Here is a 69,739-nt window from a genome sequence, read left to right as displayed (position 1 = left end):
TCAGTTCAGCGTCTGCCTTCGGCTCAGGTCATGATCCCAGGATCCTGGTATCGAGCCCCGCATCAGGCTCTCTGCTCAGCAGGGAGCCTGCTTCCCCGCCACCACCCCCCCGCGCCTGTCTCTGCCTACTGGTAATCTCTGTCTGTCAAATAAATAAATAAAATCTTTTTTTAAAAAATTGTTCAGTCTGTGCGTGCAAATGCTGCGAATCAGCCCCATTTGATAGAACTGTTGCAGGAAGTAGAAAACACTGAGTGGGACGGTCTTGTGTTGTTTACCAATGTTCATTGGTTGACTTTATAAAAGATTTTTACAAAGATTTACATTATTGTTAACTCCAGTTCAAGATTTTCTTCTTTAAAATAATTTTTTAATTTGAATGTAGTAGACACACGTTACTCTAGTTTCCAGTGTGCAACACAGTGACTGCACACGTTTAGACAAGACTCTGTGCTCACCTCAGAGTGACTACCGTCTGTCTCAACGCTGCTATAACATCACTGTGTTTCTTGTGCTGTGCCTTTTAGTCCCATGACCATTTCAAGTTTTCTTGAAACGAAAGAATGTTTGCTGAATTTTCAGTTATCAAAGACAAAACCTGGCAGCGTGCTTTCTGTGTTCTCACGCATCTCACACCGCCTAAGAGCGAGCAAACCTTGAAGCTGCAAACAGCAGAAAAGCTTATTTGTAACCTGGCTCTGTCGGTGTGAGAATTAACATACATACCAGAATTGTTCATGGTACAAATCAGTAATTCACGACACATTTTCCTAACATGAATTAAGATGTGGAGTATTTGAACCATAATCAACAGTGTTACGTAATTCCGCGGGGTGGAGGGAAACCAGAAAGGGGCGTCTGGGTGGCTCAGTTGGTTAAGCCTCTTCACTCTTTTTTTTAAGATTTTATTTATTTATTTGACAGACAGAGATCACAAGTAGGCAGAGGCAGGCAGAGAGAGGGAGAGGAGGAAGCAGGCTCCCTGCTGAGCAGAGAGCCCGATTCGGGGCTCAATCCCAGGACCCTGGGATCATGACCTGAGCCGAAGGCAGAGGCTTTAAGCCACTGAGCCACCCAGGCGCCCCAAGCCTCTTGACTCTTGATCTTGCTCAAGTCTTGATCTCAGGGTCATGAGTTCAAGCCCTGTGTTGGGCTCCAAAAAAAAAAAAAAATTTTTTTTTAAACACCTTGTTATTAATAATAAATTTAGAATTGCTTTTCTTTTGTTTTACCCCCAGCTTTATTGAGATGTACTGGACATGTAATATTGTGTAAGTTTAAGGTGTACATGATGATTGTGCACAATAAGATTAGTTAACACTTCCATCCCTTTACTTACTTCCTTTTTAGAGGGGGGTATTTGTTGAGAAAAATTGAAGATCTACTCTCACAGCGACTTGCAAATATACAGTACTTTTTTCTTAAGATTTTATTTATTTGAGAGAGAGCACGAGTCGGGGGAGGTGGAGGGAGAAGGACAAACAGATTCTGTGCTGAGTGAGGAGGCCGATACAGGGCTCAGTCCCACAATCCTGAGATGGTGGCCTGAGCTGAAATCCAGGGTCAGGCGCTCGACCGACGGACACACCCAGGCGCCTTAGCAATACGGTATTATTACCTGTGATCCCACACTGCGCATCAGATCCTTAGAATTTCATCATTTTATAACTGGAAGTTCATACCCTTGCATCAATGTGGAATTGCTTTTCCGTGTATGCAATGAACTGTCACATTACTGAATTTACTGAGCTTTGACAGACATTGTTTTGAAACTGATACCCTTTTTCTCTTCAGGGTGCCAAACATGAGAGTTTGTTTTAGCACATGACATTTGCATAAGAAAAAATATTATTGAGAACCGTAAGGCCTTGTGCAATAGTCAATCAAATCATCATTATTATTATCATCTAAGGATTCGTTTATTTATTGTAGAGAGACAGTGTGTGCGTGCAGGGGTGAGGGGCAGACGGAGGGGCAGAGTCTCGTGCTAAGCACGGGCCCAACAAGGGGGCTCAGTCTCACAACCCTGTGATCGGGAGCTGAGCCCAAACCAGGAGTCGGAGGCTTAACCGACTGCATCCCCCTCAGTCACACTAATCATTAACGGTACGTTCAAGATAGGTGCACATATAACCTAAATTTAAAAACCAGTTCATGGGCGCCTGGGTGGCTCAGTGGGTTGAGCCTCTGCCTTCAGCTCAGGTCATGATCCCAGAGTCCTGGGATCGAGCCCCGCATCGGGCTCTCTGCTCAGCGGGGAGCCTGCTTCCTCCTCTCTCTCTGCCTGCCTCTCTGCCTACTTGTGATCTCTGTCTGTCAAATACATAAATAAAATCTAAAAAAAAAAAAAAAAACCCAGTTCAAAGAGAGTACATACAAATTTGAACGGGAGCTTTCAGGTGTGGTTTATATTTGTAGTTTTGTGTTATTAAAAGTGTTGCAAATGTGCTGTCAGAAAGTTGCTCTTTTTATGTTGTTAGAGGTAATGTCAGGTCATAAACTGTAAAAACTATTTTCATGGGATTAGAAAGCAAACATGATGATATTCAAACTTACTTGAACCAGACTGAACTACAAAGCCTGATGGCCGCTGGATATGCTTTTCCTTCAAAGTCAAATCAATTTTTGGAAAAGACGAGTTTTTTCAGTGTGAATACAAATATTAAAAGAAAATAAGCTTCGTATTTGGTTTAGTTGTTTGAAGATTTTAAGTATGTTTGGAACAACTTGGGTTTGTGAATCTACTTTTTCAACTATGAGTTTTTTTAAATCTAATCCAGATCAAGTATGTTGATGTAAATTTTGCATCTGGGAAACACTTTATCTCTCCTTCTGTTCTGAATGACGGCCTTGCTGGATCGGATATTCTTGTCTGCAGATTTTTCCCATTCAGCACAGTGAATATCTCTGCCACTTTCTTCTGGCCTGCCGAGTTTCTGCAGAAAAGTCCCCTGCTAGGCTAATGGGGTTCCCCTGGTATGTAACTGTCTTCTCTTGCTGCTTTAAAAATGTTTTCTTTATCACTACTTTTTTTGGCCATTTTAATTACATATGTCTTCATGTGAATCTGCTTTTGTTGATTTTCTTGGGGGTTCTCTGTGCCTCCTGGATCTAGATTTCTGTTTCCTTCCCCAGATTAGGGACGTTTTCAGCTATTATTTCTTCATGTAATTTTCTGCCCCCTTTTCTCTTCTTCTGGGACTCAGGTTATACAAATGTTATTACATTTGATGGAGTCACTAAGTCTATGCTCATTTTGCTCAGTTCTTTTTTCTCTCTTTTGTTCAGCTTGATAACTTTCCATTACTCTCTTCTCAGTCATGAATTCATTCCTCTGCTTCTTCCAGCCTGATGTTCATTTCACCAAGCATGTTTCTCATTTCATTTACTAAGCCCTTTATCTCTGCTTTGTTATTCCTTATCTCTGTGTTAAGGGTCTCACTTATGTCTTTAACTCTTTTCTCAAGTCCGGTGAGTATCCTTATCATTACTTAAATTCTCTATCAAGCATGTTACTTAGATCTGTTTCTCTTGGATCTCTGGCTGTGACCTTGTCTTTCAGTTTATAAGTTTCTCTGTTTCCTCATTTTGTCTGCCTCTCTGTGTCTATTTCTGTGTGTTAGGAAAGTGAGCTGTCTTCTGCACTTGAGGGTAATGACCTTACGAAGAAGAGGCCCTGTTCTGCCCTGCTGTGTCATGTCCCCTGTTCCCTAGGGTCTGGTCCTTCCGGGAGTGTCCCTAGTATGTGCTGCATGTACGCTTCTGTTTTGTCCTGGCCACTTCATCCATCAGGCCAGTCATTTTCAGAGGCTGTTTGCATGTTGTGGACAGCGTCTGGTCCTTGACCTGAATGTGGCAAGTTTTAACTAAGTGTGCTCTGGTCTGCTGTGAAGCAAGGCCTGTTGGCACCACCACTGAAGCAGAAGCCCAGCAAAACTCCTAGGCTGGGAGACATGGTATAAGTAAGGGTTTGGGCCAGTCTTCTGAGGGATGGGCCTGCTGCTGGGACTGAGGCAAGGGTGATGGAGTGGAGTGGTTCCACTGGAGTGGGGGGTCGGGGTGTTGGTTTATACAGTGGTCTCTGTATGAATGCTGTTTCTCCAGGACTCTTGGAGATGAGCACCTAACCTCCCAGCTGTGTGCCCCAGGCACTCTTCAGATCGCTGTTTCTACACCGTATGTCAGCAGGCTCTTTGCTCTGTCTTCTCTCCAGAAGCAGCTCAGTGCCCTCCGGGCTCTCCCCGAGCCCAACCCGCTGTCCTTAGAGTTCTAAGCTTGAAGCCCCACTGGATGCAGGAACTCACAGAAATCAGCCCCTCCATTTCCCCCAGCAAGTGGCTTTGCGGATTCGTTTTCCCTTGTGTTCCCCTGGGTGCTAGTCTGTCTTACTCTTCTCCATGACCATGGCTCCCTCCCTACTGTGGTGGCCACAGTCTCTTTCTTCCCCAAACTGTGTCTCTGCCCTTCCTACCTTCTTCGATGTGGCCTCATCTCTCTTGTTAGTGGTGGACTTTTTTCTTTCAGGCTTCAGGTCGATTTCGGGGGTATTTAGGATGATTTGTTCATTATCTAGTTGTGTTCATGGCATGAGGTGAGTCTAGGGTCCTCCTACTCCACCATCTTCCCAACTCCTAAACTGAGCACCTGGGTGGAGATGTGCCATTAAGGGTAACATACATCTGGGTCTTGAAAATGTAGTAAAAAGCAAAATATTTTTGTATTGATTACATGTTGAAATGATCATAACTAGATATACTGGGTTAAATAAAATATATAATGACAATTTTGCTCTTTTTACTTTTTAAAAAAATAGGGCTGCTAGACAATTTTTTTTTTAAAGATTTTATTTATTTATTTGTCAGAAAGAGAGAGAGAGAGAGCGAGCACAGGCAGACAGAGTGGCAGGCAGAGGCAGAGGGAGAAGCAGGCTCCCCACAGAACAAGGAGCCCGATGTGGGGCTCGATCCCAGGACGCTGGGATAGTGACCTGAGCCGAAGGCAGCCGCTTAACCCACTGAGCCACCCAGGCGCCCCACTGCTAGACAATTTTAAGTCATGTATGTGGATCACAGATTTCCACTGGGCCGCGCGAGTCTGAGGCTCTTGCCTCGGACGATCTAGGAGTGTCAGGTGTGCACAGGTGTGTGTGACCAGAGGCAAGCGGACAGCCTTCACCTTCGCATTCTGTGGGATTATCAGCTCAGAAGTCAGGTCCCGTACCGTGCTGGTGCGTGTTTAACAGTTGGCTCTTTGGGGGTAAAAGCTCTGTTTTGTAGCTTTCTCCAGTCTCCGTGGTGGAAGTACTTCCCCTGAGGCCCAGTCCAGGCTACCAACTGGACATCCCTGGGAGCAGGGCAGGAGTGCTTAGGACGGACCCTCGCCAGCAGGCAGCGGCCGTCTCCGGCACTCCGCCAGTCACGACCGTCTGTCATCCCTCCCTCTTTCTGGTGTCCTTGCGCCGTTTGACAACGGTAAGTCTGGCCGAAATATTTGCCGATTGGATGCAGGCTCTGCCCTCTGCCCTTCTCAGGTGGCCTCAGTTTTCTCTGGGTCCTGCAGCCGTTCTGGAATGTGTGTTCCTCCAGCTGAGGGCGGACGTGGGACTGCAGCCAGCGTTGTCCCCGGGGCCCTCGCGGCGAACCTGCCCCGATCCAGGGCACTCACTCCCCGCCCCCGCTGAGGGAGGGCTGCCTGCTGGTGGCACCGGCGGGGGCGCTCGGCGGGGCCTGTGAGGAGCCAAAGGGCGGCATCTCTGACGGCGCCGTCCGTGACCCACCTGCACACGGTCTCCCTCTGAGGGTCGGTTTGCCAGAGCATGCAACCTACCACAGCCATATTAAGAAAAGTAAACGATACCGTTGCTCTCTTCTCTCGAGGTCCTGTTGTTGTTTAGTTCATCAGCCGTTTCTTCCATTGGTGACAGTGAGGGTCAGTGTTACCCTCTTCCTCTGCCTTATGAGATGACGTTTACCAGCAAGGTGAGCCGACAAGGTACCTCTGAGAATATCCCTAAGAAATCAGAGTTCTTATCGGCCATTGTAAGGGGCTTTTCAAATCTGTCTGGGAACCCCTCTGTTCTAGAATATTCACTGGTGATTTTGGTTTGTGGCTTAATGAAGCAGTTGCTGCCTTGAGTTACTGACTCTTAGTCTTTCACAGTTTCTGGGAAGGTCTCAGTCACTACTCCTTTTTACTGAATTCTCCTGTCTCTTTATCATCTTGTGTGTCTGGAGTTGGACAAACCCTCCGTAACTAACGTTTCCACTTTGCTGTCGGTTCATCTCTGTGCTGCAGGCTGGCACTCTCTACAGGTTGCAGATCAAGCTCATTAGCCAGCTCCCTCTCTCTTCGTTAGCAGTTTAATTATCTCATTAAGGTTTTAGTTTCAGAGATGATTTTCCAGTTTCTAGTCTATTCTGTCCTTTTACAAATCTGCCTGTTTATTTTTTATCTCTTGCTCCTTACCCATATTTTCAATTCCCTCTTTTATTTCTTTTTTTAAGTTAATTTTATTTTAAATTCAGTTAATTAACGTATAGTGTAAAATTGGCTTCAAGGGTAGAGGTCAGTGATCATCAGCTGCATACAGCCCCCAGTGCTCATAACCACGTGCCCTCTGTCATGCCCGTCCCCCAGCCTTCCCATCCCCCCACCTCCTCCCCTCCAACTACCCTCAGTTTGTTTCCTCGAGTGAAGAGTCTTGTGGTTTGTCTCCCTCTCTGATTTCATTTGGTTTTAGTCAATTCTTTTATTTCTATAAGCATACTAGATGTACTTCTTTTATATTTGATGATTCTGGATGTCTTGTGACCCTTACCTGGGAGCTCACGTCCACGTGTGTTTTTGAAACCCCTTTTGAGGATGCGTTCCTCTGGAAAGAATTTAAATTTGCTTCTGTTGGCAACATCCTATTAGTTTTTTTTTTTAACGATTGTATTTATTTATTTGACAGACAGATCACAAGTAGACAGAGAGGCAGGCAGAGGGAGAGGGGGAAGCAGGCTCCTTGCTGAGCGGAGATCCCGATGCGGGGCTCGATCAGAGGCTTTAACCCACTGAGCCACCCAGGCGCCCCAACATCCTATGAGTTTTGACAGCTGTATGATGCTCAGTGGTCCAGGCGCGATTTACCTAATTACTGCCGTGCGGCCAGGCACGGGGGAGGGCCTGAAGTGTGTGCTTCCTGTCCTCAGTACGAACCGCCTGGGAGCTGCTTTGTCGCAGCTGTGCTCGCAGCTGCTGTGAGACGCTGACGCTACGTCCCCTGTTCCCTGTGACTAATGGTAAAAGTAAGACACTGAGCCCGAGAAGCATCACTCCTAAAACCACTGTAGTAGTCAGGTGTTTGAAAGTTACTGTGAAGAACTGCCGTAACTTTGTATCCACTGGCGCTGATGATAAGCGCTGACGTCCCTGAGCTCCTTTTGTGTGCCAGACACTCTCCTAAGTGCCGCGCGGGCCGGCTCCGTGGACCCCGGCAGCTCCCGGGCCGTGGCCCATTTTGCAGCGGAGTGCGGACAGGCGCCGGGGGGGCAGCCTGCGGCCGGCGTCGCTCTGCCGGGCTCTCTCGAAGCAGAAGCTGGCGTGGGCTCAGGACCGCCTGATCTGTTGGTCTGTCCTGCCCTTCAAGAGAGCCTGTGGCCAAGCAGGGCAGCGGGGTCCAGCAGGGACACTGAGCTGAACAAGGAAGGCGTCTGGCCTCACGGGATCCAGGTGGAAGCAAGGGGGGCAGGGCCGGCGGCTGTAGGGGTGGTCGCAGACGCCCGTCCTCCAAGGTCGCGCTCCAGAGTGGGTCGCAGGTGTAAGCCAGCCCCGGGAGTCGGGTGCACAGGGAGGGACGGGGACTGGGGTGGGCGCCGGCAGTGTCTGTCGCAGCCACACAGCTGGGGGGGGCAGAGTTCCAGGCCGGACTAGCCGGCTGCAGGTTGCCCGGCCTCACCTCTGCGCCAGCTTACTCCGTTTACCTCAAAACCCTGACTGGCCGAACCAAGGACGCCTGCGGTTTCCAGACAGTTTAAGTTGGTTTGTTTGGGGGAAGATTTTGTGCCCATTCAGTGCAGAGGTTGTAAGACGGTTTCAACAACTACCCTCTTGTTTCGTGGTTGCCCCCAGTTTGGGGAGGCCTATCCGTGCCCACCTTGCATTTGCTCAAGGCCGGGACCGAGGTACATAAGCCCACAATTCAGTGTCTCTCGAGCCTGAGGACGAACATGTCTCTCAGGCCTTGCCCAGTGCTGCTCCGAGAAGGGCCGGGATCGACAGCCCCCCTCCGCGGCAGAGCAGCGTGGCCCCGAGAATCCCGGCATGTCCCTCGGTTACCCTCCTGCCTCTTGTCAGTGGGGGAAATGGTGGAATGAGGCACATGGGCGTCTGGAGTCGATCGCCTCAGCTTTTAGAGCTTCTGGGTCTCAGACACTCAAAGCTACAGTCAGGGGGTCAGGGAAGCTCTGGGAGCAGGACAGCGTCCTCACCAGAGCCTCCCCGCGGGCGGGCACCTGTCTGGATATGCTCTCTCTCTCTCTCTCTCTCGCAACTTCACTCCATCTTCGTCTGCTTCCACCTGGTCTTTTGCTTGGAACCGGCTTCCCTCATCTGAGAGTTCCGTCCTAGCCAGCGCGGTCAGCGCAGAGCTGCCTCCTGTCCAGCTGTTCGGCTCCTGTAAGGGCTGGTCTGGTCCGAGGCGGACGCCTCTGTTCTCTAGCCTCTGGTCAGGAGTGAGCCTGCTCTCTCTCCCAGGGCCCCCAAACCCAAGTCGAGATTACCAATAAAAAGCAAAGCAAAACAAAACAAAACAAGGGGCGCCTCAGTGGCTCAGTGGGTTAAGTGTCTGCCTTCGGCTCAGGCCATGATCCTGGGATCCCAGGTTCGAGCCCCGCATCGGGCTCCTGCTCAGGGCAGAGCCTGCTTCTCTCTCTCTCTCTGCTGCTCCCCCAGCTTGTGCTCTCTCTCTGTCTCTCTCTCTTTCTACTGAAAACAAGGAAATTAAAGAAGGCAAATGGAGAGAGGCTGTATTCACTCGCAGATTAGAAGGCTCGGAACAATGAAATGTCAATACTTCTAAAACCGATCGACAGATTAAACGTAATGCTAATCAGACTCCCAGCAACTTTTAAAAATACATTCACAATTCTCAAAATTATATGAAAATTTAAAGGACACAGCCAAGACAATTTTGAAGAAAAACAGAGTTCAAATAATGCTGTTTGATATCAACGCTTGCTTTAAAAATACAGTGATCAGTACAGTATTATCATGAGGATAGAGAAAGAGATTAACAGAACAGAATATGGAGTTCAAAAAGGAACCTCCACATATAAGTTCAGCTGATTTTTGACAAAGACAGTAAAGCATTCAATGAGGAAAGGAACTTTACAATAAATTGTGTTGGAACAATGTTTAGGGAAAAAAAAAATGAACCTTGCCCCTCCACTCACGCCACATGCAAAATTTGATCTGAAAAGAATCATAGTCCTAAGTGCAAAAGTTAATATCACAGCTTCTAAGAGAACCCATAAGAAAATCTTTATGACCTTGAGGTAGGTGAGATTTCTTAAATGGGGTATAAAATGCATTCTACATGAATGAAAACATTGTTAACTTAGGCTCCATGAGAATTAATATATTCTACTCATTAAAAGAAACTGTAAAGGCAAAAGACAAGCCACCAACTTGGCGAAAAAAGTCACAACGTATATAACAGGTCTGATATCCAGAATATGTAAAGAACTCCCTTAAATTAATAATAAAAAGTTGGGGGCACCAGGGTGGCTCAGTGAGTTAAGCATCTGACTCTTGACTTCTGCTTAGGTCACAGACCCAGGGGTGTGAGACTGAGCCCTGCACTGGGCTCCCTGCTGAGTGTGGGGTCTGCTTGGGAGTCTCTCTCTCTCTCCCTCTGCCCCTCCTCCCACTTGCATGAGCGTGCACACACACTCTCTCTACCTCTCTCTAAAATAAATAAATATATCTTAAAAAATAATAAGTCAGTCTGTTTGGTTTAAAACTAAAGATTTGAACAGTCGTTTCAGAGAGGTTGATGTCTAAGTCAAGAAAGAATATAGGAAAATATATTCGACGTCATTAATTACCAGGAAATAAAAATTAGAAATATAATGAGATACCAGAGCATACTCAAGAGATCAAACTTAGTCCTCGGAGGGGTGTTGAGCAGCTAGAATTGTGATATATCGCCGGTGGGAGTGTAAAATGCTGCAGACACCTTGTCACAGTCTTGGCAACGCCTCATGAAATGAAATACAAACCTACCTACCAGGTACTTATAAAACAGACATGAATCCAGAGACCGACAAAAACGCTTGAGCCAGAACATCCCTAGCTTCGCTCTGCTTATGGGACCACACAGGAAGTAACCCCATGTCCATCAGCAGGAGAACAATAGACTGTGGGGTCCCAGGATGGAGCCCCACATCACCAGGCTATATTCATCCGGTGGGATACTGTGTGTTGGCAAAGACAGCAAGCCGCGGGCACGCGCTCTCACGTGGATGAAAGGAGGGAGGTGAGGGAGAGAAGCCATACAAGTCCACGTATGTGAAGTCAGAGCAGACAGGCTGAAGCCGCCATGAGACCCATCCCAGGAGTGTTTGAGGCCAGGGTGGCGTGTCTGTATAAGTGTCCCCTGGAAAGAGGCATGAAGGAATTTTCTGGGCTGATGGAAGGCATTCTTGATCTCCATCTGGGTGACTTCCGACTGTGTCAGCGATGTCCATGAAGCATTCTCAGGACAAAGAATTCACCAGTAAGCCGCCACTCGGAAGGGCAGACGTCACCTGGAGGACTGCTCTGTCCCTGTGACAGGACTTCCTGTGGATTTCTTCATTAGCACTTGTTCCAGGCTGATCCCATTGTTTCATTTGCAAGTCATCAAGTTGCCAGTGGACCAGGAAATCCCCGGCACTCATGAGGACTTTCATATTTACTTTGGAGTCAGAACAGCATGTCCCCTTTGTTCAATTTCACTTTTGCTTTCCTTTCTGGAGTCCCGGGCAGAACGGATCTCTTCAGCTAAAAATGTAAGAACTTAGAGTGAAATAGCTGGGACTGACGTTAGAGCCTTTCTACCCTGGGAAACTCCTTCCGGAGAAAGAGTGTGTGTTCATCCTGATTACCTGAAGGGAAAAAAAAATTTTAAAACTGGTTATTTAATAATTGGATATTGAGAACACACCAGAGGTGAACATTACCAAGTTTCCAAACCAGGAACGGGGTAAGCATGCTTCTCACACCTTGCCTACACGCGGACAGCAGAGGAAAGCGCGTAAATCAGATAGAAACGGCCCCGTGTGTCATTCTGTCACTGTCCTCAAGCATTTCCTTGCTTGCTTCTGTGCCTAAAAGGGTATCGGAGAGAAAATAGGTTATATGTGAGTGCTGGAAGGAAAAAATGGAGTTTTTATATAAAATATTTGGGATAGTCACAGGGTTAGAGGGAAAATATAAGGTAAGTCCCAATACTAAAAAACTGGGTGCAGGTTTAGAATGCAGAAGGCCCAGGAGGCGGGACCGGCCTGTGTCTGTTGAACACCAGCTCCTCACAGGTGCCTGCCAGTGCTGGGATACTGTGCACAAAACACAGGCAGGCCTTGCTCACATGCAGCTCAGCACTGTTACAGGAAAGCAGTTCTTGCAGGAAATCCACTCTTAGGGCTCCTGGGGGCACAGTCGGTTGAGCGACCAGCTCTTGGTTTGGCCCAGGTCATGGTCTCAGGGTCGTGAGGTTGAGTCCCGCATCAGGTACCTTCTTGGGATTCTCTCCCTCCCTCTCACTCTGCATCCTCCCCCACCCCGCCCCGTTCACACACTCTAAAATACGTAAATGAATCTTTAAGAAAAACATCAACCATTAAAGTTGGGTGAAATGTGGCAGAGGAGACACAGTGATCTCCTCCAGGCCCTGGCGGGTCTGATCTCGGCTCTCATAGAGTCAGAGGTGCATGGCCCAGTTTTGTTTTGTTTTCTACTTTTCTTTCTTTCTTTCTTCTTCTTTTTTTTTTGAGTAGACCCCACACCCAGCATGGAGCCCAGTGTAGGGCTTGAACTCACGACCCTGAGATGAAGACCTGAGCTGAGGTCAAGCGTCGGACACTTATCCACAGAGCCACCCAGCTGTCCCAGGCCCCGTGTTTAAATTGGCGTAGGTGCTCCCTTGTGCAGGGTCACTGGGTCTTCGCAAAGACTTAGTCATAGGCAAAGGGAACTCAAACCGTTCAAAGGGAACTGACAGCCTGACCCTTAATTTCCTCATGTAGCTCTTCCTGAAACAGATCAGCCTGGAAACGAGCTGCTCAGGGGGCCAGACCGCTCCTGTCTTCTCATCAGCCCTGCTCTTCTGAAAAGGACAGGCTCACCTCTCACCCATCTTGGGTTTTAAAATAGTATATTGCCCCTCAGTGTAAAATCTTCCTGGACAATTAGAAATAATTGCTATTATTGTTCAAAAAATGATATCTGCCTACGGAAGTGCCCAGTGGACTATGAGACATCCAGTTAAATTTGAATGCAAGATAAGCAATGAATCATACATTGCATGGGACAAACTTACACCAAAAAGTTATTTATCTCAAGTTTAAATTTAACCAGGTATCCTGTATTTTATTTTAAAAATATTTTATTCATTCGAGAGAGAGAGAGAGAGAGCACAAGTAAGTGGGATGAGGGGCAGAGGGAGAAGCAGGCTCCCCACTGAGCAGAGAGCCCGATGCAGGGCTCAGTCCCAGGACCCCAGGATCATGACCTGAGCCGAAGGCAGAAGCTTCACTGACTGAGCCACCCAAGTGCCCCATAACCTGTATTTTCATTTCCTAACTCTGGCAACACAAGGCCCATGGTTTCCAGGCCACTGATTTCAACAAAATTGAGTGGTCTTCTGATAACTAAATTTCAATTAAAGATCATTAAATATTAAGGGGGGGGTATAAAGCAGAAGTTCAGAAAATTGTGAAAAATTGACATAAAAACATTTTTCTGGTCCTATCTATATTTACTTATGTAGAGAAGGTTTTCAACACTTACCTTTGGATATGGAAAAACGGAGCAGAACCTGTGCTGAACTGGTCATACTCTAATAATAGGTAATACCAACAAACACACGTTTGAACAGGTTGCTCAAATATGAGCTGAAGCCCCCATTAAGATTGCGTTTGTAGTAGAATTTTACTTTTTATCTTTAGTAATTATCAGTATTTATGATCTATATTGTTTTGATCAACTGTGTAACTAATGTACGGAAAACTAGTGTATCAGTGATACAATCAGGGAGACATTTTTAACACTTGGAGCTTTATGATCACAGGAAAAAATTAAATTGGCTCATGCACATATTTATTTCAGAAATACGAGTATAGAGATATCTCTTGTAAGCGTACATTAAAATTCTGTGGGGGCACCTGAAAGTCGTATAATGCTGTTTGTTAACTATATTGGAATCAAAATTAAAATTAAATGAAATTGCGAGGGAAGTAGATTGTTCAGGACGAAAGGCAATGATACAATATTCGCAGTTACTGAAGGTGAGCTGATGTGTTGTGGTGATGCTGGGCATTAAATGGTTAGATATTTACATTTCCCTAATTCTCTGCAAAGAGTGCTGCATCAGTTTCCTTCTAAAACACCTAGTCTGCTTTGCAACTGGGACAGCTTCTAACATTGTAATGTGAAGTTAAAAATGTGCAGAGAAGAGTTTTTCAAAATTCTTTGGGCGGGTGCGTGATCCGCAGTGTGTAAGGCCCACAGAGAGGTTTTCGGAAAACGTCTCATCAAGCTTTGAACGAAGCGGGCGCAGGAGAGGATTGACCTTTCCACGTGGCGGATGGACGCAGTCATCCCGGCACGGTTCCAGCGGGGGCCCTAACCGCGGGGCGGCGGGCCGCGTGGCCCTGGAGGTGCGCGCGCTCCCGCGACCCGGAGGAACGGCAGGAGGGGCTGCGGGGGGTGGTGGCGGGCCTTCTCTCGGGAGCACAGGCCCGGCAGGCGGGCCGGCGCCTCAGGTCGCCGCTCTGGCGGGGCCCTTGGAGCCGGGCGCGCGGGGTGCGGGGCGCTGGGTGCGGCGCGGGGCGGGGACTCCAGCGAGAGCCCCGCCCGCGCGGAGACCTGCCCCGGGGGCGGACCGCAGGCGGGAGGACCAGGCTTTGCAGCCGGCGCCCAGCTCTAGAACAGCGGCCCCGCTGAGAGACGAAGCTCCGATGCCCGAGGCCGGACGGTCGGCTCCGTGCTGGGCCCAGGGAAGACCCCGGCGGAGCGTCCTGCTCCCCGCGCCCCCGGCCGCCGCGCGCACGTCACTGCTGTCGGGAAGCGGGGCGCGGTGACCCGGGCCGCAGCCGCGCGGGCGGAAAGGCCGCGGCCGGCACAGCGGCGCCCCCGGGGTCGCGGAAATCCCCCGGGGAGCTTGCCAGGCCGCCGCCCAGGGGAAGTGCGTGTGGTTACCGCCGCGGACTTCCCCCACGGCCTGCGAGGAAAGCACCGGCCGCGGGCTGCACGGATGGGGGCGGCGGGGCCGCTAAAAGCCGCGTAGGCCTCCCGCCCGCCCCGGAGAACAGGGCGCCCGCGGCCACCCCAGGATACGGCCGGGGGCAGGCGCTGGCGCGGGGCCTCGGGGCGGCAGGTGGGTGACGGGCCGTCGGGGTGCGCGTGTGCGGACCTCCCTGGCGTGGGTGCGGCCCACGGGGGAGCGCGGCGGAGGGCGAGGGTCGGCCGGGAGGCGGGAGGGCCAGGCGTCGCTGCGGGGACCCCCTGGCCTGTGTGCCCCCGCGCGCCAGTCGGCGGTGAGCCCGTGGGCGGGAGGCCCTCGTGGCTGGGGTGACCCTCAGGGCCCGGTGGTGGTCCGCGCGGTGGAGGGTGCCCCCTGCGCTTCCCAGCTGTCCGCCCCAGACGACCCCGTGGAGGAGCGAGTGCTGGCGCGCGTTGGCGCGGAGTAGATTTGCGGTCGCCGTTGGGGGGGCGGGGGGCAGCTCGGGCAGCCGGCAGTGCGGTTGGTCTAGGCGGCCCGGTGTTGGGGGCTCGGGCCGACGCTGACGATCTGGGTTTGTCAGTTGTCATCCCGGCCCCGCTGCCGCCAAGCGCCTCTGTGTGCAGGGACACCCTCCCAGCACATTTGCGGCTGTGTTCCAGGTACGTGCCGTGACCATCTCCATGGGTAATGGGCTTGCTCGGGCTCAGGGAGGTTTCCTTGCCAAAGGTCCCGCCCTGTGCTGGGGGGGGCCTGAATGGTATCTGAAAACCCAGGATCTGTGACTTCAAACCCTGATATTAAGCCATGAGGCAGCAGACTTTGTAGTCACTAATGGAGAGTTGATGTTCTTAATACCATACAAATGAGTGTGTTGTGGTCACAGGGTGCTGGGGCAAGTCTGCTGACCTTCCCTTGTTCAGCAGCTGTGGAGCATGTTCTCCATTTTGTGCGGAGCCCCGTGGATGTTGGCAGTGGGAGGACTGGTCCAGAGCTGAAAGCTGGTTCTCTCTGAAGAACCTCACAGTCTGGGGGAGGCGGGAAGGGAAGGTACACTCTCCCTCCGGCCTCAGAGCTGTGGGCCTGCCAGGTGCCCTGGAGGGGGGACACACCCACCAGCCCTGGGATCCAGAAGGTTACCTGCCAGAGCTGCTAAGAGAAGAGAAGAGGCTGAGACCTTGAGCCATTCAGAGAGGGAATAGCTAGAAAGGTGACAGGAACCCCAGAGTGGCATCAAGAGGCCAAGGAAGGAGAACATTTCTTTTCTAAGATTTATTTATTTATTTGTGAGAGAGAGCAAGCAAGCTGGGGGTGGGGAGAGGGGCAGAGTGAGACGAGAAGCAGGCTCCCTGTTGAGCAAGGAGCCTGACATGAGGCTCGATCCCAGGACCCCGAGATCCTGACCTGAGCTGAAGGCAGACGCTTCACCCACTGAGCTCCCCCGGGTGCCCGTGGGGTGGGCCATTTCTAAGAGGAAGTGGGCCCCAGCGTCAGATGCAAACATTTCCGTAGGTTTTGGGAAAGAAGGCTCTGGTGTTATTAATGCTGACGGTGGTTTAAGGCATGTTGGCCTAATCCAGTTGTTCTGGGAGGCCCCGGCTGTAGACACTTTTGCATTCTCGGGCTGTGAAGGGAAAGTGAGACGCCGCCCAGCTGACCCTTGAACAGCTGGGTTCCAACCTCTCACGTCCGTTTACACGCGTACGGTTTCGATCAGTATGGTACAGTGCTGTAAATGCATTTTCTTAACATTCTCTTTTGCTGACTTTCTTGTAAAAAAACAGTACATAATACATACAATATCCAAAATACGCATTCATCGACTGTTACCAGTAACACCTTTAGTCAAGTACAGTTTATTACAAAGTTTTTGGGAGTCAACAGAGTCAGATTTTCAACAGTGTGGGGAGGGCTGTGGGCACCCCGACTCCTGCATTGTTCGAGTCGACTGTAGTTGCTAGAATGGAAAGTGGGGTTCAAAGAGGACTTTCGTCGCTGTTCTCACTCGGAAACCAAGACAGACTTCGGCGTGCCTGCTCTCTCGAAGGAAGAATCGGGACAGAGGAGGAGGGGAGAGGCTGGGGTTGGGGGCAGGATTTCTGATGCAGCAGGCGGGCTTAGGGAGAAAGGCATGGATTTAGGGGCATGAAAGAGTTACTGCTCAGTGAGGTCTCTTAGGGATGCAGAAGGCAAAGCAGTCTTCCAAAGGGGAGCAGGGAGAACTTTGGGAAGGATCCAAAGGCTTCAGGGTTGTAGGGGCAGTGGGCTAGGGAGCTGCCTCGGGCCACGGACAGCTGTGCGGGGATGGTGGCCCCAGCCCGTGAGGTGGCAGGCGTCCCCCAGAGCTCTCGGAGGTCTGTGTGCAGAAGCGGCTGGGAGAGTTTGAATGGATGCGGGATGGGCGTCTTGGAGTATTCTCGTCCTCTGATAGTAAATGATGGCCTGCCTGTGCACAGGAGTCAGAGGGCCTTGGTGCACAGCTGGGCTTCTGGAGCACAGGGCCAGGGTGTAGGGCCTCGAGTGTAGACAGGCCAGGCAGGCGGCATAAATGAACAGAGGCAGGCGTCTCTTTTAAACAAAAACATACTTTATGTGCACATCTTAACGTGTAGGAATAGTCTCCTTTTTCACGAAGAAATATGGCACCTTCATTTTTTTCCCAACTTGTCTCTCTTGGTCCACTTTGCATTTCTGTCACTTTCGACAGATACAGGTATTAAGACAATTTCACTTTCTTAATAACGGCCTCGTCAGAAGAACCGTGGTGCCCGTTCAGTGACACATGTCCTGGACACTCTGAATGTCAGAGCCAGCATGCCTGCTGGGAACAGTGGCGCCTCCCCTCGCGGCCAGCTCCCTGTCGCCGTGTGGGGACTGCCCTGTTTGTTGCCCTTCGGGTTTTTCAAGAGGAGCTTGGGATCGATAATGTCATGGGAAGTCTCTTACTTTTAAAATATGTTGGTTGGGGGGCGCCTGGGTGGCTCGGTGGGTTGGGCCGCTGCCTTCGGCTCAGGTCGTGGTCCCAGGTCCTGGGTTCGAGCCCCGCATCGGGCTTTCTGCTCAGCGGGGAGCCTGCTTCCTCCTCTCTCTCTGCCTGCCTCTCTGCTTACTTGTGATTTCTCTCTGTCAAATAAATAAATAAAATCTTTAAAAAAAATAAATAAAATATGTTGGTTGGGGCGCCTGGGTGGCTCAGTGGTTAAAAGCCTCTGCCTTCGGCTCGGGTCATGATCCCAGGGTCCTGGGATTAAGCCTCACATCAGGCTCTCTGCTCGGCAGGGAGCCTGCCTCCTCCTCCTCTCTCTCTCTGCCTGCCTCTCTGCCTACTTGTGATCTGTCTGTCAAATAAATAAAAATCTTTAAAAAACAAACAAACAAACAAATAAATAAATAAATAAAACGTGTTGGTAATTAATTACAACATTAAAGAAGAAAACCTGTGATCCTGGGGTATCCGGGTGGCTCACTCGGTTACGTGTCTGCCTTAGGCTCCGCTCATGGTCCCGGGGTCCCGAGATCGAGCCCCACATAGGGCTCCCTGCTCAGCGGGGAGTCTGCTTCTCCCTCTGCCCCTTCCCTTCCCCCAGGGGAGTCCCCACCATGTGCGTGGGAATTCTGTTGTTTCTGTAACTCTTCTCTGTATAAATTTCAAAATAGCAAGTTACAGGAGTGAGTCAAGCACCCGAGGTCTAATCCAGCATGAGCCGGACCTCCTCGTGCTCCTGCCAGCACCAGTGTGAGCCAGTGGGTCCCGCAGGATTTCTCGGTCCTGCAGGATCTTGTGGGCACGGCACATAGTCCTGCACGAGCAGCCTTCTGTGCTGGGGAAGGTGTGAAGAGAGCACTGTGTCACAGCTATGAAGTATTTGACTTTGAAAACTGTCTTTCTTTTTTTAAAACAGGTTTTACAAAAGAGGCAAACTATTCAACTTCTAGATTTTTTCCAGTTTCTTTTATATGTCAAAACATCTCAAAATGGAGGCCTAAACCCCTTAAAAGGGACTTAGTCTGATCTCTGGGAGGTAGTTTTGTGCATGAATACACAAATTCAATAGTGAACTGGAGTTTTCCATGTCCAAAGAGTGTTAATTTAAAAAAGCCTGGCTCATATGACCGAATCTAGTCCTGTGAGTTCTGACCCGAAAGTGATGATAATCTTGATTTGAATCTGACTTGTGGGCATAAAGGGGAAGTGATTTTCGCTGGAACACATTGTTGGACCCCTGGCTGCCGTGCAGCATAGAAAAAAGGAACTCGTGTTTGGTAAAGATCTAAAAATGAGTGGCAGTTATCTAGAACAGAGAGTAAATGCTCGGCCCTCTGCTAAAGTAGAGAGATGTGCAGGAGAGACCTCCGATGGGTGGCAGTCCGGAATGCATCCATCCTGATAATTTAATTGAAATAGAACCACTGTGATTCAGCGACCAAGCTCCTAACTATGGGAAGTGATTCTTATTTAATAAATTTTGAAACCGGCCTTAAGACCCATCAGCCAGTTCTATTCCCATTTAAGCTCTCATTTGTAGGAAAGTTCTAGATCGTTCTGTGTGCCCTATTAAAATTATTATAGAAAGAAAAATTATTTAATTTGAGCAAGATTTGGGATATGCTGTATTTCATGGCATCTGAGATGTCACTGATTGTAGGACACACTGTCAATTTAAATACTTTTGGGAAATAAAAATGCCGCTAATTAAAATCTGATGTTCTTAGTTGTGAGATACCTCTCGATAACAAAGACACTGAAAAGATGCATCCAGAATCAGTGAAATAGGGCTGTGCATTCTCCTTTTAAGGTAGGTCTTATCCTTTTTCTTTCTTTCTGGCTACCAAATTTCATCATTTAAAAAAAAGCAAGATGAACCTAGTCTGAGTTTAGTTTCTGTAGAGCACTTACTGAGCACGGTTTCCCCTGCAAACAAGCCAGCTGAGAACATCCCGCGTTTGACCCGCGGGCTGGCTGCGTGCTGCCCCGTGCTGGGGGGCCGGGCGCGGAGTGGCCTCTGATGCCCCACAGCACCCTGTGCCTTCCCGAAGGGTTTTGGTTGTCTTCAGGAGGAGCTGTGTGGCATCACGCTTACACTGTGGGTGTAAAGATTATGTGAAGGGGCCGTGTCCGTAATGGTCCCTTGAAACGCGTGCGTGTGGAAGGCAGAGTGCCAGCGAGCCGACACACGGAGCGCGCAGACAGGAGGACAAGGACAGGTGCCCGTGTCGAGCCCCGCCCAGAACTAAAATGAACCCAAACCAAGAGCCGTGCACAAAACTACCTCCCCTGAGAAAGGCTAGTCCCTTTCCTTCCCTGTCCCCTTCACTATGGACCTGGTCCAGGAGAGCCTCTGCCTGTCCGGCCTGCTGAAAAGCGCCCCCGCGCTTGAGCTGAGGTACGACCACTCGTGCGAGCTGTACCGCATGTCCACGTTCTCGACGTTCCCGGCCGGCGTCCCGGTCTCCGAGAGGAGCCTGGCGCGGGCGGGGTTTTACTACACTGGCATCAACGACAAGGTCAGGTGCTTCTGCTGCGGCCTGATGCTGGACAACTGGAAACTGGGAGACCGTCCCGTGGAGAAGCATAGGAAGCTGTACCCCAGCTGTGCCTTCGTTCGGAGTCTGAGCACAGCCTCCGAGCCCGGAGCCCGCTGTCCACCCCCGCAGCCTCCTCCCGCCGCGAGCTCCACGCGCCCGCTGCCGCCCAGCTTGGAGACCACGGGCTTTTTCAGCGGATCTTATGCCAGCTTCCCATCGAGTCCCGTAAACTTCAGGGAGAATCGGGAGTTTGCTCCCCGGAGGCCCAGCCCCTGCGAGGGAGCCCTGAAGACCGCGGAGGACAGGCTGCTCACCTTCCAGACTTGGCCCTTGACCTCCCCGCCGGCGCAGGATCTGGCCCGAGCCGGCTTCTACTATGTGGGACCCGGGGACAGAGTGGCCTGCTTCGCCTGTGGTGGGAAGCTGAGCAACTGGGAGCCGAGCGACAGCGCTCTGTCCGAACACCTGAGACACTTCCCCGACTGCCCGTTCGTGGACCAGCAGCTCCAGGACGCGCTGCAGAGCACCGTGTCCAACGCGAGCATGCAGGCCCACGCGGCCCGTCTGCAGACCTTCTGGAGCTGGCCCTCCCGCGTGCCCGTGCGTCCCGAGCAGCTCGCCGCCGCCGGCTTCTACTACACGGGTAAGGACGCCCCGGGCCGCACCTTACACAGGCGGGGTGGGCTCTTTACAGGAATTCATGTGTTTTGGTCCAAAATTAATTTTAGGTCACAGTGACGACGTCAAATGCTTTTGCTGTGACGGCGGACTGCGGTGTTGGGAGTCTGGAGACGACCCGTGGGTGGAGCACGCCAAGTGGTTTCCAAGGTAACTTGTGAAGCTCTCTTTGCAGATGGTGGTGGTGGTTGTGAGCTGGGCTGAACGTATCCCCTTAGAATCAGCTCTTGCTTGACTCTGTTTCAAAAAGGCACTTTTGGATAAATTTAGGACAGATGACTTAGAAAAATAACCTGTTTTAGTGGAAGATAGAGGCTTAGGGTGTTTCTGCATATATCAAAAAATATATATGTTTTAAAATAATATATGTTTATTAGAAAAACCAAAATCACACCTTGTAGAAAAGTACAGAGAAAAAAATGTAAGTGTCCAGAAGTCTCACTATCTCAAGAGGACCCGTTTGATGAATGGATAAAGAAGGTGTGGCACGAACATACAATGGAATATTACTCAGCCATAAAAAAGGAAATCTGGCCATTTGCAATGACACGGACAGAACTAGAGGGTATTATGCTGAGCAGAATAAATCAGAGAAAGACCGTTATCATGTGATCTCACTCACGTGGAATTTAAGAAACAAAACAGAGGACCATAAGTCAGAATCAGAGAGGGACACAAACCATAAGAGACTCTTAAAGGAAACAAACGGTTGCTGGAAGGGAGGGAGATGGGGGATGGGGTCACTGGGGGCGCGCGTGATGGAGGGCACGTGATGGGATGAGCACTGGGCATCACGTGCAGCTGACGAACCACTGACCTCCACCTCTGAAGCCGATAGTACACCATGTGTTAATCAATTGAATTTAAATTTTTAAAAAATGAAGTTATTTTAGCATTTGAAAGAAAATAAAGAGGATCAGTTAGCATTTTAGTGAATATCTCTGCAGACATTTTTTCATGCATGTATACATATACAGATAAATGTATATAATACTAGATGAATTAGGTGTTATAGATGCTGTTTTGAAATCTTTTTCAGTCAATCTTATGTCTCAGACATATTTCCATTCTTTCAATATTTAATATTAATCAATTGTTTATTGCCAGGCACTGTCTCCGTGGTCAAAATACTCAGCTGAATGAAACTAAGACCCTTGGTCTCGTACATTAATTTAATAGCGGGAGAGGCAGACAGTTAACAACTTACTAGGGCATGTGGGTGGCTCAGTTGGTTAAGTGTCCGCCTTTGGCTCAGCTCATGATCCTGGAGTCCCGGGATCGAGTCCCGCATCAGGCTCCAAGCTCCACGGGGAGTCTGCTTCTCCCTCTGACCTTCTCCCCTCTCATGCTCGTTCGCTCTCTCTCTCAAGTAAATAAATAAAATCTTAAAAAAACCAACTTAATAAATGAGTTATGTAGCATGTCGGAAGATGGTAGTTTCCATGGATAGAAAGAGAAAACAGAGCTGGGCAAGAAGAATCAGAGCCAAGTTGCGATGTTAAATCGGGTGTCAGGGTAAAGAGGGACCCAGCACGTGTGTTTTTGTCACGACAGATCCCTTGGTCGTCCGTTCCTGTGCTTCTGACAGTTCCGTCCTGATTCACACTCTCCTTTTCTCACTGAGACTAGGTGATTTATGATTATAGTTTCCAGGCTCAAAACTCTTCATGATTTTCGTGTCGCTTACTAAGCTCATAATGACTTACCTTCCTCCTGTGTTTAGTGTGATGCTGTCATTTGTGGCCCCTTTACACGCCCAGATGTTTCAGATTTCAGAAGTTACAGAGATTAAGAATACCTTACCCACGGGTGTTAGAGCAGTGCTGCTAGCCTCTCACGGTGGCCGTTTTGCGAGCGCACGAGGGGGGGCGGGTTCGCTTTGCTAGGGTGAGGGGTCGTCTTGTGCTTGAGTCGGACCGCGACGTGTGCTGTCTAGGAATTGCCAGATTCGCGAGGATCGGACTCACCAGGAGACGCATTCACCTTCCTCGTTGCTTCCCTTGTCCCTCTTCATATGCTGTGAACTTTCTAATGACAAACCTGTGCACGAGCAGGGTCGTCCGTGAGGGAGCTTCCCACTGTCCCCGTGGCTCTCTTCCCAGTGTGCGGACTGTGGGTAGCCTTCCTCGAACTTTGGGAGAGCCGCTGGGGGCACTGGGAGCGCCGTGCCCCGTGCAACCCGCCTCGCCGCTGCTGTGGGAGGTGAAGTGGGCGTCAGGTGCTTCCATGTCTGTCCACAGTCAGCGGAAATGTTGAACAGGCTACAAACGGTGGGGTTAAAGTAACCCCCAAGCTTAATGCTATTTACATTCTAGGTGCGAGTACCTGATACGCATCAAAGGACAGGAGTTCATCAGTCGGATTCAAGCCAGTTACCCTCATCTACTCGAACAGGTAGGGATGGCTTTTTTAGATCATCGGTTAACAACAGATAAATTATTTTCTGATAATTACAGAGTGCAGTACTTTAGTGAAAAGACAAGAGTGGCTTTAAAAGTACATCCCGTTTTTAAAAAAATACTCAACATGATCTTAGAATTATTCTTTGGATAAAAATATATTCAGAATTAGAGACTTCCTGAAAAATAATATTTAAGGTATGGCCCCAAGTATTGCTATAATAAGGTCACAATCAGTTAAATTATTTGAGGAAAACATTGGCTAGGATGGTAGCATTTAAAATACTAATCTTTGTTTAAAAGACTTGAGAAAGAATTTTATTGCTCCTTCTAATCTTCCTGGAAGGGGATTGCTGAGAAGATGGCAGAGCAGGAGGACCCTAGACTCACCTTGCCCGTCCCATGGATACAACTAGATAATGCCCCCGTCAGCACAAATAACCCAGAAAATGACCTGGGGACTGGCAGAGCAGACTCTACACAGCCAACCGTGGAGAGCAGGCCACAGGGAAGAGGGCGGGAAGGGCGGAGACTGTGTCCACCTGCGGGAGGGAGCCACAGCCCAGAGGGGGAGAGATACACCCACACGCCGGGGAGCCCCCCCGGGGAAGACGAATCCCCATGACATTTAGCTTTGAAGACCAGAGGGGCCGAATTTTGTGAGTTTTTACAACCAGCAGGACTGAAAACTGGTATTTTTAAAAATCGCCAGGCTTGGCTCTGGGACAGCTGGTGGGTGAGAGGAAACTGAGTCCCTGCCCTTAGAGACACAGCATGAGAAACAGCCCATGGAGACGCAGGGTGAGAAGCAGCAGATTGAAGAACACACCTGGGCCATGGGAGGCAGAGTTCCTCGTGGTCTCGGAGGTCCCTGAGGGCGGCAAGAGCCAGCACCGCTCCCTGCCTCTACTCCTCCGCGTAAACACACGGGCTCCTGTGGGAACCAGGATGGTGCTGACTCTCACTGCCTCCCTGGCTCACGCCACACCACCTCCTCCCCGGGCTGGCCTCAGTGCTGGTGCCTGGGCCGCCCTCCTACCAGAAGATGGGCACGAACCTTGCCAACACCAGGTCCTTTGTGGATCCACTCCATCTGAGGCATTCTCGGTCAGAACTCACACAAACCAGGACCACGAGCCTGGCAGCGCGCAGGCAACCCAACGGGCCAGCACCCGTCCCACCGCGTCCCAGCTCCCACCGCGTCCCCGGCAGTGGGCTGGGAACAGATAGCTGACTGGCCTGCAGGCCCCGCCCACCAGTGAAAGCTTCTCAGGAACAACACAGAGATGGTGCCCTGTGGTTCGGGGCTACTGCATCTCTGGTCTTACTGAGCTCAAACCCAAGGTGACCCCAGACTGGTCCACAAATGACTCAGGGACGAAATCCTGCCTACAACAGACCAAGACAGCCCCTGCAGACGCCTGCACTGAAGGCAAAAGTGGCTCAGCCACAGCAGCAGGACACGCACAGCACACTTGGGAGACAGCCCTGAAGTGCTGGCTGCTGGGGAGTGGGGGACGTGACACTGCAGGGGACCACAGGACCACCTCTTCATACGACCACTGCTCTCCGAGCAGAAGATGGAGCTGTCTTTGCTCACACACAGAACACACACAGAGTTAGACACAATGAGGAGACAGGAATACACCCCAAATGAAAGAACAGAACAAAATCGCACCAGGAGACCCATGTGAATCAGATGTAGGTAACTTGCCCAATGGAGAATTTAAAGCAGTGATCAGAAGAGTGCTCACTGGACTTGAGAAAAGATGAGTAGGCCTGTAACAGAGGTAAAGAGTAACACAGCAGATATGAGTGAGAAACACTCTTTTTAAAAATTTTTTTAATTTTTTAAAAAATTTATTTATTTGTTAGAGAGACAGCGAGAGAGGGAACACAAGCAGGGGGAGTGGGAGAGGGAAAAGCAGGGTACCTGCCAAACAGGGAGCCTGATGCAGGCTGGATCCCAGGACCCCGAGATCATGACCTGAGCCGAAGGCAGACGCATAATGACTGAGCCATGCAGGAGCCCCAAGAAACACTCTTGATGAATTGAACAGCAGGCAGGAAGAAGTGGAGGAATGAATTGATGAACTAGAAGACAGAGTAATGGACAGTTACCAAGCTGAGCAGGAGAGAGAAAAAAAATTATGCAAAATGGGAGTAGACTTAGGAAATTCATTGATTCCATCAAGCATAAAAATACTCGCATAATACAGATCTCAGAAGAAGAAAAGAGAGAAAAGGGGGCAGAAAATATATTTGATGAATTAATAGCTGAAAACTTCCTGAATCTGGGGAAGGAAACAGATATCCAGATCCAGAGGGCAGAGAGCGCCCCCAACAAAATCAACCCATGGAGGTCCACACTAAGACACACAGTAATTAAAGTCGCAAAAAGTAATGATAAAGAGAGAATCTAAAAAGCAAGGTGGAAAAAAGACAGTTACGTATAAGGGAAACCCCATAAGCCTAGCAGAGGTTTTTCAGCAGAAATTTGGCAGGCCAGAAGGGTGTGGCAGGAGAGAGTCAAAGTGCTGAATGGAAAATAATCTTGGAAAAGCAGATAAGCGCCTATATAATAGTTTGAGGGTCAAACCCTTTTTAGCCACAGCCGGTAGAACTGCTGTAGGATCCAACTTACCCCAAACGATGACCCAGGAAATGTAAGATGCTGGGGATGAAGTGCAAACAGCCGTTGTCTCCTAGCTCGCTGGAAGGTGGGGCACTTTTCTTGCCGTCATGAATGTAGAGTCCATGAAGAAGAGTTTCTGGTGTTGAGAATAGCTCTTAAATGTCAATGATACATTGCTTTCAAGATAACAAAATCATTTTGCCTACAAGCACGTCAATTTGCAATAAGTTGAATAAAATAGATCTCTTGACTCATTTATATCATAACAGGCTAAGACTTGTATTTTAATTTATAAACTTTTTCCCCTGTAGCTGTTATCTACTTCAGACAACACAGAAGATGAAAATGCTGAATCACCAAGTATGTATAATGACGATAATTATTGCGTTTAAACAGAAGCGCAGGTACTATGGAGATTGAAAGCTGGTAACGGTCACAAGGTGTATTGTACGATGCCCTGTGTTATGCGCTCTCAGTGCATTAAGTGGGTGTTTCTCAAACTTCAGCGTGCATCGTAGTTGCCTAAGGAACCATATTTCTGGTCTCCACTGTGAACCTGCCGTGCTGAGTGGTGTCACCTAATGGCAGGACGTGAGTGTCTGTAGGTCTAATAGACACCAGGCACCCAGCCTTGCCCCTGTGGGGACCCTGTGGGGACACGGGCGTGATGACATGCGATCGGTCACATACTCCTTCTGTAACATGAAAAGGGTAGAAAATATTACTCCCATTCCTCAGCAGGGATCCTGTGGCTCAGAGAGGCTAAATGTCCTGTCTTTTGAGGCTAACCCTAAACGGTGACAGAGCCAGGATTTGAACAAGCTGTTCTACTCCATGTTCTAGGGTTTAATTCAGTTTAATAAATATTCTGTGTGTCTGGTCCTCTGAGGAAAGAACCCGGAACAGGGTAAACAACCCTTGCTCTCATGAGCGAACAGTCCAGGGGGTACAGACAAGGACGCAGGTAGGAGGAAGGGATATGGTTGGAAAAGTAAAGGGTGCTGTGCTGTGGGAGCCCCTGAGGGGCTGTGCGCCCGATGTTGGAAGATGAGAGAGGCTTTCCAGAGGACATATTTGCCTTGGCACAGAATCGAAGGGAAGGGTAGGAGTTAAGCAGGTGACAAAGGGAGAAAAAGAATATTCTAGGCAGAGAGAACAGTGCATGGAAGGCTTAAGTGACAAAAACAAAACAGGGACGTTTGCAGAACTGAATAAAATTCCATACAGCCAGAGTGGGATTTGCGAACAGGCAGATGGAGGAGGCAGGCCCACGCTTGGAGCCATCGGCCAGGCCGGGCGTGACGCGTGTGCCATCCGTCTGTGACTTCTGGGCTAGAGTGTCGCCTGGGAATGAGAAAGTGGCAAGTGATGAGACTGAAGAGGCCAGCGGGGCCCGGATGGGCGGCCTCTTGTGAGCCACAGTGGAGCGTCTGTGGAACAGTGGGATTGTTGCTGGGATTTCTGAAGGAGGGCGACACAGCTGGGTTTGTGTTTATGAAAAGACACTCTGGTGGCACTGCTGAGAAGGCACTAGACAGGAGAGGCACTCTGGGAGGCCCACAGGGGTGGGGTGAGTGAGGACAGTGACCTCTTTGAAAAACACGGAAAACATACGGGACTTAGAAAGCTCATTTGTTCATTCATTGTAGGGAGTAAAGGATGTTCAGTGGACGGGGATCCCCGACATTCTCTTCCTCCCACTCATAGTTATGCCCAATAATGCATATTTTGTATGGCAGTACAATTTTCCATGTTCTTATTTTAGTGACTGGACACGTACATCGTGGTTTTAACTTCAATAAAGTTAATATAAAACAATGCCCGTATGTTTTCTGGGCTTTATGTTCTTGAAACTGTAATAACTTTCAATTCAAAAGATATACAGACTCTCCCAGCATGGCGAAATCCTTTATTTCTTGTAGTTGTCCATTTCGGACCTGGAGAAATCCGTTCAGAAGACGCGGTCATGATGAACACGCCCGTGGTGACGGCCGCCTTGGAGATGGGCTTCAGCAGGAGCCTGGTGAGGCAGACGGTGCAGAGTAAGATCCTGAGCACTGGGGAGAATTACAGAACCGTGAACGAGATTGTGTCGGACTTACTGCACGCGGAAGACGAGCTCAGGGAAGAGGAGAAAGAGCGAGCAGCTGAGAACAGAGACTCAGGTACGTACCCACACTGGCCAGCGTCGTCCCCTGTGCGGGCCTGACATCACTGTGCGGGTGTGAGGTCACCATGCCATGTGATGTCACTGCGGGTGTGAGGTCACTGCAGGTGTGATGTCGCCGTGTGGGTGTGAGGTCACTGTGTGTCAGTCACAGAAAACTCAGGGCAGTTCCGTTCAGTGTTCTCAATTGGAGCTCTGGAAAGTTTTTACATTACAGTGTATTTGGATTGCCCATCAGTTGATTGAAAATGTGTGTTGAGTGAAAGCACGTTCTTGATTATACTTGTGCTCTGGGCTGTTGGCCACGTATGGAATCACTCACCGCTTGTGACCCCCCGCCCACTCCCGAAAATTGAAGTGGGATCAGGGACGGTCCCTTTAGTACTCACATCACAGAGCAGCTCAGCCCAGGGACACTACCACAGCACTAATAATCCAGTAATGTACGAAGTGTGATTGAGTGTCCTGCCTGCACACATGGGACCGGAGCCCCCTCAAGGGGCCCTTCTGTTCCGGAGGGGAGGGCGAGGACACGGGTGCATGTTCTCTCAAGACAGGGTGGCCACTCCCCTCCCTGCCTCGTCGGCTGCCCTGTGGCCTCTGCTCTGCGGCCCTTGACAGACGCGGTCTTCCCCCGAGCACGTCCCTTCCCATCTGGCCACTCTGAATGCCGTCCACACTCGGACCCCGACAGGCAGAGGTGTTCATCTCTGCTCTGCTGCCCTTTGCCAAGCGTGGACCAGACCCAGAAGTCTTTCCAGCATTAGAAGCAGACTGCAGCTTTCCACGAGCTCTTACTAGAGGTCTCGGGGTCCCGGAAGCACGGTCTATCACCGATGGCAGTCGGCAACTACAGCTCTTGGACTCTCTTGTGTCCCTGAGCCCGTCCTCATGAGTCTCTCAGTCCAGCTTCTGCTCAGGCTACCGCTGTGTAGCTCTGGCCATTTTACATAAATGACTCGGAGAGTCCCAGGTGTTTTCCCTTAGGAGAGCTTTTGCCCCTGGGTACGCCCACAGCCCAGAAAGGGAAAAGGGTCTGCCCCTCGTGGTTGTCCAGCATGATCTGGAATCTCTTTCTGCCCCGGGTGATTGGAAGGTTGTCCACCAGGCTTCACGAAGTCTGCTCCGTAGGAGGGTTTGTCTTCTGGCCAGCCTGGGCGAGTACATCTGATCCCGCCTTTACTAAAGTGTGACTTCCTCGGTTCCGCAAACCACCAGCCCCGCAGCGGTGCCCGTCCCTGCAGGGGTCGTCTCCGTCTTAGCTGGTGGTCATCTTCCAAAGACGAGAACGCCCCCCTCCACAACTGTTTGTGGAGGCCAGCTGTGAAACCTCTGCGTTTCTTTCAAAGAAAACCACCAGTGTGCTGAGATGACCGCTGTCGACAATATACTATAATTTGCGTCGTCAGATCTCGTAGCATCTCCACTGTCTGTGCAGTGTGCGCTGCCCAGCACTGGCTGCATGTGCTCTGTGCTCAGAGAGACTGTTGGAATGAGCAGATGAAAGTATTTCCATTTAGGTTACTGAGGACTTTACAATTTCCCAAGAACAGTAGATAAGTAATTTCTTGACAGGTGTGTAAATAAAGAGACAATTTGGGATATTATTTCCAGAGTGAAAGAATAATAGACTTCAAAGGTGTATTCAAGTCTTTACCTCTTAGAAGCCAGAAGACAGTCTACGACTTTGAAATGAGTCTTTTTTCCTCAACCACTAGCAATACAATTTTAGAAATCTTGTGGTGCCTTGGGTGGCTCAGCTGGTGAAGCGTCTGCCTTCGGCTCAGGTCATGATCCCAGGATCCTGGGATGGAGCCCCACATCGGGCTCCCTGCTCGGTGGGGAACCTGCTCCTCTGTCTGCCTGCTGCTCCCGTGGCTTGTGCCCTCTCTCTCTCCCTGACCAATAAATACATAAAATATTAAAAAGAAAGAAGTCTTAAAATTTTAGAAAACTTGTTACATTAGTCTAAGTGAAATAGAGAAGTGAACCTTAGGGGCACATGGGCCCGTCGGTCAGCTGAGCGTCTGATGATTGATTTCAGCTCTGGCCCCGGTCTCAGGGTGGTGAGATCCAGCCCCGTGTTGGGCTCTGCGCTGAGTGGGGAGTCTTCTCGTCCCTCTGCCCATCAGCCTCCTCCTCGCCTCACCCCTGTTCTCTCTCTCTAATAAATCTTTTTAAAAAAGGACCAGAAATCTTAGATGGAAGAATGAATATATGTCAAGATGAGGTATGAATTCTACGTTAGTTTTCTGGGGTATCACTACCTCCGCACCAGATGATTTCACCAAGTCGATTAGGTGCTAATCTTAGCCCCCCGGCCGTGACGCCTCTGTCCCCACTGCTGTCTGGATCACTAAGACTTGCCTGCCCGGCTGTCCCTCAGGTGTGGATGGAGCGTGCGCTTAGTGCCAGACCCCGTGCTAGTCCCGCATCCTCTTTCCCGGTTATGCCCAGAGCTCCAGTGACCTTCAGAATGGGTCTCTCTGGCCTTGACTCTTTTACTAAGCACTGTTTTTTATTGAATGGTTCTATTTTTTTTAAATATTTTATTTATTTATTTGACAGAGAGAGAGAGCGATCACAAGTAGGCAGAGAGGCAGGCAGAGAGAGAGGAGGAACCAGGCTCCCTGCTGAGCAGAGAGCCCAATGCAGGACTCGATCCCAGGACCCTGAGACCACGACCTGAGCCGAAGGCAGAGGCTTTAACCCGCTGAGCCACCCAGGCGCCCCTTGAATGGTTCTATTTTTATGTCCTATTACTTGTTAGAGTCAGTGTTTCTAAAATCCAACAGTTCTCTTCCCTCAAATAATTTTTTAGACAGCCCAACTTCTGTCATTGGTTATTTTATAGAAAGAGCCGAATGGATCATGGTAAAATTGTGTAGTAATGACTAAACTTAGATTCACAAAGTGTATTCCAAGGGGATAATAAAATTGCAGAATTTCAAAAATAAAATACTACATCGATAGATACAAAACCTGGATCTCAACAGAGAATAGAATGATCCTATAGACAAGATGGTATCATTGACAAGTACGATTTAATTTTTAGAAGGCTGTTAGCATCTTTCCCCACTTACTATAAAAGATTTGGGTAATGGCAATATCATGTCTAATTTGGGGAAATAATTAAAACTATCCCAGCAGGGAATTTTGGAGATATTTCCCAGGTGAACGATAATTTAAGAAATAAACATTCTGTCATTTTAATCTCTTCTGTCTTTCCAATTGGATTGGAATTTCAGTGTTCTTAGGTTCTGAACTGGATTCGGTGAGGGGCTGAGTGGCTGTGCGGAGTCCGCGGGAGGCGGCCAGGCGCCAGTGTGCCACCGTTCCGTTCCCTGCGCGTCCCGCAGCATGTCTTGCTTTCTCTTTGTCCGCTGCCAGGTGGGGGCATCGGCACCTCCCGCGGGCGCTGCTGGGAGCACGAACGGAGGCGACCCGTGACACGCAGGGCTGCCCTCACAGGGTGCAGGTCCCGCGGCCGGGCAGCAGGGACCCCCAGGCCCAGCAGTCCCCTGCGGTGCGAACAGGGCATGACTTCAGTCGTGTGTCCGTGTGGAAGGAGGTCTGAGCGGAGCTGGACCGTGTCTGTGTTTTCTGTTTTCTAAAGATGATGCAGCGTTGATCCGGAAGAACCAAACGGTGCTTCTCCAGTGTTTGACTCAGGTGCCCCCGATCCTGGACAGCCTGCTGACAGCCGGAGTGATCAGTGAGCACGAGCGCGGGGTGCTGGAGCAGAGGGCGCGGACGCCTCTGCAGGCGAGGATGCTGCTCGACACCGTGTTAGGGAGGGGCAGCTCAGCCGTCACCGTGTTTAAAAACTCTCTGCAAGAAGTGGACCCCGTGCTATACAAGCGTATCTTTGGTGAGTGCTGCTCAATGACTCTGGGGAACTTTCTAGGTTAGTTGGAAACACACTGGTAATGTGACCAGCGATGGGCAGGGCGCGGAGGTGTCAAATCCCAATTCTGCATGCCCGCAACGGGTATTACACTGTATGTTAACTCACGGGTACTTAAAATTCAGGTCAAATTCAAATTTAAATTGAATTTTTAAATTCAATTTAAAAAAAGAAAATAAGGGACGCCTGGGTGGCTCAGTTGGTTGGACGACTGCTTTCGGCTCAGGTCATGATCCTGGAGTCCCGGGATCGAGTCCCGCATCTGGCTCCCAGCTCCACGGGGAGTCTGCTTCTCCCTCTGACCTTCTCCTCGCTCATGCTCTCTCTCACTGCCTCTCTTTCAAATAAATAAATAAATAAATAAATAAATAAATAAAAATTAAAAAAGAAAATAGGCTTTTAGCAATACTTTGGGATTCCTGGAAATGATTCAGTCTAATGTATAAGCTTGTGCCACAAGATGAAAGAGTTGTGTTGCCCTTGACGTTGTGGCAACTGTTGATAGCATTTGGCCGGAGTCTGAGCGGTTTGCTTAAAAATGGATACTTTGTGGCTAAATATTAACCGTACTTATTACTAATAATGCCCTTTTGTGTTTCTCCCCTAGTGCAACAAGACCTAAAGTATATTCCCCCAGAAAATCTCTCAGGTAACATAGTACTCATAATTTAAACCCATAGAAATCATGGGTTTTGTTTTCTCAGCTTTTCATTGGAGGAGCAAGTTGCCTTTCGTCAAAAATTTTTCCCTCTTGGGGCACCTGGGTGGCTCAGTGGGTTAAGCCTCTGCCTTCGGCTCAGGTCATGATCCCAGGGTCCTGGGATCGAGCCCCGAATCGGGCTCTCTGCTCAGCGGGGAGCCTGCTTCCTCCTCTCTCTCTCTGCCTGCCTCTCTGCCTGCTTGTGATCTCTGTCTGTCAAATAAATAAATAAAATCTTTAAAAAAAAAAATTCTTCCCTCTTGCCAGATTTACCTGTGGAAGAGCAGCTGCGGCGGCTGCAGGAGGAGAGGACGTGCAAAGTGTGCATGGACAAGGAGGTGTCCGTCGTGTTCATTCCCTGCGGCCACCTGGTCGTGTGCCAGGAGTGCGCCCCGTCTCTGAGAAGGTGTCCCATCTGCAGGGGCACAGTCAAGGGCACCGTGCGCACGTTTCTTTCATGAAAGCGATCCCACACTCCGTCTACGCTTTTAAAAATAGTGAATTAAATGTATTGTAACTTTGACTACTATACTGGTTTGTTTCCCTAACACTTTTTACCTCTTTGCCGCTCAAAACTGGTTTATATAAATATCTGTCTAAACCCTGTGAGCTGTGGGCACCTAAGAGAGAGGGGAACGATGGGCTTTTGCTCGTGTGAACAAAGACACAGCATTATAAGCACAATGCTAAGTCAGAATTGCAGTGCTACTGAAATGCTGGGTGAACGAAGCTTCCAGGATTTTAAATACTTTGGAGTTGTATTAAGAAACCGGAGCATGGATGACCTGCCTTTCTGGACGCGCTTCCTGCCGATGGAAGGCCTTGATACCTGCCGAATGACTTTCTGGGGACCTGGTGGTTTTGTGAAGAGAGCCGTGACCGACATTGTAATAAAGCCGTCAGAGTGACTGTTTTTCTTAACGTCTGTATTTCTGGATCCATTTACTCCCTCCCAGGCTCCTCCTCCATCCTCCTTAAGACCCCGTGGGTGTTGAACTATCTTTAGATCCCTTTCTCAAAGACGGTTTTTCATCCCCACCGAAGATCCCGGGTATGGGCGGGTCCGCACCCGGCTGTCCTCGGCAGGCGGGATGTGCGAGTCGAGGTCAGCTTGTTCATTCAGGAAGTCTCGTGCTTGCTCTACCCACCAGGAAACGTTCCTTGTTGTCCTCACCACTGTGCTCTGAGATCCGGGACTCGGCCTACATGTCAGCAGCCATTCTGGGGAATGAATTTACTCTGTACTGTCTGGGCAGGACATTTGCTTTGGTCGCGTTCCTTTTTGGTACTCGGCACGCCCAACTCATCATTCTCTGTCCTTTGTCTTCTGTAGACTCGCTGGGGCTTTAAAACTGGAAGGAACACTGGAGTGGGGGATATTGTCGGGGGAAAAAGCAAAGGTCCGTCCACTAAAGCACGTCTAGATGTGTGCTGGGGTCCTACAGAGACAGGTTAGGAACCCAGCGAGGACAAGAGGGTCCATCTCTCGGTGCAGGGACACTTACTCCTTTGGGCAGCTGCTGACTTTGGCTCCCTGTGAGGAGTCTCCGGTGGCTGGTCACGTGGCACCAGCTTCCTCCTGGGGCTCCCAAAACAGTTGCAGCTGTGTTGTATTGCTGAGGCCCGTCGTAACCTAACATTGTTATAGGATAAATATTTACAAAGGACATTCCCTTCTTGCAACATTTTTTAAAAATCTGGGTCTTGGGACGCCTGGGTGGCTCAGTTGGTTAAGCAGCTGCCTTCGGCTCAGGTCATGATCCCAGCGTCCTGGGATCGAGTCCCACATCGGGCTCCTTGCTCATTGGGGAGCCTGTTTCTCCCTCTGCCTCTGCCTGCCATTCTGTCTGCCTGTGCTCGCTCTCTCTCCCTCTCTCTCTCTCTCTGACAAATAAATAAAATCTTAAAAAAAAAAACCTGGGTCTCACAGCATACTACACTTACTGTTTTAATTTCGCCTTCTCCACTGTGAAACTCTTGTACATTGGTCATTTTGGTAATACACAGCCAACATAGCCAACTTGTTTATCCAAATGTTTTGTTATCCCCCCCAAGTGTTCTTTGACTTGATAACCTGTTTTAGAAAAAATAAATCACTGTAGATAACAGTGGTAGCTCAGCGTGCTGACGGTCAGGCACCATTGTGGAGGGCTTGACCTGCATTCATTCATTCGATTCTCTTCAGCCTTGTCCCCTCTGTCCCAATCCAGTCTGGTCTGCGGTGCCCTGAATCGGTGGTTTAAATCTCAGTGTACAAGGTATATGGTCCATGCTGGAGTTCAGAGCGCGGCACCAAGCGTAATTCCGTACTTGGGTCGTGCTCACAAAACGCCTCTCTTGTCAGCCCCTGACAGTTACGTGGTGCTCGTAGCTCCTGGTCCCCGTTTGGTCACAGTCAACGTCCTTCAACTGTCTTCACCTCCTTCTGATGTCGCACGTATCCTAGTAGACCTTGTGGGTATTTACGAGGTAAATTCCAGACAAAATTATCAGACGGAGTGTTGAAGGGATTCACTCTCTTAGAAGCAACACTAATATCCTGGAAAGGAATCGGCATTACTCTGTGTTAAAGCTGTGCCCACACCCGCCCCCAGAGGCTGGAGGAGTCCGGGCTCAGTCCCACTTTGCACTGTGCAAACAATAGGTTTCAGCTTGCACAATATGCTTCTTGTCAGACCCTCACACGGCCTGCATGGCTTTCGGCCTCATTTTCTACCCCTTTCCCCTTACAACATCCCACACTTTCTAAGCATGACAAGCTCTTTTGCTTCAAGTCTTTGCCTAGAATGTTCTTTCATTCACTCTTTACCTGGGAAACTCCTATTCATCTCTCAGGTCTACTTCCCTGGATGTCACCTCCTCCGAGAGGTGTCCTCGGACTCCGTCACCTAAATCGTCTCTCGGCCTGTCTTCCCAATGGCCTGTTTGTTCTCGCTCTTTATGACACTGTGCAATGTGGTTTGTATTTATAGATGTCTTTAATGTCATACTCCATTGTCAACATTTCCAGGAGAAGAGGAACCATGTGTTTTTGGTGTTTTGTTTTTTTAAAGATTCTACTTATTTGAGAGAGGCAGAGAGAGCGAGAGAGAGCACGAGCAGGGAGGAGGGGGAGAAGCTGGCTCCCCACTAAGCCGGAGCCTGATGCAGGACTCAGTCTTGGGACCTGAGACCATGACCTGAACAAAGGGGGATGCTTCACCCACAGAGTCCCCAGGCACCCAGAGCCATGTGTTTTGTTCACCAGTGTAGGACCCCACCTAGCAGAGAGCCCGACCAAGAACAAGTCCTTTCTGAGCTCGTGACGCTCTCTGACTGGGGATGGGGAGAGGGATTTCTTCTCCCTGAATTGCCGCTGTTGGTAATCAGAACTCAGATTCAGAGCCATGGGCCAAATACTGCACTCCTTTAGAGACCAAAAGGAATTTTTAGAGAGGAAAGCTCAACCCAGATAAAGATCGATGTGCAGGTTGGGATGTAGAGCTCTGTTCTGAATGAGGAAGCAAGGCATTTCAACTTGGAGCGAGCCTTCCCAGAACATCCCAACACGGGCGTTAGAGTCCTGGCAATAGCAGTGGTAACAGACAGACATTTACAGAACTCGCGCGTCCTCAGTAGCTACACACGTTACTTACTGGAGACGCGCTGCAATTTTAGAAAGGCCGTGTAGCCCAGGGACTGACCCTGCAGGCTCTGGGTTCAAATCACTGCTGAGTGACCCTGTGTGACCCTGGGCTACATACTTAGCATGTCCGTGCTTCTGTGTGCGTCTGCGTGGGATGCAGATGGTATAACAGCCTCTCAAGTTACCCTGCTGAGCATTCAGTGAGTTAACGTGTCAGGTGCTTGGAATGCTCACACGAAGTTATCAAGTAGATACTGCTTGTTTTGTTTCTTTTAAGATTTATTTATTTGAGAAAAAGGGAGAGTGCAAACACCCAAGTACGGGAAAGGGGGAGAGAGAGAGAACGTCCAAGCTGACTCCATGCTGAGCACAGAGCTGGATGCGGGGCTGGATCTCCCCACTCCGAGATCAGGACCTGAGCTGAATCCAAGAGTTGGTCACTCAGCCAAGACTGAGCCCCCCCAAAGACCCCACTGCTCTTGTTTCATAAAGACACACAAACTGAGCTTAACAGAGTCTAAGTGTGTCTCCTCAGGCCTCCCAGCTGGTGAGTGAAAGGCAGGAGAAGACCTGGGTGACTTTGGGACCCTTTAGTTTAGTGGTCATTCTGCAGGCAGGACATCAGAGTACCTTCTGCAAGGAGCCCTCAGAAAGGGGTCATCTGGTTGGTTTGTGTTGACGACAGAGCTTAGGTCATGCCTGAAAAGAGCGATCAGTGTAGTTCGCTGGGTCAAAATCCAATCCACAGTAACTTGAGCAAATAGCACGATAGCATGTCGTATGTAACGTAATATGGTGGGAAGTACCACCACGCCCTGTCGCCGTTCTCCAGATAGAGAGAGTGTTAGGGAGGAAACCACACCAGGGCGTGATATGTAATGAAACCACAGTTTCAGCCCCCCAGGAGCTAGTCTTTACCAGCCAATCAGGACCACTGAGTCAGCATCGGGGGTCCTCTCTATCCCCTCCCCCACAGGAAGATGAGGCCGTCTTCATAGACCCCCAGCTTCCCCCACCTGAACACTCCTTTTCTTTTGCCAAAAACTTTCTTCCCCATCCTCCTTCCTACAAAACCTTCCGTTTTGTACAGCTCCTCGAGCTCCCTCCATGTGCTAGAAGGGGTGCTGCCCATTTCAGGAACCCTTTAATGGAGCCAGTTACATCTTGATTTACTTGGTGAATTTTGTTTAACAGTTGACACCCATGTGCAAAAGAAACATATATGGAAAAGCATTGTTAAATGTATTTGTAAGAACTTTTTCAGTGATCTATCAGTCAGTGGATATTAAAAGTGCCGAACTAGGGGCGCCTGGGTGGCTCAGTGGGTTAAGCCGCTGCCTTCGGCTCGGGTCATGATCTCAGGGTCCTGGGATCGAGCCCCACGCCGGGCTCTCTGCTCAGTGGGGAGCCTGCTTCCTCCTCTCTCTCTGCCTGCCTCTCTGCCTACTTGTGATCTCTGTCTGTCAAATAAATAAATAAAATCTTAAAAAAAAAAAAAAGTGCCGAACTATAGAGGCACCTGGGTGACTCAGTCAGTTAAGCAACTGACTCTTGATTTCGGCTCAGTTCTGGATCTCAGCATCCTGGGATGGAGCCCCAGGTCGGGCTCTGCACTCAGTGTGGAGTCTGCTGGACATTCTCTCTCTCTCCTTCTCCCTCTGTCCCCTCCTCCCACACTCTTTCTCTGAAATAAATAAATCTTTAAGAAGTGTCAAACTATACTGTGGTTATCCTTTAAACATTTTGTGAGGTCTTCATACTTGAAAATATTGGGAATTCTGGTGGAAAGTAGATTTGTGTGGTCTGAAAAGGTAGTCCCTAGCCAAGCTACTGAGCACTTAAAATGTCCCCTCCTCTGAATTGAGATATATGCTAACTATGAGATATGTCAAAGACCTAGTACAGAAGAATGTCAAATATCTCAATAATTTATATTGATCGCATGTTGAAGTGATATTTCGGATATGCTGGCTTGTATCAATACTAAAAATAATTTCACTTGTTTCTTTTTACCCAATATGGTTACTAGAAATTTTAAAATTACTTTGGTAGAGGACATTAAACTTCTGTTGGATAGCCCTGGTCTAGATAAATATAATTTGGAGACCAGGGTATTGTCAAACTAAGGTTAAACTCTGAAAACTGAGGTCCCCCCCCCCCCGAGAGAAGTTTCTCCATATAAGGGAAATCCCCATTTGTGAGGGTGTCTTCCTGGCCGTACCAGGAAGAGGGGGATGACCAGATCTCTAGAAGTTCTTATCAGTGGAGAACGCAAGGACTTAAATCAGTATAACAGTTTGCCCTTGTTTACTGTGCTTTTCTGGTAACTTCCCATAACCCACTTTCACCCCCAACATCTTTTGCCTTTAGCTGAAGGTGGAGTTTAAGGTGATGGCTTGGGCCCTGTCGCGGAGCTCCTCGGTATTCTGGCCTCTCCCACGGTGTGTACACGCGAGGCACACAGGTCGCTGACCTTGTTTCTGCGGTGCTGTTTCTGCTAGCGGGCGGACTCGGCCGGAACCTGGCGGGGTCGAGAAAACCACTTTCCGCACCTGCAGCACCAGCAACGACGAGAACTGCAGTGGATTATTCGTCAGGAAATAGGTTTAACCCCCGGATTCCCAACAATAGCTGTTTACTTTCAGGGCTTTCACCCACAGAATTTCTTTAATAGGTCACGGTCTACTTGTTTCCTTCGGAGCGACTACGTAGCACTACTGACGGGCCAGCTAATCCTTTCCTCACGGATGCGTGGCACCCAGGCCTAGCGAACTCACACACACGGTGCAGGTCTGTCTGCCGCGCTCCCGCGGCTTCAGTCGCCCGTCCGGGGGCCCACACGGTCCCGTTCCAGCCGCTGCGGCTGCATCACGGAAGCTGGATCCGGTGGACGAGTCCCTTCCAGCCGGTCCGTCTCCCTCTGCTCGTCCCGGACCCCGCGCTTCCCCAGAACCGTGGGAAGTGCCGCAACGCGACCTCCGCAGCCGCGCACACCCCGCCGGGGCCCGGCCTGCAGACGCGAGCCGGAGCGGAGCGAGCGGACACCGAATCCGCACGGCCGTGCGCGACTGAAGGCCGCAGAGCAGAGTTCGGGACACCCGGATTATGCCGTGGCGGGGGGGTATTCACGGCTCCGCGCCCGAAGCGCGGCATATCGCGGCACGGAGGTTCTTCGTCCTCGGAGCTTCCGGGTCACGACCAGAGCTGAACACGCCGGACGGCCCCGACCCCCGCAAACCGTTTTCTCCGTGTACCACCCCCCATGGAAGGTTCTGGAACTTCCCGAGCAGCGGCGCCGAGCGCCCGGAGGCCTCCCGGTCTAGCCCCGGAGCCGCGCCCCGCGCAGCAGCGACCGCCGCGGGCCCTCGGGCTCGGCCAGCAGGGGCCGGAAGCCGGCACGGAGTTCCCCGGCCGCCCCGGAGAGCGCCCGGCGGTCTGGAAATTTCTGAGGCGTCGACCCCGGACTTCCCCTGCCCCGAGGACGGCGCTCGTCGCTGCCGCTCCCCGCGGGGCCGCCGCCCCCGTCCCTGCCGCCGGACGGACTCCGGCCGAGCGACGGCAGAGCAGGCGTGATTCTCCAGACGCGACACAGGCCAGGCTGTACCCAACTTTAATCAGCGCCGCCAGGCGGCCGCTGCCCTTCCCGCGCGCAGGCGCCCAGGGCGCAGGCGCACACGCCGGCACCGCCCCGGAGAGAGTCCGCGAGGCGAGGCGGGACGGAGCGCGGCGCTCCCGCCGGCTTCCCGACGGTCGGACCCCGCGGCCCAGGGCATGCCACGGCGCCTCAGGAGGATGTGTGGCGCGGAGACAGAAAGACAGGGGCTGAGCCGGCAACGGTACGGCCCCCCCGCCCGCTCTGTGACGCAGAATCTCGGCGCCCTGGCGCGGCGCTGACGTCAGCGTGCGTCCGCGCGCGTCCGCGCGTGCCCCGCCTGAGCGGGGGCTCGGGACGCCGGAGCCGAGCCGGCCGGCCGCATCTCCCGGGGACGACGCGGTTCGGACTCCGGGGAGGCCGCCGGCTGTCGCGCTGTGTCCGCGTGTGCTGCACCGGCCCCGCGGTGAGTGTGGGCCCCTTGCGGGCGCGAGTCAGCAGCGCCAGCGGGCGGGGAGGGGCGGGGGTAGGCCGCGGCCCTTCGGCCGGACGCGGGGGTAGTGGCGCGGCGGGCTCCCCCGGTCGCGGACGCTTCTCGTCGGGGTTTCACGGCCGAGCTGTGCGGGGGCCGGCCCGGCGCGCGCACCGGACCCCGCTCTCGCCGCGTCCCCGCAGGGCGTGCAGCCGGTTCCCGGGCGCGGGAGGGGTCGGGGGAGCCCTGCGCCGCCGGCCGACCCCGGAGTCCACCGCCCGGGCCTCACCGCCCGGGCCCGTGGCCGAGGCGGGCGTGCGCGCTGGCTCCTCGCGGCGCCCGGGGCTTCGCGTTGGTGAGCGGCTGACGCCTGTCGCTCCTGGTCACTTGCCCGCTGCCGGGCCCCCCTGCGATGCGCAAGCGGCGCTCCTGTCCGCGGACCGCGGCCCGAGTCGCCAGGGGAGGGGGGCGGGAGCGAGGGCGCTGCCGGGGAGGACGTGTCGGGCCGCCCGCGGAGGTGGACGGCTTTAAAACGTGCGGTGACGGCAGCTGGGGCTGCGGTGCATCGGCTTGTGGAAGGTCGTCTCTGAACGTAAGTCGCCGTGGACGGCACGGGGTACGCCGGGGCTCGTTCTCGTTACCGGGAAAGCGCGGCTTTCTGAAGTGGCCTTCTTTTTTCTTTTCAGATTCGCAGCCTGGAAGAGCCCGTCTTTCCCCTCATTTCTTTCCCCGGCAGTGATAAACCCCATTATGGAGACTCAGAAACTTTATAAAGGGATATAGCGGGAATGCTGTGCAGTGTAATTTTGTGTATGAAGTGTAGTTTGAAAGGGGCAGGTGTCTGAGGAAGGGAGGCCAGTAGGGTTAGCTATTGGTGTATTGTGCGTAAACGATTCTGTTCCTAATAGTTACTCATATGTGATGACCCGAGGAAGGATGAGCTGTGTCACGTTAAGTTGATTTCTCTTTACAAAATGAATGACTTAGATATATGATGTTTAAAAACAGGCTATTTAATCTTTAAAGGCATGTTAAAGTTCCTGTTGTGGAAATATTATGGTTAAATGGTTTATGAAGAGCTTACCTTCAGGCAATCAAGTCTAGCCGGTGTGCGGAGCGAGGAAGACCATGAGGCTGCGGGAAGTGGGAGCAGATACAGTATTTCACAAAGGTGGAAGAGTTAGCACTTAGCTGCAGCAGAATCTGTTGGACGTGCACACTAAAACAGGTGTAGGTTCAGCTTGTGGGTGTTGATGTCCGCAGAAGCTGTCCTTGTAGCTAGTACAACCCGCTTAAGTAAATACCGTGGTGATAACCTGTGTGAGACTAGTTTTCAGATAGATAATCTGACCCTAAGAAGACTTTATTCTTGTTTGCTAGAGTAAAACAAGATTTAAAAAAAAAAGTACCATATTAAAGGGCTTCAAAGAAACCTGCATATAGTTTTTCCCTCTTGTAGCATAATCAGTAATTGGCTTGATGAATAGGCTTTGTAACTTCTAACTAAAAGCATATTGAAAGCATAATTTAAGTACCCTATAATTTTTTAGAATTTTGGGAATATCGGCCTCAAAATATCAAGAAGTTTTAGCATATATCCATAAATGTGCCAATTTCTTTCAGGCCTTATATTAGTATTACACCAAGTAATGAGCAGTTAGCCATTGAGTTACCAAGAGTTAATCTGAAACAACTAGATGTTATCGTGGTAATTTAGGATAGATACTCATCTCACCTGAGTGTAAACTTAGGCGTAAATCCCATAAAGAAGGTGTAGTGAATTTTACAGAAGTAGGAGCCTTTCGTTTGATTCTTCTGTGTGGTAAAGGAACTAATTTCATGTGAAGAGAGGAGAAATTTCATGTGAAGATTTTTGGCCATTAAAAAGTAAAATCGCTCATGCACAAAACTACTTCCCAAAGACTTCTCCCAGGTTCTTCATGTCAGAGAATTAAGAGTACCATGGAAGATAGCACGATCTTACCAAATGAGACAATTGGCAACAAACAGAAAATAAAATACGACTTTTCATGTGAACTCTATAGAATGTCTACATACTCAACGTTCCCTAGTGGCGTTCCCGTCTCAGAGAGGAGTCTGGCCCGGGCTGGTTTTTACTACACTGGTGTGAATGACAAGGTCAAATGCTTCTGTTGTGGCCTGATGCTGGACAACTGGAAACCTGGAGACAATCCTGTTGAAAAGCACAAACAGCTCTATCCTAGCTGCAGTTTTATTCACAGTCTGGTCACTCTCACTAGCCGGGATTCCATCTTAAAGGCGACTTCTCCAATGAGAAACCGTTCTCCACATTCATTATCTCCCACTTCGGAACACGGGGGCTCCTTCAGTGGTCCTCATGCCAACCTTGCACCGAGCCCTGCTAATCCTAGAGCAGTGGAAGACTTCTCCCCATTGAGGACTAACCCCTACAGTTATGCAATGAGTACCGAAGAGGCCAGATTTCTTACTTACCATATGTGGCCGTTAACCTTTCTGTCACCATCAGACCTGGCAAGAGCTGGCTTTTACTATATAGGACCTGGAGACAAAGTCGCCTGCTTTGCCTGTGGTGGGACCCTCAGTAACTGGGAACCAAAGGATGATGCGATGTCAGAACACCGCAGACATTTCCCCAACTGCCCGTTTTTGGAAAACTCTCTGGAGACGCTGCGGTTTAGCATTTCAAATCTGAGCATGCAGACACACGCGGCTCGACTGAGAACGTTCGTGTACTGGCCACCCAGCGTACCGGTTCGGCCCGAGCAGCTGGCAAGTGCTGGTTTCTATTACGTGGGTAAGAACCTCTCACGTGCTTGTATGTTTTATCACGTTCACTTTGTTTTTCGTATTAGGATGTGTGTGTAAGTTCAGTCTTGTTTTCTTTAGGTCGCAATGATGATGTCAAATGCTTTTGTTGTGATGGCGGCTTAAGGTGTTGGGAGTCTGGAGATGACCCATGGGTAGAGCACGCCAAGTGGTTTCCAAGGTAACTATTTTGAAAGGTATTACTGCCTCAAACTGTGCTTTCAAGAGGGAGGTGTGCTTGCAGAATTTAGGTTACATTTCAGTATAACAAATCTGCTTTTATGCTGTTGAGAAATTGGTCTTGTAGAGCACTAAATCTAAGGCCTCTGGCTCAGCCGGGGGGCATGTGACTCTCGGTCCCAGACCGTTGAACTGCACGCTGGGTGTAGATATTACTTAATAACTTAAAACACACCCGAATTTTCACGTTAATTGTTTTGATAAAAATGTTTTAGAATGTTCTCTTTCCTTTTGTAAGCCATGTATTCAGGATGTAATATAACTCGCTATGATTTTTTTAAAAAAGACTTACTTATTTGAGAGAGGGAGAGGATGCTAGCAGTGGGATGGGCAGGGAGGGGAGAAGACTAGCAGACTGGGTGCTCGGCTTGATCTTGGGCTGGATCCCAGGACCCTGAGACCATGACCTGATCATGAGTCATGCCTAATTACCTGAGCCACCCAAGTGCCCCTAATTTTAGTTTATTCTTGAGGGTTCATTTATAATTATGGTCATATGTTTTACCTGTAGCGTTCCCATTTTTGTTTTAAAGAAATCTTAAGGGTTACAAAGATGTATAAAATTGCACAAAAGAAAATAGTTGGAAAAAATGTAAGAGAAAAGGAGAATAAGAAGGGACATAAAATGATCTAGAAAGAGGCAAATACAAAAATGCATATAATGAAAGCTGATTAAATCTGATTATAATTGTAAGTTATTTTTTTCTGTACAGTTTATCTCGTGATAAGATCTTGTGATACTTAGTCACTGTGTTTCTAGCAGTATGTCCTGTTTTCTTTTGTAGCCTACAAAGAATTGAGAGGCAGTATTGTTCATGGAAATAGAATTAGAAATGCTTCATTTTTGAGGCGCCGTGTGAACTTGGACTAGTTGTGTGACCTATTTGAAACTGTCCTTATCTGTATAGTGGGGGTGTTGAGCTAGATAGTTTTTTTTAAATTGTGAAAAAAAATAATAAACTTTACCATTTTAACCGTTTCTAAGCTTATTGTCCTGTGGCATTAAGTATGTTCACATTGTTCCTTTGTCTTTACCAGCAGACTTTCTCATCTTCCCAAGCTTACTATACTCATCACAGGAACTCCCCATACCTACCCCCCACCCCAGTCCGGTTCTCCTTTCTGTCTGAGTCTGACTAAGTATCTCCCGTCGGTGGGATCATAGAGGGCAGTGTTTTGACCTGTGAGCGCCTTTCATAATGACGAGGACTCTCTTGAACCCCTTCAGGAAATTAAAACATATTTTTGTCGGTTTTTTTAAATATAAACTTGAAGTATTTTATTATGGATCAGTACATTGTTAAAAGTTGTGTTTTAAAATTTTTTTTTTTTAAAGATTTTATTTATTTATTTGACAGAGAGAGAGAGAAAGCGCACAAGTAGGCAGAGAGGCAGGCAGAGAGGGGGGGAAGCAGGCTCCCTGCAGAGCAGAGAGCCCCATGCGGGGCTGGATCCCAGGACCCTGAGACCATGACCTGAGCCGAAGGCAGAGGCTTTAACCCACTGAGCCACCCAGGTGCCCCTGAAATTTTATCTTTAATATTCATAATATAACAAGGTAAAATTTGACCTTCTAATTCTTAAAAGTGACATATTGTTTAGATTACTTAGGAAAATGTATTTTGTCAGAATTTTAAATGGCTTGATTATGCTTGGCTCTATGGGATTGGGTGCATAAAATTTGAAATTTAATAGCAGTATTAGAAAGACAAAAATAGATTTTCAGTTCCGGGGTTGGAATTACTGCATTTTGTCCTTTGTAAAACAAACGAAAACAAAATCTTGGTTTATTTCCATCATTTGTGTTTTGTTGAAATGGTTAAATAAGGGAAAAAGGCTTAGGGTGCTTTGTGTGAACACTTCGGAAAGCAGCAAATTTCAATTGTGGATAATCTTTAACCTCAGTAAATGGAAAACCAGAATGGATAACGGTTATCGGTGTTACTTGTCCTGTGTTGAGGGCCGGCTGGAGGGCGTTTCAGGTGCTGGAGATGTCACGGCGACGACGACCATGATCTCTGTCCTTACTGAACTTCTTAGAGGAGGGGCGATATATGAGCCAGGGCTCATTGTACTTGCTTTAATCATAATGAATGTAAATTAACCGGTCCCAGAGCAAAAATAATTAAAAACTGTATGACGACTGAGAACATCGTGAGAATGAGCGGTTTTCTCTCCGTGACAGACTGAAGTCATGAGCTTGCTTCCGTGGTCCCTGCTGATTCTGGGCTGTCAGTGGTTGAAGAGCATTTGGGTTGTTTCCAGCTTGGAGCGATAAGCATAGAGCCACTGTAAACATTAATAAACAGTCGTGACCGATGTTTTCATTTGGCTTGGAAGACCAGCCGGGCGTGGGATGGATGGGGTGTGTGGCAAGTTTTCACTTCCGACGAAGTGCTGTGTTGTTTTCTTAAGCGACTGTGCTGTTGTAGGTTTCTGCCCGCAGCCCGTGAGCTCTCCTGGTGTCCCACATCCTTAGCTGTAACTGGGATCATCATTTTAGTGTGGCCATCCCAGAAGGGGTGCCCTGACACTTCTCTGCGCTTTTCAGTAGCATTTCCTTAATGAGTAATGACGGTGAGCAGCTTATTTGCCTTCTACATATCTTCTTTGGTAAAGTGTCCAAATCTTTTGCCCATTTTAAAGTTTTTTTAATTACTAAGTTTTGAGAGTTCTTAGAACATCCTGGGTACACGTTTTTAACAGGTGTGCTTTGCTACCTTTGAGTTTGTGGTTTGTCTTTTCATTGTTTTAACAGTGGCTTTTGAGGATGTCATTTTATCGGTTTTATTCTGTATGGATTATGCTTCTGGTCTCTTAGCTGAGTGATCTAAGGAAGAAAAGATTTTTCTGCTGTCTTCTAGAAGTTGCACTGTGTGATGTTGAACATCATCTCTGATTCATTCTGAGTTTCTGCACGCAGCTGGGCGTAGGTGGAGGCTCGTTTTTGCGGGTAGGTGCTGAGCTGTGGTTAGCAGCACTTTAATGAGCTACCGAAGGGATAAAATGGAAGTAGCCGTTCAGTGAGCTTCTTGGAAGGCTTTCGAGCAGCTCTGGGAGTTGGTGAACAAGTGTTTGGGAAACACCGTCATTATGCATAGAGATGAAAATATTTCTCTATGTTTTGGAAGGAGGGTTTGTGCTTCACTGGTATCGGAAGAGGGATCCCTGAGAAAGATAAGCAGTTACGTTGTGAAAGATCCCATTTTAGGAATACTAATTACAGCTTTTGAAACTATGTGAAACCCCAAAAGTAAATTGTCCGAACAGCATTTTTCAAGTCTTAGCTTGTGCTCCTTTGAGGTCTAAACCCTTTTCTTGTTACTTGTTAATGTGATTAAGTAGAAAATGGCAGAATGCATCAATACGTAGTAAGAGTTAGTGTTTTATGAGGATTTTAAAGGATTTTTTCCTGCTCAATACAGATGTGTACTAGGTTGTGATGTAAAATGTTAATACTGTGGGGCACAGAGTTTGAAACCCACTTTTCTAGAAAATCAGGTGGTTTTTTTTTTTTTTTTTTAAGGTATAAAACACTTCACAAGTAATTGTCATCTTCTGTTATAGGTGTGAGTTCTTGATACGCATGAAAGGGCAGGACTTTGTTGATGAGATTCAAGCTCGATACCCTCACCTTCTGGAGCAGGTGAGTAAGTTCTTACACTTGTCAACGCTGAATTCTCCTAAATGATAATGACAAAGAATATTATTAAGAGTAATATTCACATGTGTATTTTCTTAACATTGTGTTTTCTTATTAAGTATGGTTAATTGCTTTATATCCAATTAATGAGACCTTTAATTTTTACTTTTGTAACTACCTTGCTTATTCAGGGCTTTTTAAAAAATTTTTAGGGGGCGCCGGGTGGCTTATTGAGCATCTAGTTTTGGTTTCAGCTCAAGTCATGATCTCAGGGTTCTGGTATTGAGCCCCGTGCTGGGCTCCCTGCTCATGGGGAGCGTATTTGAGATTCTCTCTCCCCCCTCCCCCTCCCCCTGCTCACTTGCTCTCTCTAAATGAATAAACTAAAAAAAAAAAAAAAAAAAAAAAAAAAAGATTTCTTGCTTTCAGGGTTCTGAGAGATCCGTTTCCCAGTGTACAAATGTGTGGTGGGATTGGAGGAGGATCGGTAGTGTCTCCTCCATCTTTTCTAGAAAAATAAACAAAAACAACTTGTTAGGACTTTGGAGCCTCTGGGAGTGATCCAGCTGAAAAATCTTTCAAATGGAATGGGGAACCATTAATTCTTCCCCTTCCCTGAAACTAGAGAAGTACTTGAACTCTGTTTGGAAGTAGGTAAAGTTTAAGGGGATTTTTTGATGATGAAGGTAAGACAGAGCAAAGTAAGTATATAAATTGCCTAGTTTTCAGAAGAGTGTATGTGTTACTGGAGGTAAACTTACCCTATTGCTCTGTTTAAGGTTGAAATTTTTTATTTTACCTATTAATTTTTCTCCTGTTTCATAGCTTTTGTCAACATCAGATACTCCTGGAGATGAAAATCCTGATCCACCAAGTACGTATGAAAGTATTCCAGATGTAGAATGGGAATTTTTATAAGAATGTTAAGCATAAAAGTATGTAAACAGAGGGTTTGATTTCTGAGGACATAGGAAAAAGTGCTGGGAAGTTAACTAATATTATGTTATATCCGAAGACTCAGGATGCTTATACAGCGTTTTAGCAAGTCTGCTACACTGTATTCTTCAATGCTGACCTTCCAACTGGGGAACAGGACATACGCAGAAGAGAAGTGACCATCACAGATAGCTCAGAGAATACTAGATGAGAAGTGTGAACAGTAAGCCGTCCAAAGAGGACAAGTTTTCTGTAAGCCAGTATGTTTGGAAAGGGCTAGTTGATGGATGATTTAAGAATTGGGCTAGACGTTAGCTGTTCATTAGGTGTGTACTATTTTAGTGCAAGGATAGGAAATAGATCTGGTTAGAACTTAGTTCTGGCCACATCTGGCATAGAGTTAATGTATGTAATTGACGTGTGTTGGGTGTCCAAATGAGATGACAGTGCACCATTTCTCGGCATACCCCATGACTCAGATGACTCAGGAGTGGTGTTGGGATTTGGAATTGGTTTTGACATGATAACTACCTCCTGTGTGATGGCAGCAGGGCTCACCGCTCTTGATCTAAATGTATAACCAGGTTTTCCATGGACCACCCTGTGCAGCTCCCTAATACAGGGACTGTCACATTTTTTCTCTTTGAAAGTTTCTATGCTCTCTTCCGTAACTCACAGCTCATAATCTTGCATGACTGAGGAAATAGACACAATCAAAAGAGAGCTGCTCCCATTTCCTCCCAGCAAAGCCACCAGTCTGAGATGTGTCTGTACCACTCACCTTTCTGTTCGTTTCATGAAGGAACTAAGGCCAGCTTTTCTCCTTGTCCTTTGTCCTCTGGATCTCAAGCCTCCTGCCAGCATCAGAATATTGCTTCGGCGGTGCTCGGCCCCTTCTGTTTCCATAGCATCAGGTTTTCAGTCTCCAGAATATTTATTTCAGTGTATGAACCTGATGTACTGTAGCCAGTCCCCAAAAGACCCTTCCTTGAGTCCATGTCATCTTCTAGCTGTTGTCTCACTTCTTTGCTTCCCTTTACAATAAAATGTATAGAAAGATTTATCTGTGCTTACTTTCTTATTTCTTTTCTATTCTTTCTTGAACTTAACTCTACTAAAAAGTGCTCCTGTCAGGGTCACCAAGAACCCACCACCTTTGTAAAGCCACTGCTTGACCTGGTGCCCACATTCAGACAGTTGAGTCTTAATCTCGTCCTCCCCCAGCTTTATTGGGATAGAATTTCCGTATGACGCTGTGTAACTTTAAGAAGTGATGTGATTGTTGAAAATAAATTAAAAAAAATCTTAAAAAAAAAAAAAAAGGTACACATGGACGTTGAAAATAAAAAAATCTTAAAAAAAAGTGATGTGATTGATACACATATGTTGCTAAATGATTATCATGTTAAGATTAACACATCAGTCGCCTCACATAATTTTACTTTTTTTATGTAGTAAGAATATTTAAGATTTACTCTTTGTAACTTGCACGTGTGTGAACCAGTACTGTAGTCTGTGCCCAGCACACTGGATATTAGATTCTCAGAACTTACTCCTCTGATAACGTCTGTCCATGTTATTGCAAATGGCAGGGTTTCCTTCTTTTTTATGGGTAAATAATATTCTGCACATATTACCACGTTTTCTTTATTCAGGCCTGCTGATGAACACTAGGGGTTGTTCTCATGGCTGGCTGTGGGGAATCATGCTGCAGTGAAATGGGAACGCAGAAAAGCTTTCAGAAAGGGTTTTGTTTCCTTCTGATAAATACGCAGAAGTGAGATTGTTGGATCATAGGGAAGTTTTTTTTTCCCTTCAAAAAAATTTTTAGATTTATTTTAGCATGCGTTTGCAAGCAGGAGGAGGGGGTACAGAGGAAGAGGGAGAGGCGGAGACTCTCAAGCCGACTCCTGCCCAGTGCAGAGCCCAACACTGGGCTTGATCTCACGACCCTGAGATTATGACCCAAGGTGAAACCAAGAATCAGATGCTGAACTGACTGAGCAACCCAGGTGCCCTGGGAAGTTCTAGTGTCAATGTTTTGAGGAATCTTTATACTGTTTTCCACAGTGGCTGAATGACTTTATATGTCTCCCAGTGGTGGAAGAGGCTTCCCCTTCTCCTGCTTCCTCATCAGCACTTGTTTTCTTGGGCTGTTGATTCTAGCCGTTCTGACAGGTGTCACGCTTAGTTTCTCACTGTGGTCATGGTTTGTGTTTTTTTGATGATGAGTGACATGACGTTGAACATCTTTTCATGTGTTTTGGCCATTTGTATGTCTTCTTTGGGAAAATGTTGCTCATGTTTTCTCTCCATTGTTTAGTTGGGTTATTGGTTTTTTGGAGAGTTGAGTTTTAGAAGTTTTTTGTATATTTTTGTTACTAACCCTTTATCAGGTAAGTCATTTGCAGATACCATCTCCCATTGTGAAGGTTGCCTTTTAGTTTTGTAGATTGGTTCCTTTGCTGTGCGGAAGTTTTATATCTTGCTGAAGTCCCAGTAGTTCATTTTTGCTTTTGTCACTGGAAGCAAGGGTGCTTCCAGTGACATTTCTAGTAAGAAGTTGCTGTGGCTGATGTCAGAGGTTGCTGCGTGTGTTCTCCTCTAGGACCTTGATGGATTCCTTTCATCCATTTTGAGTATTTTCATGTGTGGTGTCAGAATGGTCCAGTTTCATTCTTCTGCATGTGGCTATCAGTGTTCCCAGCACCATTTATTGAAGAGGCTGTCTTTTTTCCATTGGACATTCTTTCCTGGTTTGTTGAAGGTTAGCTGACCATAGAGTTGAGGGTCCATTTCCAGGCTCTCTATTCTGTTCCATTGATCTGTGTGTCTGTTTTTGTGCCAGTACCATGCTGTCTTGATGATTGTGATACAGCTTGAAGTCCAGAATTGGGATGCCACCAGATTTGGTTTTCTTTTTCAACATTCCTTTGGCTATTTGGGGTCTTTTCTGGTTCTTCTTTTTTTATTTTTAAGATTTTATTTATTTATTTGACAGAGAGAGCACAAGTAGGCAGAGAGAGGGGGAAACAGACTCCCCGCCAAGCAGAGAACCCGATGTGGGGCTTGATCCCAGGACCCCGAGATCATGACCTGAGCCAAACACAGAGGCTTAACCCACTGAGGCACCCAGGCGCCCCTCTTTTCTGGTTCTATACAAATTTTATTAGGGTTGGGTGTTCTAGCTCTGTAAAAAATGCTGGTGGTATTTTGATAGGGGCAGCATTGAAAGTGTAGATTGCTTTGGGTAGCATAGACATTTTCACAATATTTGTTTTTCCAGTCCCTGAGAATGGAATGTCTTTTCATCTCTTTGTGTCTTCCTCAGTGTCTTTCATGAGTGTTTTGTAGTTTCTAGAGTACAGATCCTTTACCTCTTTGGTTAGGTTAATTCCTCGATATCTTACGGTTTTTGGTGCAATTATAAATGGGATCAGCTCCTTGATTTCTCTTTTTGCTCCATTATTGGTGTATGAAAATGTAACAGATTTCTTTATGTTGATTTTTTTTTTTTTTTAAACATCTGTTCTAGCAGGTTTTTGGTGGAGCCTTTCAGGTTTTCTATATAGAGTAGCATGTTACCTGCAGTAGTGAAAGTTTGACTTTTTTAATGCTGATTTGGACGCCCTTTATTTCCTTTTGTTGTCCAGCTGCTGAGGCTAAGATTTGCAGTGTTAAATAGTAATGGTGAGAGTAGACACCCCTGTCTTGTTCCTGACCTTAGAGGAAAAGCTCTGAGGGTACTAGCTGTGGGTTTTTCATACGGGGCCTTTATGATGTTGAAGTATGTTCCTGCTAAACCTTTGCTGAGGGTTTTTATCACGAGTGATGCACTTTGTCAGATGCTTTTCTGCATCTGTTAGGGTGATACGGGTCTTACTCTCCGTCTTCAGGATCTTGCTGATTGGTTTGCGAATGTTGAACCACTCTTGCAGCCCAGGAGTGAATGCTGCTTGATTGTGGTGAATGAGTCGTTGAATGTCCTGTTGGATTCAGTTTGCTAATATTCTGTTGAGGATTTTTACATCCATGTTCATCAGGGCTCTTGACCTGTAGTTTTCTTTTTTGGTGGGGTCTTTGTCTGGTTTTGCTATCAGGGTAATGCTGGCCTCATAGAATGAATTTGAAAGTTTTCCTTCCTTTTCTTTTTTTTTTGGACTGGTTGAGAAGAATAGATATTAACTCTTTAAATGTTTGGGAGAATTCCCCTGGGAAGCCATCCGGCCCTGGACTTGTGTGTGTTGAGGGGGTTTTTGATTGCTGATTCAATTTCTTTGCTGTTACGGGTCTGGTCAAGTTTCCTATTCTTCCGGTTTTAGTTTTGGTAATTTATGTGTTTCTGGGAGTTTATCCATTTCTTCTAGGCTGTCCAGTGTGTTGGCGTGTAGTTTTTAATAATGCTCTCTTATGCCTGTATTTCTGTGGAGGTGCGATTTCTCTCATCGTGATTTATTTGGATCTTTTCTCCTTTTTGGTAAGTGCAGCTAGGGGTTTACCAAATTCTGCTCTCAGTTTCATTGATCTGTTCTAGGTGTTGTTTTTTGTTTTTGTTTTTACTTTTTCTATCATTTATTTCTGCTCTAATCTTAATATTTTCCTCCTGTTGGCTTTAGATTTCCTTTTTTCTCTCCAGCTCCTTTAGGTGTAAGATTAGGTTTTGTATCTGGGACTTCCTTGTTTCCTGCCATATTGCTGCGTACGTCCCTCTCAGGGCCGCCTTTGCTTCAGCCCAAAGGCTTTGGACCATCATGTTCATTTTCATGTTTTCATGGAGTCTTTTATTTCTTTGATTTCCCGGTCGACCCATTCATTCCTTAGCCGCATGCTGTTTAATCTCCATGTATTTGTGGTTTTTCAAAATTTTTTCTTGTGATCGACTTCAAGTTTCATAGTGTTGTGGTCTGATAATATGCAGGTATGATCTTGGTCTTTCTGTACTTGTTGAGGCCGGATTTGTGACCCAGGATGTGATCTCTTCTGGAGAATGTCCCGTGTGCACTCGAGAAGAATGTATATTCTGCGGTTTTAGGATGGAACGTTCTGAATATGTCTGTGATGTCCACCTGGTCCAGTGTGTCGTTCCTTTATTTTCTGCTTTGATGATCTGCCCCTTGATGTGAGTGGGGTGTTAAAGCTCCTACTCTCACTGTGTCATTATCATTGAGTTTCTTTGTTCATTCTGAATTGTTTTATGTATTAGGCTGCTCCCAAGTTGGGGGCATAGATATTTACAATTGTTAGATCTTGGTGGACAGATGCACTAATGAAGATATAGTGACCTTCTTCGTCTCTTGTTACAGTCTTTGGTTTACAGTCTAGTTTGTCTTATAGGAGTCTGGCTACTCTGGTTCCTCTTTTGACATCCGCTAGCATAATAAATGGTTTTCCATCCTCCTGACTTTCAATCTGCAGGTGTTTTTAGGTCTAAAATGTGTCTTTCGTAGGCAGCATATCGATGGGTCTTGGTTTTTTGTTTTTTTTTTTTTTAACCCATCCTGACACCGTATGTCTTTGATTGGAGCATTTAGTCTGTTTATACTCAGAGTAATTATTTATAGATTTGACTGTAGTGCTTTTTATTATTTGGTTTTTGTTTGTTTCTGGAGATTTTCTCTGTTCCTTTCCTGTATATCATTTTGATCTTTTCCACTCACAGAGGCCCTTTTAGTAGTATTTTTTGCAGGGCTGACTTAATGACCATGACCTCCTTCGGTTTTGTCTGGGAAACGCTTCATCTCTCCTTCCATTCTGAAAGACGGCCTTGCTGGGGAGAGTATTCTTGGCCGCAGATTCTTCCCATTCAGCACGTTGACTACATCATGCCGTTCCCTTCTGGCCTGCCGAGTGTCTGTGGGGAATCTCAGCTGGCCTTATGGGTCTTCCCTTGTAAATTAAGGACTTCTTTTGTCCTGTTGCTTTTAAGACTTTCACACTATGGTTTGCAAATTTTCCTACAGTGTATCTTGGTGTTGGCTGGCTTTTATTGATTTCGAGGGAAATTCTCTGTACCTCCTGGATTTGGACGTCCCTTTCCTTCCCCAGATTAGGGAAGTTTTCTCCTATTATTTCCTCACATAAATCTTCTGCCCCCTTTTCTCTTCTGGGACTCCTGTCATACCAGTGTTAGGGTGTTTGATGGAGTCACTTAGTTCTCCCAAGTGTATTCTTGTGTTCCATAATTTATTTATTTTTAAGATTTTCTTTATCTATTTGAGAGAGACAGTGTGAGCAGGTGGCAGGAGCAGAGGGAGAGGGAGAAGCAGACCCTCACTGAGCAGGGAGCCTGGTGCGGGACTAGATCCCAGGATCCTGGAATCATGACCCGACCTGAAGGCAGACACTTAACGGACTGAGCCACCAAGTGCCCCACCATAATTCTTTCTCTTTTGTTGAGCTTCATTATCTTCCATTACTTTGTCTTCTGGATCAGATTCATTCCTCTGCTTCTTCTACGCTGCTGTTTCCATGATCAGTTACTGCATTCTTCATCTCTCACTGATTCTGTTTTATTCTCTTATCTCTGTAGTAAGGGCCTCCCTGAAGTCTTCCGTTCATTTCTCAAGCCCAGTGAGTGTGCTTATGATCGTTGCTTTAAATTTTCCGTCAGATGTTACTTACATCTGTTTTGCTTAGGTCTCTGGCTGTGGCCTGATCTTGTTCTCTGATTTGGGATAAATTCCTCCATCTTGGTATTTTGTCCAAGTCTCTTCCTCCTTCTCTGTGTTAGAAAAGCCTGTTATGTCTCCTGCTCCTGAAAACAACGGCTTTCTGAAGAAGAGGCCCTGCACTGCCCAGGGCCTGGCCCTTCAGGGAGTGCCTCAGGTGTGCGCTGCACGCGCTCTGCGGCTGTGGTTTGGCTGCTCTGGCCTTCGGGCCGGCGGTCTGCACGGGCTCTCCTTGCCCGCTGTGGGCAGCGTTTGGTCCCTGGCCCAAATGTGGTGAGTTTTAATGAGGTGTGCTCGGGTCTGTTTGTGAAATGAGACCTGTCAGCACCTCCACCAGAACTGAGGCCTTGCAGAACTCCCTGGTTGGGAGACGGGGTGTGGGCAGGGGTTTCTGTTTGTCTTCTGGAGGAGGGGCCCGCCGCAGAGCAGCGGAGGCAGGCTTGACTGGGAAGGGCTTTCCCGGCAGTGTGTGGGGTGGGGCATGGGACCCGGTGTAAGCGGGGTACGCAGCCAGTGTGGGCGCTGTGCTGTCTACTGCAGGTGGGTCTGTGTTTATGCTGAGGGGCGGGGAGGGAAATGGGGCCAGCGGGTGCCTTTGTACCCAGAGAGGCGTCTCTGTAATGCTGCCTCTCCAAGAAGAGCAAGTAGTCTCCCCCACTGTGTGCTGCAGGCGGTTTTTTAGGCGTTTCAGGTCACTGTTTCCGCACTGTCCGGTCCCCAGGTTGTTTGCCCGCCTCCTCTCCAGTGGTGGGGCAGCACCTCCAGCCTCTAGCCCTGCCTGCCGACCTTGAAAACTCCAGGCTTTAATCCTGGCTGGTTGCAGGAACTCAGGAAATGCAGCCCCTGTCACTTTCCCAGGCTGTGCCTTTGGGGAAACACTCTCCTTGTGCGTCCCCTATGTGCTCCTCCCTCCCCTTTCTCTGCAACCAGGGCTCCCTCCCCTCCACAGCCCTGTGTTCATTTCTTCTCCCAGACCACATTTCCACACTTGTACCTTCTTCAGAGTGGCTTCTTGTCTCCCTGTAATTGTGGAGTTTGTTCTGTCAGTCTTCAGGGTGATTTCTGGGGTATTTAGGATGACTTGATAGTTACCTGGCTGAGTTCAAGGGACGAAGTGAGTCTGAGGTACCCCCCCCCCACCCCCCCCCCGTTTTTGCGTGCCCCCGCCCCCCCCCCCCCCCCGCCCCCCATTTCGTGGCTGTGTTCATCAAGGATATTGGCCTGAAATGTCCTTAATCTGTCTTAGTTTCAGGGTGATCTGGCCTCCTGAAATGATTCTGACATTGTTTCCTTCTCTGAAGTATTTTGAAAGAGTTTAAGAGGGGTTGGTGTTAATTCTTTTTAAAATCTTCGGTAGAATTCATCAGTGAAATCATCAGATTCCATATTTTTCTTTGTTGTGAGATTTTTGATGACTGATTTAGTTATCATAGTTGTTACTGCTCTGTTCAGATACTTTATTTTTACCTGATTTAGTCTTGGTTAAGTTGTGGGTTTCTAGGAATTTATCCATTTCGTATATATCGTCCAGTTTCTTAGCGTGCAGTCGTGCATAGTAGTCTCCTAGGACCTTCTGGACATTTGGTGCGTCATCTGTAATGGCTCTAATTTTGTACGATTCCTCTCTTCTCCAGGTTGGTCCAGCTAGAGGTTTGTCAGTTTTGTTTATCTTTTCAAAAAATCCTAGTGTTCCATTGTTTTTTGTTTTGTTTTTTGTTTTTGGTTTTTTTTTGCTTTTGTTTTTACAGTTTCTGTGGCACTTATGTCTGTTCTAATCTTTAATATTTTCTTGCTTCTGTTCACCAGAGGCTTAGTTTGTTTGTATTTTTCATTTTTAAACTAGTAAGTTTTCTTAAAATTTTAGGGTAGTTAATATGCTGTGTTATGTTAATTTCAGCTGTATGATATAATGATTCCGTACGTTACTCAGTTCTCATCAAGATGAGTGCATTTTAATCCCCTTCACCTGTTTACTCCATCTCTCCCCCACCTTACTTTTCTGTTTTCTGGACATAAAAAGTTAAGCCTTTTTTTTTTTTTTTTAAAGATTTGCTTATTTTCGTGCATGTGAGAGCTCATGTGGCAGGGCAGGGGCAGAGAGAATCTCAAGCATTCTCCCCTCTGCACAGGGAGGCTGATTGGGGCTCGGTCCCACGACCCTGAGACTATGACCTGAGCCAAATCCGAGTGTTGGATGCTTATCCAGCTGCCACCCAGGCGCCCCAGAGAGCTTTCATTGTGCCTAATTTTGGTATTTCTTGCTAAAAACTTCCCTCTCAGAACTGCTTTTGCTGCATCTGCTCAGTTTGGGTATGTCGTGTTTTTGTCCGTCTCAAGTACTTGCTGATGGCTTGTTGATACCCTGTCGGGTCCATTGGTGGCTCAGGAGTGTGTCTAATCTCCTGTATTTGTGACTTCATTAGTTTGTGAGTTTCCTTTCTGTTACTGATTTTTAGTTTTATGCCATTGTAGGTGGAAAAGATACTTGATGTGATTTCCGAATCTTCAGGTTGTTAAAGCTTTGAGGAGAGGCTGAGATCTGTTCTGAGAGGACTGCTGGGCGAGAGCTTGAGAAGCGTGTGTGTTGGGTGCTGCGGGGTGAGGTCCGCTCGGCGGAGTGCTGTGCAGGTCTGTGGTTTCCTTACGAACACTGTGTCCGGGCGTTCTGGCCAGCGCTGGAAGTGCGCTGTTGAAGCCTCCTGCTTGTAGGTATTAGTCTTTTCTGCACTGTAGTTTTGTGAATATTTGCTTTAAACATTTTTTTTTTAAAGATCTTATTTGTGTGTGAGAGACAGGGAGAATCTCAAGCAGACGGCCCTGAGCACAGAGCCTGATACGGGGCTCGATCTCACAACTCCGAGACCGTGACGGGAGCTGAAATCAAGAGTCAGCTTAACCGACGGATCCGCCCAGCTGCCCCTGGCTTAAAGGCTAAGGCTCCGGTGGTGCGCGCACGCGCCTGTGCATGTGACGTCCTCTTGACGCCCTCTGTGGCAGCCGCCTCTGTCTCCTCCCAACGATTTTTGGCCACAAGTCTGACTTGTTAGGTAGCCACGCTTCATCTCTTGGTTGCCGTTTGCGTGGAATTTTCCATCCCTTTTCTTTTCGTCCTGCCGGATGGAGTCTCCTTTGGAGCTTACTGTTGGGTCTCGTTTCTTTAAATGTGTTCAGCCGCTCTGTGTCTTTTGACTAGAGAATGTAGTCCCTTGACGTTCTAAAGTAACTACTGGTCCTCTGGAGACTTACTATGATTTTTTCCCCAGTTCTTTGTTCATTTCTTCCCTCACGCTGTAATCCTTGACTGACTGCTGTACTAGTGTGCTTTAGTTCCTTCGCTTTACATCCTGTGTGTCCACTCCAGGTTTTGTGTTCGTGCTCACCTGCATGTTCACGTAAAGCATCTCAAGAGGGCTGGTAACAGCTCACTTCTCTTCACCGTGCAGTTTGCACTGTTGATCTTCCCCTTCTGATACGGGTCCGTCTAACAAGTTATTTCAGTTGTAGTTACCGAAGTTATTGTTTCACTTCCATGCCAGAGGTACAGTAACAGGACAGGGTATTCTGAATTGACTCCGTATTTACCTTTACCAAGAAGCTGTGCGCACTGGCGCGCGTTTCCGTGTTGCTATGTAGTGTCCGTTTCAGCTTGCAGAGAACCTGCTAGCATTGGTTTTTAGGGCAGGTTTAATGTTGAAGAACATCTTCAACTTTGGTTTTCTGGAACGTCTGTCTCTTTTTTTTTTTTTTTTTTTTTTTTCCATTTCTGAAGGATGGTTTTGTCATTGTTCTTGGTGTGGTTTTGTTTTCCGAGTCTGTCTCAGCTGGGCTGTACCATCTCTGCGGACCAGGGTGTGGAGAGGCTGAGGGTGTCCCTTGTATGTGAGCAGATGTTTTTTTTTCTTGCTGTTTTCAAAGTTCTCTATTCAGCTCTGTCTTCATATTTTCACTATTACACATTTGAGAATAATGTTTGGGTTGATCATGCTTGTGGTTCTTTGCTTTTACTGTTGCTGGAGAATACAATAACAGAACTGGAAAATCTCTCCCATGATTTGGGAAGTTTTCAGCTGTTTCGTCTTTAAATAAACTTCTGCTGCATTTTTCTCCTCTGGGACTCCTGCGACGTAGATGCTCATTTGTTTGCTGGTGTCTTGTAACTTCCACAGACTTTCTTCACTCTTTGATTCTTTTTTCTTTTTTGTTCCTCTAACTGCGTGATTTCAAACAATGTCCCTTTAGGTTCTCTGATTTTTTCTTCAGCGTGGTCAAGTCACTTGTTGAAGCTCCTGACTCAGTTTTCCAGTTCTGTTCCAGGATTTCTCTTTGGTTCTTTTTTGTGGTTTCTGTGGATTAAACTTTTGAAATGTAGTTCATTTTTTTTAGTTTCCTACTTTTGTTTTCTTGAATTGCGTTGAGTATAAGATGATAATATTTAGTTTGTTAGGCAGATTGTAGTCTCCATTTCTTGGTTTCCTTTGCTGTTGTCCTGTGGCCTGTTTTGCATGATTTGAGGAGCCTCTCATTGGTGTCTGAGCACTGGAGGAAAGAAACATCTCTTCTAGTCTTTACAGACTGGTTTTGGCAGATCAGAGACCTCCTTTTCCTGTCCGTTCCCTTGGCGTGTACCTGCTTGGGACCAGTGGTGAGGCTGTTGCTTTGTCTGTGGTGGGATCTCTGGTTGGTGCGCTTACTATTGCCAGTGGCGCAGGCTGGCGTGGAGTCTGTCTGGTCCCCTGATGGAGGACAGCGCACCGTTCTGCAGGATGTTGGGACATGGGTCTGCTGTGCGGTCCACAGTTGGGTCCGCAGGTGGCAGGGCTCTTACCAGATATGCAGACAGGTGTGGCCCCCTCTAGGTCAGTGGAAGGGCTCCTGTCTGGAGCAGAACGGGGCCCTGGACCCTGGCTGCGAGTGGCTAGAACTGAGCCCGGGGCTGTTTCTGGTTCTACTGCCAAGATTGAGGTCTTCAGACCTGGCTTTGGAGGCACAGGTGGGCATGTCTCTGGCCGTGTCTCTTGGTGGGGAGGAGAGCTTCCTGATGGTGTTCGGAGAGGCTGCAGCTTCGTAGGATCTCTAGAGGTGCAGACGGCGGTGTCCCTCTCTGGGTCCCAGCGCTGGTTATGCCGCTGTGGGCTGAGGCTGAGGCCTTTCAGGAGCTGCAGGTGTGCACTGGGTATTGTCTCCTGCTGCGTCCCTGTGCCAGCAGGACTGTGCGCAGATTGACACTGGGAAAGGTTGGTCTGATTCTGCATTCTGACGGAATTTAGCAGGTTTACCTCCAGTGGCTCCCGGACCACGGTGGGATGCAGTTCACAGGCAGTTTCAGCGTCGAGAGCTAGAACTGGGGTCTGTATGTCTGTATGCCAAAGCACGGGTAGGCCTGGGTCCTCCTCATTCTTTTGTGTGGGGTGCTGGCGACAGGATCAAGTCTTATGGGCCTGTAGCCAGATCCTGAGGGTGCGGAGCTGTTCTTGGGTCTGTAGCCAGGCCCAGTGTTGGCGAGCCAGCCGTCGGGGTGCAGGCCTGACTTGTTACAACAGTTCTCCTTGGCATCGGGCTCCACTGGGGTTTCGCAGTCTTCTGCCTGGATCTCAACGCTTTCACAGAGGTGCAGTTGCTCACTGGTGGATTCCAGATGGCTGTCGAGTCACAGTACACGTGGGGGACGTCTTACTTGGTCACAGTACACGTGGGGGACGTCTTACTTGGTCACAGTACACGTGGGGGACGTTACTTGGTCACAGTACACGTGGGGGACGTAATACTTGGTCACAGTACACGTCGGGGACGTCTTACTTGGTAGTCTCACTGATGTGACTCTCCCACATCCTCCTTCAGACACCTTCGCCTGGCTTCCTGGACACCGCCTTCGCGGTTTTCCTCTGTTTCTCTGGTTGGTCATGAACAGTCTCCTTTGGTGGCTCCTTTTTCGAACCACAAATGATGGAGAACTTCTCAACACTTGGCCCAGATTTACTTCATTTCCTGAGCTCTAGGCTGGCATGTCCAGCTACATGTTTAAATCTCAACTTGATTATAATGGGTGTTTCCGAGTTAATACAATCAGGGTAGACCTTTTCTCTCATCTTTGATCCCTCAGACTTGTTCTTGTCTGGTCTTCCCCATCTCAGTTAATGGTAGCCACCTGCTGAGGTCAGAAAGTTGACTCAAGCCAGGCATCCTTCCCGCTCCTCTCTTTACTTGGTGTGTTTCATCCGTCGGATGTCCTCTCATCCTTGCCTTCCTGACAGCCCCGAATCTTCGTGTGTCTCCCCATGTCCACAGGGCACTGTGAGCCCAATCCACGCTGCCATCCCCGTCTTCCTGATGACCTGGCTGGTCTCCTCATTGAATCTCATGAACGTTTATTACAAAGCTGCCAAAATCATCTTCTGAAAACACAAATCGGGTTTTACCGTTCTTTACTTCAAATGCCTGCCGAACATTCTAGCACACCTAGAGTGCAAGGTAAACTGGCAAGGCTGTACACAGTCTGGGGATTGCCCTTCTCACTGCTACTCACCAGTCTTGTTCTTTTTAATTTTCTTTTTAAGATTTTAAAAAAAATATTTGACGGAGCACGAGCAGGGGGAGCAGCAGGCAGAGAGAGGGAGAAGCAGGCTCTCCACTAAGTGGGGAGCCTGACGAGGGGCTCATTCCCAGGACCCCGGGATCATGAGCTGAGCCGAATGCAGACACTGAACGACTGAGCCACCCGGCGCCCCTCTTTCAACGTCAGGAACTTGTCTCAGGGCTCTTATGCCTGCTGCTGTCTTGCCCAGAAGATTTCTTTCAGAAGTTCCCCTGACCCTTCTTAGCATTATTCACACGCTTGTCCTTGCGGTCGAGGTGCTGCCGCTGGCCTTGGAGCTGCGGGCGCGCTGTGCTGGTGTTTACTAGAACACTCTTCCAGCAGAGGGCGGTCACGTGTCGTGAAGGATGAAGTCTCTTGCGATTTCCCCCCAAGTGCCTTATGGGTCAGCACCGACCCCGCTCCCAGAAGGTACTTCCCTGATCGCCATGTCCGCGGTCCTCATCCCGGCAGTTCGTTGTGGCCGCGTGACACAGCTTTCTGTCCTTCCGAGTGTCTGTTGCGAGCGCAGTCCCATCTTGCTACTGTGGTGTGGGATGTATTTTGCATGAACTCTCCCACTTCGCTCTCCTTCCCATCTGGGTCACTCTGGATCGTCTGCCACCTCTCTGGGTCCCGTTTCCCTTCAAGTCCAAACTGCGGCCAGCCTAGCAAAGTCTTTGCTGGTGCCCTCCTTTCTGGGGCGGACCCGCCGTCCTGCAGCGCATTCGTTCCCAGAATAGCCGTACATCAGACTCGTTTTGGGAATTGAAAAAGACACAGGTTCCTACGCCCTGTCCTTAGAGAGTCTCTCACTAAGTGGGTTCCAAGATGTCATGTCGGAAGTGATATTTAGAAGAGGATACCCCCTGTTCCACTCTGACCAATCCTCTCATGTTCATGCCTATGTTGGAATTCCAGGAAATTGGTGCATAAAGCTCGTGGGCCTTACCAGGACATGAACACATGAGAGTAAAGATTGAGCCATCGTCGTGATTTTTCTGTGTATTTTCACATTTGTGGAATTTAGCATTGGTGCATGTCTTTTCAAATAGTTGTCCATTTTGGACCTGGAGAAAGTTGTTCAGAAGACGCGGTCATGATGAACACGCCCGTAGTGACGGCCGCCTTGGAGATGGGCTTCAGCAGGAGCCTGGTGAGGCAGACCGTGCAGAGTAAGATCCTGAGCACTGGGGAGAATTACAGAACCGTGAACGAGATTGTGGTAGCGCTGCTTAATGCAGAAGATGAGTCCCGAGAAGAAGAGAAGGACCAGCCAACTGAAGAAATGGCGTCAGGTACTTGGGAATGTTAGTTGCCCGCCCTGTTCTGCAAGGCTCAGAGGACTGGCTTTGCTTAATTGACAGATCGTGGGTGTCAGATAAGGGAGTTTGGCGGAAGTGCTTGTAGAACTGACGTGATGGGATGCAAGTGGAAGTCCGTGTCATTCGTTCCGTCGGGGAGGTACAGGGATTGTAAGTGTTAGTGTCCTTTACAGTTCTGCTTTCTGGGGAACAGCAGGGTTTGAGGACTTTTAGAAATGACAGAAACAGAGATCCTTTGTGTTACGCGTACTATACGATATGCCTTAGCTAAATCTTCCGGAAGTCTCCTGAGCGATAGGCACAAGGTTAAGTGTGAACCAGTGATTTTATGCTGCCTTTTCAAGCTCCTCTTTATTTAGTGCCTAAATTGTTTGTAGACTTGGTTGTTAGTGACTATGTGTGTATAGTTGGAACCCTTAAAAATCTAATGGATTTGTTTTCTTTTTTCTTTTTTAAATGAAGATGATTTGTCATTAATTCGGAGGAACAGAATGGCTCTCTTTCAGCAGTTGACTTGTGTGCTTCCTATCCTGGATAATCTTTTAAAGGCCAATGTAATTAATAAACAGGAACATGATATCATTAAACAAAAAACACAGATACCTTTGCAAGCAAGAGAACTGATTGATACCGTTTTAGTTAAGGGAAATGCTGCGGCCAACATCTTCAAAAGTTGCTTAAAAGAAATCGACTCCACGTTATACAAGAACTTATTTGGTGAGTTTTTGGTAAGATTATTTCAGAAATCTGTGGGATTATGTTTGTGTTTCTGTTTGACAAACAAGGTAAATCGAATTAGCCGACTCTAGTGTGTACGTTTAAGTAGTTCTAGAACAGCGGCGTGCTCTCCTTGCCCGAGCAGTGTGACTGGGTGACTTGCGGTCTGCAGTGGCCTCCGTGGTGTTCCAGGAGATGAGGAGTGAGGGACGCACTCTGGTCTTTGGGGGAATAATGCCTTTTGGTGTGTTTCTTTCCTCAGTGGACAAGAACATGAAGTATATTCCAACAGAAGACGTTTCAGGTAAAACAAAATGAAGACTTAAGACCAAAAGGAAATATTACTTTTTTTTTTATCGGGAGGTGAAGTAGATACCCGGTGTGACAGAGTGTGCTGTTCCTACTAGGTCTGTCGCTGGAGGAGCAGCTGCGGCGGCTGCAGGAGGAGAGGACGTGCAAAGTGTGCATGGACAAGGAGGTGTCCGTCGTGTTCATTCCCTGCGGCCACCTGGTCGTGTGCCAGGAGTGCGCCCCGTCTCTGAGAAAGTGCCCCATCTGCAGGGGCATAATTAAAGGCACCGTGCGTACCTTCCTCTCGTAGGAGTCTTCAGGAGATGGCCGAGCACTGGGGGCCATCTGAGGTGTAGAGGAATTACTGGTTCTTAGATTAGGACGTTTGTGTTGTGTTCTGCTTCGCTGCTAGTGCTCGTTTCAGAACGTTAATATCCTAAGCCCCGTTTAATCTCCGTTTAGATGGGGGGGTTTGCACATGACGGGCTGTGTTAATGTGCGTGTGCGCGCAGGGAGAGGTCATGGGGGAGCCTTGGTGCCCTGAGGTGTCACGTGACAAGGGCATGTTTGGTGTTCTTTCTGGAAGCTCTGAGTGCGCCCCGAGAGAGTGCTGTTGACAAGAACTGGACAGGGGAATGCTGGAGTTCACCACAGTTACTGTGCCAAATTCTTTTTGGTGTTTTTCCACTTGTGTTTTAAAATAAGGACTTTTTTCTTACTGGTAAATAAGCTTTTCCCTAATTGGTGAGAAACCTCGTAATAAAATTCTTTAAGAAGACTGCATCTTTTTTCTCCTGAGAACGTATTTTCTTCTCCTGATTTAGAAAGTATTTTTTCCATGCCTTAATAGGGTTATCAGGGTTAAATGAGTTACTGTACAGTAGTATTTGTCCCATTGTAAGCACTCAGATATTAGCTGTTAAAAGTGGAATTCATAAAACAAATTACTAAGAAGTGTTCTTAGGGGCGCCTAGGGGGCTCAGTCGGTGAAGTATCTGCCTTTGGCTCAGGTCATGATTGGGGTTCTGGGGCCAAGCCCCGCATCAGGCTTCCTGTTCAGTGGGGAGCCTGCTTCTCCCTCTCCCTTTGACCCTTCCCTCGTTCTCTTGCTCTCAAGTAAATAAAATCTTTAAAAAAGTGTTCTTAAATAATGTGATTTTTGAAATTCTTTTAGGTGGACGGTATCTGTCTAATTGCTTTGTGTATTATAACTAAAATCCATGTTAAAAATGAAGTAAAATGAGGCCTATCTGCATTGGGATTTGAAAGAAGTCGTGTGATGGCTTTGTTTGTTGTGTAGATGCTGGAGGGGAGAGGAGGACACAGGCAGGGGCCCTTGTCTCCTCCTTGGGCCCAGGCATCCCCGTGCTTTCCCAGACCTGGGTCTGCGGCGGACCGCTGAGGCCTGGGGAAGGAGCAGACCGCGAACACGCCATGTGTCCTCTTGTCCTGTAGCTCCTTTAGGTGCCTTCCGCACAGGCCACCCTGGGGGGAGTGGGAGTCTCCCCACCCTTCAGGCTCTCGTCTCGCGTCTCCACGGCCTTGTGCTGGTGAGAGGCTTCTCCCCGCTCTAGGGAAGGAATTTAAAGAGGGAATGAAATCATTTTAGAAACTTATCTTCTTTGCTTTTTGCTCGATTGAGGGTCCACTGTGGTTATGGGATGAATTGTACCCCCCAAATCCATATGCTGGAGTCCTGATCTCCTTAGTACCTCGGAGTATGACTGCCTTTCTAGATCGGGCCTTTAAAAGTAACTGAGGCAAAATGCGGTCCTCTGAGCCCAAATGTAAGAGGACTGGTGCCTTCCTAAGAAGAGCTTAGGTCGCAGACACACCCAGAGGGAGGAGCCCATGGAGACGGCTGGGCAGCGGTCAGCAAACTGTGGGAGCACCTTGGAAGAAACCGTGCCTCCCAGCATCTGGATCTCCGGACTCCTGGCCACCAGACATGGTGAGAAAAGAAATTTCCGTTGCTTGAGTCAGTCTGGTGCTGAGTTGGGTGGGCCTGACAGTACCAGGTGCTGGCGGCTTTAAGCACAGTAGCCCATATCCCTTCAGCAGCTACGAAGTGAAATTCGGACGTGGGTCCACCTGGCCCGCTAGCTTGTGCTTTGTGGACAGACTGTCCTAGGAAGCTGTATTGATTTTTTTTTTTTAAGATTTTATTTATTTATTTATTTGACAGAGATCACAAGTAGGCAGGAGGCAGAGAGAGAGAGAGGAGGAAGCAGGCTCCCGGCTGAGCAGAGAGCCCGATGCAGGGCTTGATATGGGGCTCGATGCGGGGATTGATGTGGGGCTCGATGCGGGGCTTGATGTGGGGCTCGATGCGGGGCTTGATGTGGGGCTTGATGTGGGGCTTGATCCCAGGACCCTGAGATCACGACCTGAGCCGAAGGCAGAGGCTTTAACCCACTGAGCCACCCAGGCGCCCCCGTATTGATGTTTTTAAAAATTGCATGGGCTCTCCTCCAGCATAAGAACTCAAATTATTTAAATTTCGTTTATTTGAAAGTTTAGATAGTCGGTTTTCATAATGTGTAAGAACTTCTAGGTTTTTGCATTCGGTGAAAATGCGGCATGAAATAGAGGTAAGCGGTGATGTTGTATTTCGTCCCCTTGCCGAGTCCTCTGAGCCTGCAGCGGGGTTCTGGTCTCTGTCGCTCCTCACGTGGAGCGGCTGTCGTAGCAGGTACTTGTGGTGTCGGACCAAGAGGCCAACGTCAGATGCTCCGTCCCACGCATCGACTGCATCTCCTGTCCCTGAAGCCCGAGCACGCGTGTGAGCCGCGTCGGGTATACGTGCAGCTGTGGGCTCGGTGGCGTGGCCACGCGGCTGCGGTCTGGCTGCGGTCGAGTCCCGGGCGGCACAGGCGTGACTGCGCGGCCCCCGCAAGCAGGTTTTCAGGTTTTACTGGACGGTGTTTTGAGATTCGCGACAATTTGAAATAACTCGCCAGCTGTATCTAGAAATACCAAAGAAGGGAAGAGAAGCGCTACGGTAGCAGTACAGTGTGGACGACATGAAGTTGCGTGGCAAGTCGCCGGGAAGGCGTCTGGTCCATAGGAGGCCGCGCGCGGTTGGCGGGAGCGCGAGGTTCTCCGCCCGCTTCGGCTGTGCTGGGGGAGCGCGTGCGGGGCCGGCTGCGGGGCCGGCTGGGAGGGAGGCCCAGCTACGTCTGCGTCTCCTGTCCAGCTGCACCTTCCGGTCATTTTACTTCCGTTTGAAAAATAATATATGGCTCTTCTGCACCTTCTTAATGTAAGTGGGGGAAATTGTAGTCAGTCCTCTGCCAGGTCCCCGGCCGGCGCCCTGCTGTGTCCCACACTCCGGCTAGAGAGAGCCACGTGCCAGAGCCGAGCAGGGCGCTCCCGGCCCCGCCGGCCCTCCCTTGTGGGCTGCTGTCCGGATGACAGCTTTGAAGACAGACGGACATTGTTTTCTGGAAGCGTTCTATATGAAGGAAACCTGATGCAGAGGAGGGGGTTCCAGACATCTTGGTCTCCGAATCCCTTTACGGCCCCAGATGTTCGGAGGACCCCGAGGAGCTCGTGTCCACACAGCTTGTGTCTGCCTGCGCTAGCGGCCCCGTGAGATCACAGCGCATCTCTACAGTATTTCATGCTTCGTTTGAAAATGAGATCAGTATTCCTTTTAAAACAGCAGTGCACATACCTGGGGTCATGTAGCACTTCCCGAGAAAAATCACTGTTTAAAGTTCGCGAGAATGGCATCGCTTACATTCTGGCAAAGCTCTGATGTCTGGCTTGGTGGAAGACGCCTGGACTCTTGTGTCTGCTTCTGCTTCTAATCCTCTGTAACGTGTTGGCTTTTGTTGTTTATGAAGAAAAGGTCAGCATCTCAGAGGATGTATTCACAAAAGGAAGGAGAATTTTCCAGTCATTGTGGATGTTCTTTTTGATAATACCCCAAAACTTTTGAAAGGTATTTGGCGTGTGGAATGTAAAGTTTTATCAGTGGTCTTAAAGTATTTAAGTTTAAAAATTGTGCCTCCTGTTCATCCTTCGTGCCCACCAACCCTAGCAACCACCGAGCCTTTCACTGTTCGATGAGCTTTTGTTTTCCCTTACACCGCTGACCCTCAGACAACACGAGGGTTCTGGGCACCGGTCCCCCAGCATGGGTGAAAATCTGTGTGTAATTACTGACTTCCCCAAAGTTTTACTACTAAGAGTCCACTGTTGGCTGGAGCCTTACTCATAAACAGTTAAACATACATTGTGTATGTTCTGTGTGTTACATGCTGTATTCTTAAGTCATACTAGAGCAAGAAAGAATCAATTAGAAAACCATAAGGAGGGGCGTGTGGGCGGCACAGTCATTAAGCCTCTGCCTTTGGCTCAGGTCATGGTCCCAGGGTTCTGGGATCGAGCCCCGCCTGGGACTCCCTGCTCAGTGGGGAGTCTGCTTCTCCCTCTGCCACCCCCTTGCTTCTGTTCCTGCTCTCACTCTCTCTGTCACATAAATAAAATCAATCTTAAAAAAACCCATAAAACAAACAAACAAAAAAAAACCCATAAAACACAGTTACAGTATTATAGTGTATCGATACTACACGTTTATGTAATCATTGAAAAAAAATCCGCATTCTAAGTAGACCCACGACAATCAAACCGGTGTTGTTTAAGGGTGAAATGCATTAAGACCCCTTGGGGAACACTGCACTCTGGATGGGTCTTTAATCCGCGTGTAAGCGTGAACCATGATGCTTTAGTCATTGGAAAATAGCCCTTGGCTGAGTCGTGCAGCCGTCTCTGCTGCTGACACGCTTCGTTGCTCGTTCCCAAAAGTCCCGTCTGGGGCCGCGCATCGCCGTGGCCAGGGCAGCTCCGTGAGATGTCCGTGTTCGCGTCGGACTGCGGTTTTCACCAGCAGCGGCAGCCACAGCCCGTGCTGCTCACACTTCGAGAAGCGGACGGCTGGCTGTGTCTGCCTGTGTGTGTCCGCCCCCTTCTAAGTGCACGTGCTGCGCACCCGCCCTGCGTCCCGCCGCCGCTTCTCCGTAGCCGGAGGTCGGTGTGGAGGGAGACGCTTCGATGCGCTTCCCTTTCCGGCCCGTAACGCTGCAGCCAGAGCGCTGGGGTCAGTTTGATGAAGGAGTTTGGCGGCGTCTTCGTCCTCTGCCACGCCGGGGACAGTGTTTGCTTTTTACGGAGTCCGGGCGGGGCGGCCGTGGCCGCTGGCGCCCGTGGCCTCCGCATGCAGACCCGGCCGGCGTCGGCCGTGATCGAGCGGTCTTCGCACGTCAGCGACGGTGGCAGGGACACGTGCGGGTCGTCAGAGCCCGAGTGTCCGTGAATGGTAACGTGAATTCACACGTCACTCCCGGAAGGACTGGCCCGGGGCGGGCAGGGTGGGGCAGGCTGTCCTCCCGGCGGTCCGTCGGGGAAGTCGGCTTGGTGCAGCCGTCCGCGGTCTTGGTGCTTTCGGGAGGGAGACTTGGGGAGTTGCGCCCCGTCTTGCCCCTTCTGTGTGTGGGAGCGAGGGGGCTGCCGTTCGCGCCGCACTTCTGTGACGTTGGCCGCCTCGGGTTGTCGGTAGTTCCGTCACCGAGGACAAAAGTCTCCTGGGGTCTGGCGTGCGGAGGCTTCCACCTCTGTTGTCGTCCAGTCTTTTTCGGTGATGAAGGTGACATTTTCTTGTCTGTGTGAGGACTTCATTCCTTATCAGTCCCGCTCGGGTACCATCCGGGTGGCTCACTGGGCCGCACGCGCCCGCGGCGCCCGCCAGGTCTGGCTGGTGGGCGGAGCCGTGCGATTGGCTCCGCCGAAGCGGGAGAACCACGACCGTTGATGCTTGTGCAGGGTCCTGGCATCTTCCTGGTGGCGATGGTGCCCGACAGGTCTCAAGCTGAGAGTCCTCAGAGCTTTTATCCCACGACCCAGTCGTGGTCGCATCTTGCCAGCCGCGTGGCGGTGCTGCTCGGTGTGAGGGGAGCAGGGCCGGGGCTTCCCTGGAGTCAGAAGGCCTGGCGGGCCCTTTCTCCCTCTGCCCTCAGCTTTTCTCTGAGGGCCTGTGTCTGCCCTTCCTGTGGGTCAGGAGGGTAAGCAGGGTCGCCCGTGGGTCTGCACGTGGGACCCACTCCCTCAGCAGGCTCCGCTCACGGCAGGGGCAGCAGTCCTGTCCCCCCACCGCATCACTGGAGCCATTGCACGGCCCCTCTGGCGGGGCTGCTGTCGTGTCTTAAAGGTAGAGTCTGGATCGACGCGGAGACTGCATCGGGGTTGGCTCCCCGCCAGGACCTGCAGTCTCTCCAGTGGGGACCCCACCAGCTGACCACGCGTTGTGTGTGTGTGCGCGTGTGTGTGCGCACACGCTCCACATACTCTGTGCCTGGACAGTAGGCCTCGGGG

The 69,739-nt window shown here is 48.9% G+C and overlaps 2 protein-coding genes across 3 annotated transcripts; both read left to right on the top strand.

Moving 5' to 3' along the window:
* Positions 1 to 14,143: 14,143 nt before the first annotated feature.
* Positions 14,144 to 33,397, top strand: LOC111153673 (baculoviral IAP repeat-containing protein 3-like). 2 transcript variants are annotated; one of them, XM_022512826.1, is made up of 9 exons: positions 14,144 to 14,620; positions 18,367 to 20,633; positions 20,719 to 20,818; positions 22,984 to 23,062; positions 26,014 to 26,062; positions 27,625 to 27,867; positions 31,486 to 31,740; positions 32,384 to 32,425; positions 32,744 to 33,397. In XM_022512826.1, exons 2-9 carry the CDS (start codon positions 19,781 to 19,783, stop codon positions 32,935 to 32,937), a joined length of 1,815 nt encoding a protein of 604 aa, XP_022368534.1. In that variant the 5' UTR covers positions 14,144 to 14,620; positions 18,367 to 19,780; the 3' UTR covers positions 32,938 to 33,397. The 2 variants fall into 2 exon arrangements, with proteins under 2 accessions (XP_022368534.1, XP_022368533.1); XM_022512825.1 differs by lacking the exon at positions 14,144 to 14,620 and having other exon boundaries at positions 18,006 to 20,633.
* A 6,335-nt stretch (positions 33,398 to 39,732) lies between these two features.
* On the top strand, positions 39,733 to 64,147 carry LOC111153695 (baculoviral IAP repeat containing 2). Its single transcript, XM_022512846.1, has 9 exons — positions 39,733 to 40,159; positions 40,852 to 42,962; positions 43,055 to 43,154; positions 46,781 to 46,859; positions 47,682 to 47,730; positions 62,087 to 62,329; positions 62,819 to 63,073; positions 63,336 to 63,377; positions 63,481 to 64,147. The coding sequence occupies exons 2-9, from the start codon at positions 42,065 to 42,067 to the stop codon at positions 63,672 to 63,674; spliced, it is 1,860 nt and encodes a 619-aa protein (XP_022368554.1). The 5' UTR covers positions 39,733 to 40,159; positions 40,852 to 42,064; the 3' UTR covers positions 63,675 to 64,147.
* Positions 64,148 to 69,739: the final 5,592 nt, after the last annotated feature.

The sequence above is a fragment of the Enhydra lutris genome, unplaced genomic scaffold (assembly GCF_002288905.1).
Source record: "Enhydra lutris kenyoni isolate GAN:26980312 unplaced genomic scaffold, ASM228890v2 scaffoldscaffold34, whole genome shotgun sequence".
In the NCBI taxonomy this organism is placed as follows: domain Eukaryota; kingdom Metazoa; phylum Chordata; class Mammalia; order Carnivora; family Mustelidae; genus Enhydra; species Enhydra lutris.
This window is presented reverse-complemented; position numbering and strand designations above follow the sequence as displayed.

Excerpts from the sequence above, each read along its gene's own strand:
- LOC111153673 (XM_022512826.1), top strand. The coding sequence starts at position 19,781 with ATGGACCTGGTCCAGGAGAGCCTCTGCCTGTCCGGCCTGCTGAAAAGC. Across the intron at positions 23,063-26,013 it reads ACCCTCATCTACTCGAACAG|CTGTTATCTACTTCAGACAA; the intron begins GTAGGGATGGCT and ends TTTCCCCTGTAG. Across the intron at positions 27,868-31,485 it reads AGCTGAGAACAGAGACTCAG|ATGATGCAGCGTTGATCCGG; the intron begins GTACGTACCCAC and ends TGTTTTCTAAAG.
- LOC111153695 (XM_022512846.1), top strand. The coding sequence starts at position 42,065 with ATGCACAAAACTACTTCCCAAAGACTTCTCCCAGGTTCTTCATGTCAG. Across the intron at positions 47,731-62,086 it reads TGAAAATCCTGATCCACCAA|TTGTCCATTTTGGACCTGGA; the intron begins GTACGTATGAAA and ends CTTTTCAAATAG. Across the intron at positions 62,330-62,818 it reads AACTGAAGAAATGGCGTCAG|ATGATTTGTCATTAATTCGG; the intron begins GTACTTGGGAAT and ends TTTTAAATGAAG.